Below are 59,701 nucleotides of genomic sequence, written 5' to 3' on the forward strand. Positions count from 1 at the left end.
TTCAAGAGCAACATTATTTAAAAAAAAAAAAAGTTTTAAATCTTTGTTTACTGACACTAGTTTAGTTTCACTACAAGCTGAAGCACTTTGATGTGGAATAAGGTCATGTAAATCACCAGAACATGACATTATTTCCAGGAATCACCCCAAGAGAAATCAATTTTCAAACAAAAGAGGCTGCCAGGTAAATTGTACATTTTGCCAGCTTCTGTAAACATGTCCCCTCTATAGCCCAAACTACTCACTTTTCAGCAGTCTGCCTCCGGCCGTTCTTTTTTTTCAAAATAGTTAGGACCTAATTTTCAGAAGCTTATATAATGTTAAGAATTTTAAGCACTGTGACCGCAAACGTGAGGTAGAGGGCTGTAGTATCAAATGCAGTGTTATACAACAGAAGATGCCAAGACAGAAAGCACCAGACAAAAACAACTCATAGATTCCATTCGGAACTATGAAAATGCATTTAACAGTGCTTCAGTACCAGAATAAACTACAGCTAAAAGAAAGTGGTTCTCCATCTCCTTATAATTGCAAGTTGTGTCTCTTTCTGGAGTATTTGTAGTATTTAAATGGAAGGTTTTCGTGTCAGGACAAAGCTTTTACTACAGTCTGTCGTGAAAATAATAATAAAAAAATTAATGTGAAGGTTTTCTTTTGCCATATAAAGTCAAGGCATATGTGTAACTTAGGATACTGGTGGCACACGTTCCTGTTATTACTGCTTAATTATTACTTCATATTAAAGATTGAACACGTTAGAAATTATACAAAAGCGACAACTTTGCGTTTTGCTAGAATTTATTCACATTGCCCTGCCACAGAATACAATGAAAAAGGCCGTAACACCTCAGCGTTACAACAGGAAGGTTATAACGTGAGGGTTATTTATAACATACAGGTTATAAGGCAGTTGTCTCCCCCCAGAACCCAGCACCGCCATTGCTGCCCCCCCTCCCTTCACCCCCTCGCCGTGACCGGGCTGGAAGAAAGTGCCGGAAGTGCAGGCGGAGCGGCGGGCGGGGCCCGCCGTTGCCAGGCGGAAGTGCGCCGGGAGGCGGCGGTTGGCGGGGGTTGGAGGCGGTTGATGTTTAAAAGGCCGTGAGGCGACGGTCGTTGTCCCGCCGGCCGCGGTCGCGCCCTGCGGCAGCTACCGGGCGGAGCGGGTCGGATCGGATCGGGGTGATGGTGCCCAGGGCTGCCGATCGGCTGCTGATCGTCGTCTCCATCCTGGAAGGTGAGCGGCGTGGCGGGGGCTTCCCGGCGGCAGCCGCGGGTGTAGGTTTTTCTTCGTGATAGGCTGATGTTCTCTATCCGCTGTCAGCGGTCTACTGTAACGCTTCTTAACGCTGACCTGTGTGCCTGACTGTGCAAGTGAGGGTTTTTTTGTTGTTGTTGGGGGTGTGTCTGTGCTTTCTGTTTGTAATGTGCGTTACTATTCCACCCTATTACTCTGTGTTATGACCTATTTTACCCAATTACTCTATCAGGCAGTGTAGGAATAAGATAAGGAGTAACGGATTTAAACTAAAAGAGGGTAGACTTAAATTAGACACTAGTAGGAAACCCTTCACCCAGAGGGTGTTGAGGCACTGGCACAGGTTGTCCAAAGAAGCTGTGGATGCCCCATCCCTGGAATTGTTAAAGGCCAGGCTGGATGGGGCTCTGGGCAACCTGGTCTGGTGGGAGGTGTCCCTGCCCATGGCAGGGGGTTTGGAATCAGAAGGTCTTCAAGGTCCATTCCAACCCAAACCATTCTATGATTCTATTTCTCTGGCTATTTATGTTGTTTGCCAAGGTAACTTAACTTAAAAATTAAGATTCAGTCCTCTGAAAGGCATGTAGCCCCTTCCTGTGTGGTGACATATGCAAATTTTAACAATTCATTTTGCTACTGAAGTTATTAATCAGAATATAGAATGGTGCTGAATCCAGGACAAATCATAAAATCATTCAGGTTGTAAAAGTCCTCTAAGATTATATCTAGTCCAACCATTAACCTAGTACTGACAAGTCTACCACTAAACCATGTTCCTAAGCTCTACATCTACATGTCTTTTGAAGACCTTCAGGAATGGTGACTCAACCACTTCCCAGGACAGCCTGTTTCAGTCCTGCAGAACCCTTTCAGTAAAGAAATTTCTCCTAATATCTAACCTAAACCTCCCCTGGTGCAACTTGAAGCCATTTCCCTTCATCTTGTCAAATGGTATGACCTTAAACATTCTGTTAATCTGCTAGTGAGTTTTTTTGAAATCACGAGTAACTGGAAAAACACCCTTCACTATGTTCATGAGGTCATGTTCCCTGCTTTGATTTAAGATAGTGGTCAAATCTGTAATGAAGGAAGAATGTTTAAACTTTCCTGTTTGTTACCTGTTGGCTTGATCTCGTCCTTGTCATAGATTTCTCAAAATTAAATCATCCTGGTTGCGTGGTTTCTTTCTTAATTATTAGGTGTTACTTAATATCTCACTGTTTCTGGGTGCTTCACAAATGGTTTGTTCTTTCTTAACTTTTAAATAGTAAGAACACGTTCTTAAAATACAGTTTTAGAGTAAGTTCAGGGAAGATATGGGAAATAATTTTATGTAATTGTTTAAGATGAAAATCTGAGCTCGCACTTTTTTTTTAATGATGGTGTCTGGCAATTACACTCTGTTGCAGGGCGGTATTTTCCAAAACGACCGAAGTACATGCTTATAGTTGAAGCAAAGTTTGATGGTGAACAGCTGGCTACTGATCCTGTAGAGCATACTGATCAGCCAGAATTTGCCACCGAATTGGCTTGGGAACTAGATAGGAAAGCACTTCATCAGCACAGGTAACGGTAGAAAGTTAAATCTGAAATAAATTTTCTTTGTAGATAAACTTATTTTTCTTGTCCTTATGGCTACTGAAATACAAGGTTTGTATTATTTTCATCTGAGCTTTTTTGGAATTTTTCTTAGAAGCCTTCTTTTAGCTATATGCTGATCTACCATTTTGTTTCCAAAGCAAAATAAAGTAGTATGTGTAAAGATAAGTGAGTTTAAAAGTTTCTAAAGCTTCCATTTATACTTAAAAAAAAAAAAAAAAAAAAGGCAAATTAGAAAAGCTATAGTTTAAGCATTGGATTCAAGCTTCCCTTATGTATGCCATGACACAGAATTAAGTTAACTTTAAGCTTGAAAAGCCTACGTAAAATCTCTTTGAAAACTTAAAATAAAGCTGAGAAATTGGATTTGGTTTCTATAACTGTCATTGGTTTTGACTGAAAATATTGAGGTAGTATTTTAATGTGTCAAATAAGTTCAAAAGACTATATGAACTTTGAGGAGCAAAAAATGGCTGTATGTACTTTATGCTAGACACTTCATCTATATGTTTAAGTACTTTTAGGTGCTTTGCAAAAATCTTTTTCTCACAAATGTAACTACAGTTTAATGCAAGTTGCATTACTTATTTCATGCACATGGATGAGTTTGGGTTTATTTAACACTACTGTTCTTTTTAATAGCATTTGAGGCTTTGTGAGACTCCAAGCAACTCTTCTTACAAAATTATTCATCTGCTCATTCTATGTTGCTTCATGCTGAGTTTTTGGAAGTTCAATTTAAACTCAGTTGCTGACCTATTAGAACTAGCTGTGTTATGAATTTCAATAAATTGTTGTTGGTATGCTTGAAACTTGTGAAACACTTACTGTGAGCTAATTGCAGAAATAACTTCTACATCTTGGATTTCAACTGAAATGTTCTTACAGGCTGCAGCGTACACCTATCAAACTCCAGTGTTTTGCATTGGATCCTGTATCTTCAGCTAAAGAGAATATAGGCTATATTGTACTTGATTTAAGGGCTGTGCAGGAAAAGAAACAGGTATAAAGACTTTACAAACTGATATTTTCACAACAGTGCTGCTACAGATAAAGTAGAATCTGAATTGAGGCAAAGCGTAACTTCTGAGTCTTGTTTTGAAGGAGTATGAGTCCTGCTTAATAGCACTTCTTTATTTTTAAAGAGATCTTGACTGTAGAAGAACATGAGCAAACAAAAATATTGTACTAATCTCAATAGAATGCTATACAACATGAGAAAGCTAAGTGTGTAGATTTAAAAAAATTTTGCACTTCTGAATTTGAGAATTTAAACACTTCTAAGCAATGTATTTAAGCATTGCTATCACTTAATAACTTGTAAAAACTTACTGAAATCGTTGATATTGAGCAAGTGAATTGAGTCTCCATCAAATCAAGACTTTAGAGCCTGAAGTTGTTTTTGGTGTGTGCTTGTACTTTTTTTTTTTAATGGGTTTCTGTGCAAGATGTCTTAGGGGTTCTGAAGTTCTAGCCCCTTACACAGCAGGGGGGTTGGATGGGGAGGGATGGACACGGGGCATGTAATATTGTCTGTATAAAATGCATTCATGAAAATTCTGTGTTTTGCTTGATCAAAACAATCCTGATGTGGGTCATGACATGACCCTGGTTTCTTATTTTAAATCACAATTCATAAGGATTTGTGATCCATATAATGTATTCTGCGCCCTTACAGCTGAAAACTTAAAAGTTCTCTTTTCTAATTGAAGATTTATGGTGTATTTTGTTTGCCAGCTTGTCTACCGTGCCAATCAGTGGAGAAGAATGTTCAACTCTTTTTCCATTCTATGGCATATTTAGTGTAGTAGAATATTCAAAACAGACCATGTTTTTAGAAATGAATGCTGAGGTATATTTCTGTAAGTGACAAGGTAGTAATACTAGAGCAAGTCTGTTTTCTGTAAGTATATTTTAATTATCCTTCTGTTTTTAAAATGCCTTTGGCCTTTGTCTTTGTTTATGCAGACACCAAAATGGTACTCTCTGCTTAGTAACAAGTACTCTAAATTTAAATCCGAAATACAAGTAGGTGTGGTGTTGGAAACTGATACAAAAGCATTGGTGGATGGCTTTAAAGCAAAGGAGGCACCCCCTAGAGAAGGGAGGGGTAAGTAACATGATGTCACTGGCTTTGAATTAGGGGTGTTCCTGTGACAGATCAACATATCACTTGTTGCAGACATGTTGTTTGAGCCTGAAGAGAATTTTTTTGTATTGTAGCATTAACTAACCCTAAATGATATGTATAGAAATATATAATATATAATAAATATATATATAATATATATAATATATATATATATATAAAATATACCTTGTGATAATAACTTCATTAGTTACTTTGGTAATAGTGTGATTTCAGGTGGACAGAGATGCAAATTAACTGGTCTTTAAAATCAGAATCAGGGACTCAGTACTAATGGCATTTCACTCTGGTTAGATTTCAGGGCTTTAGAAAGTTCTGTAACCATAGAAATAAGAAACCTTCTTTAGAGAAGGCAATTTCACTTGTTTGGACTTGGAATTGCAAGTTGTACAGTGGGGTACTGTTTGTTGAGTAGACTGCTTTTCTTTTCTGATTTTTTTGTCAAGCTAAACCACTCAACTTACATTGTGTTCATTTACAAGAAGTATTTGTAGTAACATCTACACTAAGTTAACTGTTGGGACTAATTATAGTTCTGGATTCCTTTGTACTTTCCTTTCAAAAAGTGATTAGTGAAATGTGTCAAGTCTGTTAGAACTTGAGTATTGCTTGAAAGTAGTACAGTAGCAACGCTCTTCATTTGTGCTGTGCTGGTCAGTCAGTCTTGTGTCTGGGATTTTTTGTGAGTTGTTTATTTTCTTTAAATCCCCTTAGAAGTGTGATGTTTTTGTTTAAAACAAAAAAAGTATGTATTTACCTTCCCCCACCCCAAAGTCAACCTATTTCACTTAAAAAACTGAGCCTTCGTTAGACTAGTGTATTTTCTCCTGCATTCGTTCTGATATGTTGTGTTCCTGCCCTGAGGGTAACTTTTTTGTAATTCTGCATTAGTCATTTGCTTATCATAATCATCTACATCTGTGGTTTTGCAAAAACAAAATATTCAGTTGCAGTGTTTTTCCAAGATTTCTGGCCCTGACTTTGTCTTCTCAGCCACATTGCAGGAGTGGCTAAGGAGTCTAGTTACACTTAGCTTTCATCCTTTCATGTTCACAACAAAGCACCAGGAATTTTACATACTCTTAAGTTTGTAATAGAGGCAAGGAAAGTGACTTGTTAATCTTCTAACTCTACTGTGATTTTTCGATCTACAAGCTGTCTAACGTTCATGACACTGGCAGAGGATATAGGAAATTCCTTCTCCCAGCACTGTCTTCCACTTTTTGTTTTCTGTGGAGAATTAATACAAACAAGTTTGCAAGTCTCCTGTTCTTTTACTATCTCAAAATTAGTCAATGCCGTACTTACACAATGGAGGAAAATAAGCATGTAGGCTTTCACAGTTCTAAAGTTCATGTTCTAAGCATTGCATATGACAACACTAGACTACCCAGTTCCAGTTTTGTTGGATAGCTAATGAGATGTTCTTGTTTTTCAGATTCATGCACTTTGATTTTTACTTCACTGACCTGAGTGGTCTAATGTTTCCAGTGTCTGAAACTGTGCCTTCTGGCTCACAACCAAAAGTGCTGTGTGATTATTAAGTGCTGTAATCTGAGGTGCTTTGAAATGTATTGAATTACTGGCACTATGGAGTGGTAACTGGTAAACCAGAATGTAAAGGGCTTATTCTTGACCAGTCATTCTTTTTTTAATCCCCGTTTTTTTATATCATATCTTATTTTTAAAGATGTAGGATGTGGAAACTAGAGATACGTATTTTAAGTGTGCGTTATGTAAAACTACAAGCTCTGCATGCCCTGTCTTCTAAACATGCATAAAGTACATTGTATAACATGTTTTTGTAAGTATTATTTTATTTAATTCTGTTCTGTTTGCCTCATTTTACTGTTTTGAAGTATGTGTAAACTATTTTGTTAAGTACATTCTCAGTGTAGCTCTACAAATAACTATGGTTTCTCTGCCTCCTTGCCTTCGAGAACTCTCTGAAGATGAGTTTCAAAATTACGTTGGATCATAAGTGAATTCAATGATTTTAGATGTGTCAAGGCTACTGGGCTACCTGCCTGGGGCATAAAGCAGATGTTAGAAATTCTGCCTGCCCCAGGAATTGAGCTGGCTGTTACACTAAGTATGCTGTCTTTTCAGTCTGAGCTGTTTAATAGTCCGTGGTTCTGAAGTCTGACCAAGAGTTCAGATTTCACTTTAGAGTTCATTTTTAGAGGTTGAAAGCATTTGGGCTGTCAGGATCTTGCCATTGCAGGTGGAAAGCAGTGATCCATAGGCAGTAGATGGTGGTTTTCATATTGCATATTTCTTCATTTTTTTTATTTTCCTTCTGATAAAGAAATACAGGTGAGCAAATCAATGCTTTTTTTTGTTGTTCAATGACTTGACCAGTCAGCTTGTAATCCACAGTGTATATTAAGTGGCACAATTTTAACTCGCACTGAAATAAGTTAACTACAGCCCTCTTTAACTGGCTTTACTTTAAATACCTCTATGTTACTAGAGGCTAGCTCATTAGAAACAGTGACCATGGAGCTGGCACCCTGTAATCACACTCACCTGTGTCTGAGTCCTGTTGTGACCATTTTCCTCTATTTTCTAGAGTATTATAAAAACCTGTAACGCAAGTCTCCACTATTTTATACACTGAAGACTTCAGATTAAGTCTTCAAATGAGACATTCTAAAGCTCAGTGGAGTGAAACATCACGCTTCTGTCAACAGTTAGTCTGTCATATGCAATTACTGTCTTGCATTTCTTTTGACAAGTCAGAGTGTGATGGACTCAGCCTATGAAATGAAGTTCTCTTCGTTGTAACAAACTAACATTCTTTCTAGTAGTGTGCAAAACAATGTGTTCACTGAATAGAAATTATCTAAAAAAAAAAACTCTGTAGCTATTGTTAAGTATACTTAAACGTTTGTTTTGATGAAGTGCTTTGGAAACAATCATGAAGATCTCCATTACATGTGTGGTAAGAAAAATTACAGATAAGTAAAGGTAGAATTATGATTATATCAATTGCTGCGGGAATCTTGTATAACATAAGTTACTAATTTTTCTCTTCCCTGTTAGTATCTGTCCTTCTTTCTGGACTAGACCCTAAAAGTATTGTACCAGTCCTGAATGAAGAAGAAGGCTATCATCAAATTGGACCAGTAGAGTGTTGCAGAGACTATTTTGTTTTGTCTGTAACCATTGCATTTGCCACACAGTTGGAACAGGTTTGTTTCATGGCCAGTTTAGTTTTGAAGAAGTACTATGTTACGCCTGTATTTTTGCCTTCCTATGCCTTATTTCTACTCAGGATTTTTTATCTTGTAGCTTGTAATAAATAGCCTTGTCCCCATACTGAATTAATAAAAAATTGAATTTTGAAACGTTATGTAGTGCTTATATGTCAAATTACTGATGAAAGATCAGAATTGGGGGGGGGAGGCACTAAAACTGTAATTTTAAACTATGCATTACATTAAAGATCATAATATATATAGTAACAAGAAATGTGCATGGACCACAGCAGATTTACCTTATGAACTGTTCTACAAAAATGTAAAAATGACAATATAGCAAGTATGTTGGAATATTAAACTTCACCATCAGAGCTGCTTTCCCTAAACGAAAGGGGACAACTTCAAAGCTTTCCAGACTGGCTCTGGAAAAGTTTGCCTAAAATTAGAACCAAAGGTGATCTTGAACTTAGGAATTGACTTCAGTTTTCTGTATGACATACTTTCTTTCATGAGTGCAACAATACAGGGTTTCAGGTTCCTGGTCATCCTACATGTTAAACAATTCAAGCCCCTGCTATTTTGTCAAAAGGATTTGGTTGACTCTGACAGATATAGTGTGACTTTGGGGAAGCTCTCAGGCATATGGTATACTTTGCTATTTTTCAAAGAAAGTCCAGAGGACAGCAGCTAAATATAGTGACTGTTTCTTCCAGGCTAGTTATATGGTAGGCTTAATCTTCTACTTGTACAGCTATTAAAAACTGAACTGAAAGTAAAAGCCTTATCTGAAAGCTGATAAATCTTAGGATTTGACAGAGTGTGGTGGTCATATGCTAAAGTTCTGAAAAGATTAAATACCTTTTAAATTCACAATCTGTATGAAATGGTAGAGTTTATATGTTGCTTAAGGGAAGGACTTAATAGCTTGGATAAAGTGTCATGCTAATGTGATTAATTCAGCTTTAGACAGCTGCTGTGTCCAAGCTGTGCTGTACCACAACACTGATACGCTCTTCAGGTTTCTCTGCATTGTCGGATTTCAAAGTGCAGGCTTGCCCAAGTTATGATGGCTGGAAGTTGTGACTTTCATAATGATTTGGAATTATTGATAGCTCGTAGTATAAGACAAACTTGCTTTGTCTTATCCACTTCAGAGAAAATAATGTAATTTTAAATGCCAGAATTACAGGGCCATGTGAAATAAATTCACTCACTCCAGAGCAGTTTGTGCCATTTGAACTCACAGTTGCAATGCCTAAAGTAAGGAGAAGCTCTGTTTTTGAATGTTCCAATGTTTTATGCAGTCACATAAGTAATGCTATAACAATGTAGATTAGATACTGAATTTATTTACACTATAAATATTTTGTGAAGGTGCTGTTATTCTTGAATATTTGTACAGGGCTTGCTGTTATTGATTATATAGTATCATTTACAGCCCCTGGTGCTGGTATATGTTGCCAGTAGTTTGAAAAGGATCATTGTGAAAGCTTCTGGTATCCTTGTTAAGTAAGTCTGTTTTTGAATTCAATTTGAATATTAACATGAAAATTTTCTTTTTAATTTTGTTGGTACTGTAAACTGGGGTTCAGGATAGCTGCTCAGAAGTTTGAGATAATTTAAACCCTTTAGTTTCAGAAGTTTTGAGATCATTTTAAGCCCTTTAGTTTCCAACATAGTGCCTGAAGTTTGCTGTAGCTGTACAATAATGAAAGAGATTTCTTCTTCTCCATTTCTCTTTTAGTTAGTTCCTAGTACTATGAAGCTTCCTGAACGACAGCCTGAGTTTTTTTTCTACTACTCGTTACTGGGAAATGATGTAACAAACGAAACTTTCACTGATTTAATTAATCCAAACTTTGAGCCAGAAAGAGCTTCAGTTCGAATTCGTAGTACCGCTGATGTTCTTCAAGCTTATCTTTGTGCACAGTCAAAATTGCAGGTAAGTGTTTTCTTTTCAAATGTGAATGGAAAACAAATTAAATGATGAAAATAAAAGAAACAGAATCTATCTCCGGATGAAAGGGAAAATATTTTTTTTTTCCAAAACAAGATCGTATTATAACTTGGTTTTCATAGAGGGTTTTTCATGGAGGGAAATGCTGTAGCAGCGAGTTTTCTGCATAGATGGAGTGCATTTTTTTTAAATGGTGGGTATATAGTGAACTGGGTTCCACATCATGATGTAAGATAGAATGAATGAAACAGGACATTCTCGAGTGCTCTCAGGCCTCCTTGGAAATCAGACCATCTGAAACACACAGCCCTGCTTTGTGCTGCCTGTTAGAACCTCATCCATGCCTGTCGTGGAGTGAACTCTTGAATAAGTTCTATAATCTGTGCCATCAAGATGGTTTGTGAATAATAAGAGGTCTGGCTTTCTCCCCAGTTCTCAGCCAAATGCTATTTTAAATAAACTACAGCAATATTTGGGCTGTTAGGGGATGTTGCTTATCTTTAGCCATGACTTCGAATGTTGTGTAGTTGAAAGTGTTTATGGTGATCTGCTTTGGCTTACACTTAAGTGATCACAAAATTAGACAATTCTACCGGGGGTAGTACAGGGTTTCTAAACCTTGCTGGTAAATAAGACAGTTATAGAATGTAATTCTGAGTATGGGCCCTCTAAAGTAGTCTTTTTCTTCTTCCTCCTCTGTACTGGATTATAGGATTTAAACTTGTATAGACAACTCTAGTTTTGTTATCTAGGTTAGTTTAAAAATGTTACAGGAACTTTTGTTTTCGATTTTTTTTTTTTTTGTCAACCTGAAATAATCTTCTGATGCTTGGAGAAACAGGTACTGATGTGTTTGGGAATTCACCTTAGTCTATTGTACACATACACACATGCACACAGTTATGCATATTTTTCATCAAGTTGAAAAATGATTCTTTTCACAATAGGTCATGAGGTCAGATCCACATACTGCTTTACAGTTTTGTTTCTCTAACTTGGCTTCTTAAAATTTGGGATATAGGATCAAAGCACTGTATTCTGATCCTTAATATTTAATACACTAATATACACATGTATATACACGTAGTTTTATACCTCTTAGCATTAATGTCTTCCTCTTCTAGAAAAAAAAAAGCGTGTTAAATGTTAAGGATCAGAACACAATGCTATGGTTTGCTTTTTTTTAAAAAAAAAGTATTTATTTGGAGAAAGAACAAATTGGTGTGTAAGTTTCAATAATTAACTTTCACCGAGTGACTTCTAAAATTTTAAGATCCCCCCTTTACTTAAATGGGCAAATATTACACTGTGGAAGGAAGAAAGATTTGAGAAAGGAATAATGATCTTGACAAGGAATTAAGAAGGTGGTGACTTAATTCCAAATATCCTTGCTATTTAAGTGGAGTCTAAATATATGTATAAAGACAGAGCTTTCAGAGAACTTGCTTTATTTATTCTGTACCTCATGGTGGTGCATTTCACATTAAAAGCAAGAATTTGTACTGTATTCAAAAAGCACAAGCTACTAAATTTGTCATCCAGAAGGGATGACATGATAGGTCATCAGAGGGCAGCCAGCAATGATCTGTTGCTGTGCTAGTACTGGGCAAATCCTACCTGCTCAGCATTGAAATATGCTGACAACAAGTGTTTTGAGCAGTATATAGGGACTAGACTACGGATGAAAATATTTTTGTTGTATTTGCTGCCTCTAGCAGAGGTTTGACAGACCGTTCAGGTGGAAATGCATATGCCAGTTACATTCTGGTACTTCCGTATGTTATACAGATCCATCTTTGCTGTGGTGACCAGTCTCTTGGAAGCACTGAAATACCCCTGTCTGGACTACTGAAGAAAGGAAGTGTGGAAATCGATCAACACCCTGTGGCAATAGAAGGAGCATTTGTCCTTGTTCCACCAAATAGAGCTAAACAAAAGCTACCACAGTTGCCCTTGGATATGGCTCCTACTGTGGGTGTATCTGTAGTTCTGCAAAAGGAGAGCTTAGATGTACAGGTACAGGCTAATCATTATTTTTGGCTTAGTTATTGTTGCACAGTTTCATGTCTTAAAAAAGAAGTTATTTCTAAGTCAGACAGTTAAGTATTTATTTGAAAAAAAAATTGTTTTTATGAATAATCTTCTAATTGTTTCACTTTTCTGTCAAAAATAATCTCAAAGTTAAATGTTAAAAACAGTGTATTTCCATGAAGCCATGATAAATAAGAACCATATCTCTTCAGCATCTACAGCCTTTGATTCTCCTAAATGCTCCAACTGAACCTAAGCAGCCACAGAAGAAAGTTCTTTCACCTGTTAGTGGAAAAACAGAGGGCCTGCAGCAGACATCCAAGGAAGTCCCGTCTCAGAATGACCACTCTTCCCCAACAGAAGATGAAGCAACAGAAAGTGAAGTGGAAAGTCTTAAGTTTGAAAAAGGCACAAAACTGAAAAAAACAAGTATGTGGTATGATTTTTTCCCTACTTGCTAAGTGCAGTCAGTCTTGGATTATGTACTGCTCATTTGTTGTCACAAGTCTTAAGCAAGTAAGAATTATTTATGTAGAATAAGTGATAGGATGAGAGTAAATTTAGTTTGAACATGGTAGTTGTTGAAAGCACTTGGAAGATCTGAATTGGGGATTTGATGTGTGGATTGCAAGTGATATGGATGATCTTCGGCTTGAAAAGTAATACCAGATACACTTGAAATTACCTGAATTTGAGAATGCAAGTTTCAGTACAAACCGGTAAAGAAACTGATTTCTTCAGGGAAGAGTAGCAGTGGTCTAAGGTTCAAGTGTATTAAATAAAACAGTAGGGGAAATGCAGGATTTTTAAGGGAAGCTCAAACTCTAAAGAAATGTATTATATGAAATAAATGGTGAAAACCATTTATTGTTACATACATGCTTTGCCCTGTTCTACTTAGTTTGTAGACTGGGGGAGAAATTGAGAAGCAGAGACAGGAGGGGAAGAAATGCAGTAATGAAAGCATAATACTCAAAATAATCCTTGTTTGCTAAATTTTACTGGGCATGCATAGTCCTAAGAGATAGTATACAAATAAAGCCTAATAATTATTTTCTAATGGTATTTGTATCACTGTTGTTTTGATGATGATCCTAAAGAGGTCCAGTTCTGCAGAGGAAAATCTGTGCTCTAGAACTTGTTCTCAGGATTTATCAACTATTTCAGACAGTTTCTTTTAGTTCTAATAGATCTTATCTAAGCTTGGATTATCCTTTATATAGAATGTATCAAAACTTTCATTTTCATGGGGGAGAAAATCCCAATTATGCTTTTTACTCATAATAACTTTACTACTGCTTATGCTTTGGCAAGGTGAAGAACCTGTAATTTTACAATTATCTTTCGGGGCTGGTGACTGAGTCTTGCAAAGAGGTTAACAAAGAGTACACTGAAGAGATGCCAGTTTTCAAATTGCAGAGCAGAACAAAATCACCACTATTGTCAGATCTGCAAAATTCCAGTAATGCAAAATAACTTATGAAAATCAGTTAGTACATTGAATGGAATTTAAATATAGCAGCAACTTAAATGAATTTTAACTGAAGACTGTATGTAATTTTATGTTCTCTGTGAGAGCCTTGAAGTTCTACTCATCCATTTAATTGCACAAAGCAAATTAGTGACAAACTCTTACCTAAATGACTGAAAAGATTTAATTTCATTACTACATTATGCTGATTGTCTGATATTGAAGTATCGAAGTTTTCTGTGTTGATAATGTAAACAAAGCACTTCATAAAACATCAGGAAAACAGTCAATGCTAGTAATGATTTTTTTTTTCCACAACTGTGGAAACATCTTAGATCAGAACAGCTAGCAGTAAAAGGCAGAAGCTCTCCTCTGTCCATTCTTGCCTTTTTCTCTTCTTAGTCTTAAATGTTTCTAGGAGTTGCCTTCTGGAGACCATGTCTGTAAAACTTGTAGTTTGACATCTTGCTTTTTGAAAGAGGTAGTGGGGAGGCTAAGGCCCCAGTTTAAGTACTTGAAAAATCTGGATTACTTCTGTGATTGACTTGATACAATTGAACAGGTCACTTACAGTAGGGTTTCTGTTGCCCAAATTATAAAATAGGTATAACAACAGGGGCAATCCTGTCAAAGTGCATGCATGAGCAGATGTGCTTTGCAGACCTAGTTAGAGCAGTTCAGTTTTTATTTCAAATTAACCCTTAGCCTGGGAGCAATAGTTGATGCTTTCTTACACAAGTTCTGTAGTTGACCAGGTGCTCTGTCCCTTTCAGTTCCAAACTAAATTGATTAGTTAATTCAAAGAAAACTAAATTACTATATTTTTTTTATAAGCCTGCCTCTTCTGTGTGCCCCCAGTTTGGCTAGGAACAGTTAGGCAAACTATTGAAACTCAAGTCTTATTCAGTTCTGCAGAGTTATGCAGTATGTTAGATACTAGTCTTTAAATTTCATGGAGTAAAATACACTTACATAGCTTTAAAACTTAAAAGTTCTGTAATATGTTTATTTCTTCAAGAGGATTTAAAGTATATTATTTTTTTAGAATCAGTAATTTAGAGTGGCTACTTTTCAATGTTATTTTAGTATTGGTTTGTACTACAAGGAATTGAAATCTTTCAGGAAGTAACCTATTTGTACTTCCGTACAAAATGAGATGTGTTAAATATATTGTTTTTAATGATTTGTTATGCCCCAAATAATATGCGCATTCTCTTCTGTGTTTTCAGCTGATGCTGCACCAGTAGCTGCATCTCAGCCCAACCCAATGGGTGCTTCCAGTTCTCCTGAGCCTGTGTCAGCACAGAAAATTGTCATTCCAGCAGCCTCTCACCATTTCTGCTTTTCAATAGACTTACGAAGTATACGTGGTCTGGAAGTTGGTTTTCCAATAAATTGCATTTTAAGGTATGATTTATTTTTTATCTTGTTCTTGGTAATAAGTGTTTTTCTTCTCAAAACAATATTTTTATAGTCAGTTTGCAGCCTGATGCCTTATTTGAATCATCAGTAGCTGAATGCTTTAGGATGTTCAACTAGTTCATCACTAAACTTCTGAGAATTGCAGTATTAAAGATGGTATATAAGGGTTTGCCTGGACTGTTTTTTATTATATTTCTCACTTGAACATCAGAGCCCAGGAGGAGTAAATCGATATTCAGTCTTTAGGAGATGAGTAATCCTCTTTAGGATTAAAGGGAGGATTCAAATCTTATTAGGGAGAAGTAACATATTTTGGTTACACTGGATTTTGGAGTTGTTTTTTTTTTTTAAAAAAAAAATAAGGGGATTGGATACATGAATTTTGTGCCTTAGACAAAGTACAAAATTTCAGTGCTAGTTTGTAACAACTCTGTAGAAATTATGTAAAAATTAGCTTGTTACTGCTGTCAATACAAAAGAAAAGTATGCGAGTACTTCTGCAGTACAAGCTCCAGAGAATATAAATTAGCAGGGAGGAAAATATATTGAAGGAGTAAAGACTAAAAGATGTTAAAATTAAGGGCATTGAAGCCCTTATTTCTATATTCATGTTGTGTTTTTTTAGTTTAGTCTATTTTTTCTACTCTGCTAGTGAAGAGAGCGACTTTTCTTTATCAGCTTCTTACTCTTCTTTGAGGTTTTCCGTAGAATTTAGGGTCAAAAGTTCATAGATACTGGAATTAATTTTTTATTTTTTTACGGGCTGGTGGGGTGGGAATAATTCCCGTTTGAATAATATTTAGCTCTTGACAGCATACATGTATTCAGTGGTTCATAGCAGTTAGAGTTTGTATTCTGGTTTTCATTAGGGCCATTTCAGTGTACATCTTTAATGTATAATTCTGTTTGAAGGTGTTACATAATTGTGGTTGTAAAGGTCTGCATTTGCTTTCTACTTGTCTTGACAGTCTGGTTGGATATAGTTCTAGCTGGTCACTGGGAAATCTGTTCTTGATGATTCTTAGGGAGTTTAAGCTTTTTTGAACAGGGCAAAAAGATGGTTTGGGGGAATACTTCGAAACACAACTAATATAAATTTTTATCATTGATTTTTCAGTTTAGGCTACACTATAAAATAGTGTGTGGAAGACAACATAAAATGGCTATAAATTTCACATAAAAGCAGATTCAGATAACACTTCAAAAATTTTTTTTTCAAAATAGGGATAAGAAATAGGTTTTTACTTTTTTGCACTTCAGTTTTTAGTCAGTGATGTATGTGGCAATAAATCGAAGAGAGGAAAAACATAACACTTAAAAGCTACAATCAGTTGCAGGGTGAACAATTGCATTTAACAGCATGTTGGGAGCATTGTTTAATTCAGGTTTAAACAAGCTCTTAGCAAATTTGCCTAAGCAGTTAAACTTTATAAGTGGTAGCTGTTGATACAGCATTTATTTTTATTTTTTAGCAACTCAGCTGACAGCTAGCATTGTCAGTTCAAGCAAATCAATGTTCAACAAGTTCTTGACCTCTCCTTGTAGTTTATTACAAACTCAATTTGCCAGTACAGTAGTTTTGGGTCACATTGTACATCTGTAAAATGATGCATCTTTTGTTTCAGTCAGATGAACTGTGGGCATTTAAAAACTAAATGCTTCAAATGTGACTCAGATTTTCAAGTGATTTTGGTATATATTTATACTTTGGTTCAACAGCAGTAATTGGTAAGTCTTAATTATAAACAGTTAAAAATGTTTTCAAATAACAATCCATATATGAGTACAATACTTCTTCCTTCAATTATTTTATAAAATGTGAAATACAGTTTTAATTTAAAAAGAATAGTTCAAGTTTATAAACATCCATACAGATTACTAAAGCTTTTTTAATCAAAGTAACAGCAAATATAAGTGAAGCTTGATGGGTACTGATGTAAACAAAAACATGTATTTGAGAGATGAGTTCTACTATTAAATACATTTGTGCAGTTTTCACTTTTATGCTAATTGTGTTTCAGTAAAAGGATTCTAAGTCAGTCTTATTTTTGCAGAAGTCTATGCAGAAAATGTCTATTAAACTGTTACTTGACTGCTTTTGTTATTGCTTTTATTAGGTACTCGTATCCCTTCTTTGGCAGTGCAGCACCTATTATGACAAGCCCACCCACAGAAATCAGGAAGAACATGGAAGTTTTTCTTCCACAGTCCTACTGTGCATTTGACTTTGCAACTACACCTCATCAGCTTCAAGATACATTCTTCAGGTGATAACTTGCATTCTTTTATCTTAATTAGCTTGAATGTTTTTTATCTTTCATTGTAAATACAGTCAGTTTCAAATATTTTACTTTAGATCTTCAGTTTGAGAACTTAGTAAGGAATCAATGTGAATATTTAATGCACTTCTCTTCCCATTCCTTCATTATTTTGAAAGATGAGGACTCAAATTCCTGGTTTTATCTCTTGAGTATTTATGCAGGGATCATTGCTTGCTGCTGTTGTAAGCTTGTAAATTAAAGGCTTGATAGTGCTTCTAACAAAGCATATTTATTCCAGTTGAAGACTTTTGGCTTTGTATTTCTTTTTTTAACATGATGGCTGTCTGAAATCTTTGGAAATACGAACACCTGGAAAGCTGAGTACAGTTGAGTTGTGAATTCTGACACAATTTTTCCAGTAGTCCCACATGCTTTTGATAGGGGATTTAGATGTGGATTAAAAGAATCATTGTAATTGTGATGTTTTGAAAGGAAAAGCACAGAAGATGTATTCCGTGAGTGACAGTGACATGTTCACATGTAGGTATTTATAAACAAAGATCTAGGTCTGTTAAGATTATTCAGTCAATCATTTTCATTGCAATGTAATTCTTACTAATAAATGGAGGAAAGAATGATAACTTGAGCAAAGTAAGTGATGAAAGACAAAGTTTGTGAATCTCATTCCTCTGAAAATCAGTAAGCCTCTATCATTTTGACACTTTGACCAGCACTGAGATTGGAATTGACTTTTTGAACATGAGGTTCCATTCCTCTTCTGTTGGTGACTGACATGAAAATAATTTCCATGTTTCAGATTACCTCTGCTGGTCGAGTTGTGGCACAAGGATAAAACAACTAAAGACATGCTTCTAGGGATTGCAAGACTTCAGCTTTCGAATGTTTTGGCGTCAGAAAAAACCCGTTTCTTGGGTGGTAATGGTGAACAATGTTGGCGTCAGACTTTCAATGAAACAGTCAGTGTCACAGCAGCACAAGGGTAATAACTAATTAAAAGTTTTTGCTCTGTAGCAAGCCTTGAAGAACTATTTTAGTATTTCTGTGAACAAGGTTAAACTTTCCGTGTTTATAAATTTGAAAGGTAAAAGGTAAACATAAATTTGAAGAAATTGAGACTACTTGTAACGGCTGTGTTTTGTTTATGTAGCTGTGTTGGTAGCCCTGCAAGAGAAAACATGATAAAGAAATAACTCTTTTCACCTTTTAACAATTACTTGCAACACTTAGATTTTCTTGATAAAAGCAGAAAATAAGTAAGAAATGTTGGTGATTGAATCTTAAAATCAGACACTTAGGATTATTAGTGGTTGTCTTGTGTAAAAACTGGTTTGCACAACCTATGGAAATTTATACATAAATATTTCTGTCAATGCATATATATTAAAACTTACTGTTAATATATCAGCTTGCTCGTTTTCATATTAGGAGCTCTGGAGAATAAGATACCAAATTGAAATAAAGAAGCCTGAAATTAAAACAGAATAGTGGCTATCAACAGAATTGAGAGATCTCAAAAAGTGGGATGGTATTATTTGAAGAAAATACTATTTATTTTTAAGTGTAAAATGTTTTTGGTGATCTGTAAGTATTTTGGAAATCAGTTGTAAGCTCACATGGTTTTAGATGAAGCTAAATCTGTATTTTTGTCTGGCAAGTGAACAGTTTGGTAAACAAATTAAAGGAACAGAGAGAATAACAAAGTTAAATCTTTTATATGTCCTTTAAACTTAGCATTTTTTTTAACCTGAGCTTTTCACTCTGAGGCCAGCAGAATGGTGATTGCTTTCCTCATTTGACATTTCACTCTACAGTTTCACAGAACACAAATTCATCACTTTCACATCGGTCCCTTACCCATTTACCCCCATCCTTGCACTGAAGTTTGTCTCCTAATAGCTCACATTTGTGAGACAGTGCTTTAAATTGGATGACTGAAACCTGTATAGAAAATATTTCTAGTAGAGTGCTAACTGAATTGGTGAATAAGGGTGTTTACAGTGCGGTGGAGTTGGGAGTAGGCATCCAAAACATTAAAAGTTTAATTGCCACAGATGTATTGTGCAATCCCGCATTGATACTAGAGTAAATCTCTGATTTATATCGTATAATAATGATCTTGGGTAAGTTTTACAGACAGATCAAAGAAATAAATAGCCAATTAAATGCAATGAGGGACTTTACTGAGTAAGTTACTTAATTGTGAATAGCTGCTGATGTTCCAGGAAAGAGTTAATGATGATCTCAGTGAATCATGATCTCAGTGGACACTAAGGTTGACACTTTAACAAATAAGTTTGCTAAAATAGCTGAAATAAAGCCTGCTTTTGCACAAAACCACTAGATGGCATTCTCAAATTCATGTAATTGGCTCGGTTTTGCTGTTCTGATACCAGTATAGAAAATGTTATACCAACAAGAGCAAAGCTAGACAGGTATGTTAACTGACTTTATTATTCAGAATTCTGAGGTCTGTTACCCTGAATCTTGTTTTTTATTAGCGACTGATAGAAAGTTGTAATAACTCAATGCAGTAACTTACTTGCACTTTGCATAAATTAATGTAGACCCTTGTTCCCTTGAAAAAGGATGATAGTGTAAATGATTGCACCGTTGTAAAAATGTGTTGTCTTTATATTTACTGGAAGAAGAGATTTCTGTGGAAGAAACTTCACTGGTTAATTCCTGAAGCTTTTTGTCACAAACTGCAGTTTCCAGGTTTTGAGAGATTGTGTCACTGCCTTTACACCATCATGTAGTTATAACTGAAATGATAGACCTGTAAATGGTCAGAAATAATGCTATGTTGTAATAATACTTTTGTGTCAGACTAGTGATAATTTTCAGTTCGGTGATTCATCTGTGTATTTTCTCTAAACTTATTACTATGCAGAAAACTACCTTTTCATCTGAGTTCAGAGGTGACAAATTAGTTAAAATATTTATCTGGACGCTTTCTCACTGTACTAGGACAGATATTTACCATACTTACCATAAGGCCCCCTCTAAGTGGATTTAAAGCTGTCAGTTGCCTGTGCTGAAGCATCTAGAAATGGGATTTTTTTTTTAGGAATCCAAGGATGGATTACCACAAATGATGTTATCCACAATATATTAAGTCACCTGACACCGGAGGGTTATAGTTGACTAACACCACTAATACAGGACTAATGAAATTGAGTATCTTAAATAAATTCAGTTGCAAAATACTTTCAAGAGGTAGACTTGTTAAACAGACTTATGACTACAGGTACAATATCTGTATCATTCTGTTCTTACAAGAATGAGTCAGTTGTGACAAACTGATAGTTAAATAGGTTCCCAATTACAAGTTGTTAAGGTCAGAAAAGCTTATTGTAGTTATACAAATCTGTACTTGTTAACTATATATATGGGAGAGCTGGGTTGTGTTGTCAGAGACTTTCACAACAGTCGCCTGAAATTACACAGAATCTTTTAGCAATTCAGCTTTGTTGCTTTATATGTCTTACAGAACACTTTGAGTGTTTTTGACTGTTTCTCATTCTAATGCAATTTTCAGGTCAGGCAACAGAGTAGCAGAGCTTTTATATGCCATCACTTTGGAAGACTACGGGCTTGTGAAAATGCATGAAGTTCTGGTGTCAGATTCTTCTCAAGTAAATTTTGCATTAATTTTAGTATTTTTCCTTGAACTCTTTGAAATGTTGGTTTTCTAACTAAAAATCCACTGTTATGTCAGTGTGTAGGTGCTGGTCAGCAGTGGCATGCCCCTCATACTCATCCTCATTGTGTCCCAGAAAACCAGCCAGAACCTCGAGAAACTCTTGAATACAAAGCAGCACTGGAGTTAGAAATGTGGAAGGAAATGCAAGAAGACATTTTTGAAAATCAGGTTTTTACTCCTACTTCCTAAACTTCCCAACTATCTGGAGAAGCTGTGGCAAAATTGGTGGGAGGAATATTAGCTGTATTTTTTCTTAAACTTTGTCACTGTTTCAAGTAAGAGCAGCATTTTGCTCACATACATTAAAACGTTGGAGATGTACACAAATATCTTCCGTAACCTTAACGCAGAATAGTAATTCTTTAGTATTAAATGATTGAAGTAGTTACTGGTAGTAAAATACAAAACTTCCCTGTCACAGCTCTCTTTCATGATTTATGAAATGCAGTAGATATTCAATGTGCAAGTTATTGCTGCTAAATATTAACTATACATTTATTTATTCTGTCACTCTACTACTGTTCTTCCACTCTTTAAGTCATTCCACTTATCCTGTAAATGTTTCCTTCAAAAGTGAAGATAGGTATTGTTACAGCCTCATCTTGGTTAAGAGTGAGAATATAGTTTCTATTAGTTGGTATATTTTTCTGAAACTTATGGTGGCTTCACAATTTGTTCTTAAGAGTAAGAAATATCTTTATCAAAATCATCTGAGTTATAATAAGTCAGTGTAAAACTTGTAAAACTTTTTTTTTTACTTCTTCTGGAGGCTTAATTCTGTTAGTACTCTCTGTAAAAGTTGTGCTATCAACAATTTTGGTTTGAGTTTCTGTTTAGGAACTTTTTTCCTTTTATTAAAAGCTTAAAAAGAAGGAGATGGCCCATATGCAAGCACTTGCAGAAGAATGGAAGAAAAGAGACAGAGAGAGGGAGGCATTAGTGAAGAAGAAGGTAAGGAAACTAGTTTATATACTTGCTGAAAAGTCTCATAAATCTCATTACTGCAAAATTTGACAAGGTACTTTGGCTATAACAACAAAGGGTCTGTGATAAGTCCTTACAACTTAGAGGTGTATATGCATTTAGACAACAGTACAAAAATTAAAATCAGAAGTCTTTTACTTCATTTGAACACCAAGGCTAGTGGTACATTTGTTTAATTTTGAACTAGAAATTGCTAGGTTGTTTACCTTTTTATGATGATGTGTAGACAGAATATTTGTTACGAATCCTGTAGGTTAGCTTGCTGACTCTAGTGGATTTTCAGCTTTGCTTGCCTCTTGCTTGCATGGTCAAAATCTTCAGCAGTCCAATTGGAGCATACTAACCTATTTTCGCTAATAAAAGAAAAGCTCTCCACCATGATTTCATGCTTGAAAGCTGGAGATTTGTTTTGTATGTAAACTTGTGAACCAAATGTTGTCCGTGTTTTATATCAAACAAGAAACAATTTTAAATTCTTCAGCTGTCTAAAGCCTAATTTTTATTGCAAGAAAATGTTTTGTTTGTTTTCATAAAGGTAGCAGAATATACTGTTTTGGAAGAACAACTTCAGAAAACCTTGAGAGATCTAGATAAGCGAGAGCGACATCTTTTTAGTGCTGAATCAGAGGTAAAAGTTGTTTGGTCACTTTTTTGATTGAGATCTTTCTATCCATTCTTTCATATGGAGGCAGTTATGACCTGTGTATAAGAACTAAAAGTGCAACATTCATACCAATGCACAGGTGAGCACTAATAATTTCAAGCTAAATGTTTGTTACCTCTATACATATTTAGTGAAATAGAAGTTCAGCAAACTCGTGAGTGATTTGTTACAAGTATAGAACTGTAAACTTTGTTTTCTTAACAGAATTAGTGTCAGTGGAGAGATTTATATAACATCATTATATCTCAATTATGTCTAGTAATCTATCATGGTAAACATTTTCCATGTGTACAAGAGTGCCTTACTTCAAACAGTAATTGCTAGATCTACCACTGAAACAAATAGGAGGTGCCAAGGAATGCTGGGAAGAACTGCAATTGTCCAAATTTTGTCATCCAGAAATTTGATAGAATTCCTATTTTGTATTTTTTGATAGTCACAGGACCAAAGAAGATGAGGGAGAAACCAGTAGCTACCACTGTTTCTGGATCTCATTGAACACCCCACATCTAGGGAGCAAGATGAGTCCTCAGGAAAGCTATATATGGAAAGCATATGGAAAGAGAGAAAAGAAACTTCCTGTTTACCTACTTCAGAAACTTCAGAACAGTCTCACAATTATATAGGTAGACTGTTGTGGTGACTTAGCAGTCCAGTGAACTCTTTTTTTTTTCCTGTAGCTCAGCTCAGCCTCTTTATCATAGGAATCCCTCCTTTGCTTGAGAACGAAGCTACAATTCCCAACAGAGGCACTGGCAGGTTGAACCTGTTTCCAGTTCTTTACTCAGAATCTCTTTATTCTCCTCAGGATGTAGTTTGTGCTGTAAACTATCTGACTTTACCTATAACTTCAACGCACAAAATCTGGTAATTAAATTTGGATGCATTTCAGTCTGAATAAAAGTGTTTATTTTGATTTTCGTACGTGTTTGTCTCAAAACTTGTTCTAAATGTAGTGAGATTCTGACTTGAGGGTTTAGAGATAATGAAAATCTGTGGATTCCACAGGCATCTAGAAAAAATGATAGGAGTTCACAATTACAGTTTGAGGGGACAAAATGGTCAATTTGGAGTTTATATTCAGATAGTAAATAGGCTAGTAACATCCCGAAAAAGTTCAAACATGTCAAGGATGGTTTTCCTGGTAAGCTCACTAAGAAATTTTTTCACTGCACTCATTTTGAAGTGTGAGATCCTACTGAACGAAAGACATTTTCTTGGCTGTAGGAGTAACTTCATGTTTCCTGCAGTGAAGAGATTTTTTAATTTTTTTTAATTTTAGTAGGAAATTAAATTCTGTTTGTAATCTGATTTAGAAAGTAAGTAGAGATACAAATAGCCCTGTTTTTAGTAGTCAAGTAACAATATACTTGTAGGCCAAATACATGAATTTGAAGATGATTAGTTAATCTGAAAGCCAACGAAAGGGGATATATCAAATGTGTAGGTAACAATGCAATTCTAGTGCTTAATTTCTAAAATAGATAACTTTTGTCATGAATGAGTAATAGCAGTTTTAAGAGACTCTTAAAATAAAGGTTCCAAATGTATGAATTGATGTAGCTGTCTCATTTTTAAGCTTCAAAGAGTAAAGAAGGAGTTGCAAGCAGAGCATGAACGAAATAAGCAGGAGTTACAGGATTCTGTACGGCGTGCCAGAGAAGAATGTGCTCACCAAATTGAGCTAGAAAGGTCAAAAATCAAACAGATGGAAGAAAACAAGCTTCGCCTACAGCAGCAGGTATGTGCATTTAAATGTTTAGTCTCTACCATTTAAGTTTTTTATTATTTTAAATAAGGATGTTGAGCAGCTAGCTGTATTGAGGCAATTTGGGAAATACTTTGTCCCCAGCTGTTCAGTGAACTACATGCTGGATCCACCTTTGTCGATCTTGCTTCATAGTAGGGCCAGTTTGCAATGCAGTGATTATAATTTCATTTTGTAAATGCTGAAAATCAAACTGCGATTACAAGCATATGTTGTTTGTAGAACTGCAGTGTACAGTTCAGTAACTTTTTAATAAATTATTAAAAATTAATGTATATGAGAATATCTAGGAAGCTTGACTTTGCAGTTCATTTTATGATTCCATTGCAAAAAAAAAATCACTTTGCCATCTTTGGGGGTGGGGAAATTATCTTGATGTTATGATCTTCTGTTTTGATAATGGAACTTTAATTAGACCAGGAAAATTTATGCTATGTTCTGTTGTCCTGCATGCTATCTTTTACACTAATGGCAAGACTTGCCTAATTATTTTTTTGTTGGCTGTTAAAGAATTCTATGAAAATTCAAGTTACTATCAGCTTTTTCTGAAGCAGTTACAATGTTTAGAAACTTAATATAAGCATATTAGATCTTAGTAATAGTTAAGTATTTTTCAAAGTACTTAGTTTATGTATGGGAGGTACTTGCTTTGGTGTTTACCAAAACAGACATACTGTATCAGACCAAGAGTTCTGTTGCAGCAATGGCTGGATTTTGAGGTGTAAAAAAAATAACAAAGGACAAGTAGAAAATACAGTCTTGCTACAACTAGGATTACCATTGAGTTACATCTAACCTGACTGAGAGGCTGCATTTAGTATTTACTAGCTGTCAGTGAAAGTATTCGTTAACTCATCTGATCCCTTTTTAAAAAATTTTTGCTTTTAGAATTGCAACATCCTGTGTCAGTGAGTTCTGTAGTTTGTGCTATTTAAAAAAAAAAATAAATCTCATGTTCATTTAAGGATTACTCATTCATATTAAGCAAGAAGCTTTAAGTGCCTGTGTTACATGCCGTTCATGATTTCATAGGTCTGTCATACTCAATTTGCAAACACGAGCATCACTGTGTTTTGTCTTACCTTGTATTAAAGTTATGCTTTCTAGCTGATCATCCTAGTTCTTTCCGTGCCATTCCTACTATTTTGAATCGCCCTTTGTGCTTCAGTATGATGCAGTTGTTCCACTTAGTCTTCATGAGACAACAAACCTCCTTGCTTTGTTGGGGGGGGGGGTTAGGATGGTTTGTCCTCTCTGTAGAGCCTCACTGTGGGATAACTCAGTTTTTAATGTGCACAGGCAGAATTTTCTTATTGCTACCAGCTCTGACAGTCTTATTATCCTACCTTTTTGATTATGTTTTTTTGTTTTGCTTTTAACAAAGAACATTCTGGAGTAAAGTGGGAAGAATTCTAAGGCATGTACACTAATTCATCCCTTACCCGTTAGTTTGAAAGAGATGTGTATTTACACAATTTTCACATGAAGATCTGTAGAGGTTTCTAAATATCTAACTTGTTCGGAGATGAGCCCTACCATGTACAAGAGATTAGTTTCTGAACCATCCACTTTGAAGAATATCACTTTTATTCTCTGAATAGAGAAGTTGTGCTTTTGTATGATTTGTGCACTACCCTAACAGTCTGCAGTCTGAGGTCTCGTGAGAAATTCCATTTTTTAAAGCATTTGCAGAAACAAACAATAATTAAACATTAATGTGGAAGTTCTAGGGTTAGTTTGCGTTTTTCACAGCTGATGAAACTGGCTGCTGTTCTTATCATTGACATCATGGCCATATGCCTGTGTTTTTAAAAAGAAATTGGTGAAAATATTGTCAAGAAACAATAGTATCTGTCAAAGTTGGCTGCCATCTCTTTCTGTGGAAAAATAACTGCAGTGAACTGTTTTTGTATGGTTTCTTATACGGCATCTTTGCATTCTTACATCAATTTTATACAAATAAATTCTATAGAAAGTGCAGAAATTTCTTGTGGAAGAATTATTGAGGTGACTCAATTAGAAGATCAGGGAACTGAAACATTGATGTACTAATAAAAGAAGTTGCAGGCTTTTAAACAAATGAATTTTCTGAAGCATTTTCACCCAGTATTCTAAACTTAGATACAATTCAGGAAACATTTGCATTAAGTAGTTAAAACAAGTTGCAGTTGTTATCAATTCTGTAGTGGAACGCATCACTTTTGTCAGGTGTATTAAGGGCTTTCTGGTTGCGTAACCTTTATTCTTCTGTTATATCATTCTATCATTAAAGCTCTCTTATTAGATGTTTTTTCAATGTTATTAATACAGTATAATGAAAAAAGTAGCTATTAAGCATTTAACTTACATAGTTTTTTGTAGCAAAGTAATACAATCATATAGGCTACATTTTTCAAATTACCCATTTTAAGATGAAAATCAAAGCTCTCTTTTTTATGGTATCTTTGTGAAAGTCTGTAAATAGTGAGGATAGAGGTACATGCATTGTCATTAGTCGCTGAAGTCTTTTTTTCAACCTTTTAAATCACTATTTGGCTGTACAAAGTATTAGTTGTTTCCTCTCCCAGACATTCCTAAACAAGTTATGCTTGTGAAAGCGAGTCAGTAATAAAACTTAATACAGCAGATAACACTAGCATTCTTTAAAAGTTGTGTGTAAATCTAAATAGTTTTGTGTTCTGTATTTTTTTGCAAGTCTATTTTAGAAATGTGAACAGAAGTGTTTATAAATCTTTGTTTTGTATGAGGAGAGACTTGTTTTTTCTTTCCAGTACAAAGCAAAAATCATCTTTAATTTTTTTTCTTATTAAAATATTGCTGTATGGCATCATCAAGAAATTATTAATTATGAATATGTAACTCCTAGTATCTGTTTTGTATCTGTTTTAATGTAGCTTTATGAAGCAGAAAATAAGCATAAAATTTTGGAGAAGGAGTTCCAGCAATACAAAGAACAGCAAAGTAGTAAACCAGAAATCCAACTACAGTCGGAAATAAATCTCCTCACTTTAGAAAAGGTATCTTGAATTTTTTTAGTCTTTAAAAACTGTCACAAAGCATGAACCTGGCTATCTTGTCCATTTTGTTTTACTTTTTCCAACAATGTCTTCAACTAAATATTCGCACAGAGTTAAGGCCAACAGTGGTCTTATTTCTGTAGAGGAAGCTGTGGTGAGGCTAAGGCAGGAAAAACTGACCTTAAATAGGTCAAATGCATTATTAGTGCCATGATTTGTACTTGGGACTCTGAGCTTTCTATTCATAAAGTTTAAGAAGAGTTTCTTGTAAGGGTTGATTGAGACTGTGTGTTTCTTTTTAAGTATTTCTGAAAACAGATAGGTTACTTATCCATGGAATGGAATTACCATCAAAAGTTGATTTGTTCGTATGCTGCACATGCCTTCAGTAGAGGATATTCTACTTAAGATGCCCATATCTGTGGTTTTAATTATGCCCAGAATTATTGAAAGGTCTGAGTAAAATAGATTATTCTGAAAAAATTATACCATGCTTTTTTGCACAAAATGCACTCATATAGTGTGTAGCTAGTCTGGATATTACTGTATGGTTGAATAGCTTGTAATAATGCAAGCAGGTGATTCAAAATATTTGCTTGTACAGACTTCTTAAATTCCTAACTAAAATATTGTTAGGCTTACTTTTCATTTAAAAAAAAAAATCTTCACAAATCTAGTGCTAAATAGTCCTTGTCCAATTAAAAAAAAAAATACTGTTTCAGGTTTTTTTAATCGAAATGCTTCATTTTTCAGGTAACCATGTTGTGTAGTTCATACCTATTTTCATATGCGTTTTAGTACTGGAATATTTTTTGCACAATGCGATGAATTATTTTTGGTGAATTGTATAACATGTTTTTAAGATTTATTGTTTAGACTAAAACCAGAGATACCCAAAACGTATACATATATTTTAAAGAATGGTTAGAACAGAGGTGTATTTCAGAGGAAAGAATGTAACACATCTTCCATCAGCTCCAGGAAAGGAAAAAAAGTAAGGTATACACCTTTTAAAGGCAAGATTTGTGCAAGATTTGTCCATCAACGTTCCTGTTAAATTAGAGCTTATAATCTTACTTTAGAAAAGAGAGGGTGTGTGTGTGGGGGGGGGGGGGGGGGGTGGAGAGGGGAGGTTACTAATTTGAGAATCTTAAATTTAAAAGGTTACATCAGTAGATTTAGTGCTAATAACTAATCTTTTTCTTTTGTATAGACAGCTATCCAATAAAAATAAAGCTATATTTTAAACAAGAAAATGTTCATGTGCCATAATATTTATGTTACATTATATAACAGCTTTAGATGATGTTGTATGTTACACTACATAAACACTTTTCTTAAACCAGACCCTTTGTATATATACATCTTTCAGTGATTGTTACTGCTGTTATTGCTTCAGCTGATACGGTTTTAATTGCTTTTAGGTTGAACTTGAAAGAAAGTTGGAGTCAGCTACCAAGTCAAAGCTTCACTACAAACAACAGTGGGCAAGAGCTTTGAAAGAACTTGCAAGGTTAAAACAGGTATGCAGGTTTTTTTCTTTCATCATATGAGACAATCAAGTTCATGCAGTGTTGGAAGCTATTTACAGTTACTGTTAATTACTGGCTGTTTCATTGTTTAGTGTTTTGTTTGTCTCCGTAAAATTCAAGCTCTGAGCTTTTTGCAGAAGTCAGTAGAATAGCAAAACTGTTTTGAGTTTGACATTAAATTCAGGGAAGAACACAGCTCAGGTCAACAAAGAAAGCTGGTTTATCTGAAAGCAGGTGTGGTTCAAAAAAGAAACATTAATTAATCTAATTCCTGGTAAAGCTCAGTCACCACTACGAGAGAACATGCTTTGACCATCCTGACAATCTTGGTCAGTAACATTCCTAACTGTTCTGTATTTTAATTGTAAAATGAACAAAGAGTAGAAATTAAAACCAAAAATCGAAACAATAGTTTAAGACTTGCTGAATGCTGTAACATGAAGTAAATTTGCAGAAGAAAAGTGAAATTGAAGATGAAACATTTTGCTTCTGCTTTTGGAAATCCTAATCCCTGAAACCAATGTGGCAAGTTTTTTTTACTGTTCTGATAGATCTACTGTATACATATATACGGTCATATGTATGTAACTTAAAGTAGCTTAAAAATACTCTGTTCAAAGTTGCAGCAGTAACAGTTTCATCTGTACTGAATGTATATACTTTTACTTCCGTCGTTGCATCTTTCACTAATTACAGTAAACTTTAACTAAGCAGTATATGTAAGAGTGGCAAGCATTTCCATTGTCTGTGACAAACTAATAAATCACTAATCCAGGTTGCTGAACAAACACTGACACAGACCTAAGCCTTCAGAATTTAAGTTTAGTAAAAGGTATTTATTACTTATCTTCACATTTTTTGTGAAGTGGGATGGTACTTCTTAAGGATTATAGTTCCTGCTTCATTCCTGTTGTGTTTTTTTCTTTCTGGAAAGTAAAAACTACCCTCCATTTTCTAACTGATTGTTACTTTTTTAATTCTCTTTACTCAGGGTGTTAGCTGTTTTCAATCACTATTAAAAACTAAACATTATCTGTCTTCAAATTTCCTTTTTGCCTACTGATAAAAGGAGAAATTTTCCTCTCCAATTTCTGACACACTGCACTTGGCAAAGATGATAGAAGGAAGAACATAAATCTCATAAATCTCATCTTTCTGATGAAGATTTCTTCAGCAGCCATGAAATATCCTAGCTATTTTTTCTTAATGCCAAATTTAAAAGTTCCCTGTAGAATAAAGGAAAACATTGTTGGTTGCCAGATTAACACAGAGTATATCATCATGAAGTTCTTATTATGAATTTCATCACAGTAGACCTGATGATCTGAATTTAGTAACATATGTAGATGGTTTCAGCTGACCCCCATTAATGAAAGTCTGAACTATAAAATAAGTTGGCGTATACAGTGAATTATGCTACTTAAGACTTTTATAGAACAGAACAAACCCTTTAAAAGTGGTTTCTTGTGTTTTTATACTCCCATGCTTCATCTTATACTTAGTCTATTGACAAAGGATTTAAGTGACTTTGAAGAGTCAAATAAAAGCCAAAGCAGAGCTGATCAAAAAACATTTACTGTGTTTTAAATATAAATTTGGAAAGTGTTGCTTCAGGAATTCTAGATCTGCTTTAGTTCAGATGATTTGTGCAATTGCACATACTTTGACCAATTTCTTGTTTAAATTGGATTAGTACCATGTTAATTTTGCGTTGCCTCTGGTGAATAGCCACAGGGCTGTAATCTGTGCCAGTAATTTGTCACACCAAAGCTCTCTAGAGAACTATACAAAACATTTGTGTAGTGAGGATTAGACGCTGAAAGCCATATCTTAGATTGTTAATAAATGTTAATGACAAAACCCAGCTGGTAAGTCTTGGAAATGAGATCTAATGCTTTGCACCCATTGCCAAAAAAATGTTTAAACAGAGATTTCCATTACTCAAAGGTGACCTAGTACAGTCAATTTGTGAATTAATTAATATAATAATCTACAGGCTAAGCATTTAGTAAAATGCTCTTCTGATTTGCAACCATAAAAGTCAATGTTTCCGTAATTAAAAAGTTTCCTTTTACTTTGGAACTAGTTGTTAGCACACATCTGTGGCTTTATATTTTGCAGAATGAGATATGCACTACATAACTTAGAAAATGATGGGACTGTTAATAGAACATGCTCTGAACTTCTCCATGTCTGGTAATTTGAATGTTTAAAAACAGTGCCAGTGGTAAGGAAAAAGACCTGAGCAAATGAGGGCACATATATATCACCTGTGCTTAGCAAAACAGAAGTTAATTGAATTTGAGCACAGTTTGTAAAGCTGAGTGAAAATAGTAAGCTGGGTTACATTCTGGTGAAATCTTGTTTAGTCCCTTTTACTTACTCAGTGCAACTATATGTAAGTACTTTACTTATATCCCTATTCACCTTTAGGAAGACAAACTTCAACAAGTTAGCTACATAGCTGTGCTTATCCTAGTAGGTTTTGTTATTTCCAGAGGTTTCAAAACCTGACTTCTAAAGCTTACTGGCAAGGAAAGTCTGAACCTACACAAACAAGACGTGCGTAGTTCTATGTGTGAGCATTATTACTGAAAATAATCAAACCACTCACACAATGCTGTGGAGATCTCAGGTACTAAATGGAGTGCAAGAAACAGTATTTTAAAACAAATACCAAAGCTAGCAGGAATTTCATTTTCAGCAGATGATAGTCTGATAATCTAGAAAACCAAAACAATCTCAAAGTGTACATACATACAGTATTCAGTGTTCTGGGAGAAATATTTTTTAATGAAGTCTTTTATTGTCTTTGTGTCCTACAGATCTGCTCGAACTAACACTGATGCATTTATTTAAAACAACATAGATCTTATTGGTTGGTTGACATTCACTCTATCTTGTCCAGCCTCCTGCTTATCCACTTAGTAATTAATTTGATTAATTTATAAGTAATTTAGCCAAGGATGGGTTATAAATCTTTGCTTAAAAAAAAAAAAAGAAAAAAGGAAAAAAAAAAACAACAGTCGGAGGTCCAAGTCTTGGTTAAAAACTGTGTCTTGAAACCATCCAGGCCCTCCTACTGACTTGTCAGCTCTGGGTTATTTTCAGAAAACTTTACTTGAGTTCCTTAGCTTCAATCGTAAGTTTTCCCACAGACTTGCATGGTATGTGTGAGTGGGAGAGTGAATAGTGGCTGCTATTTAGCCATTGTTTAGTCTAGTGTATGTATGTTTACATCTCCCTTTTGGATTTATAGGCAGCTATGGCAAAATAAAGATTGTGCTTCCTTGATTGAAGAGCCTCTTAACTAGAGCACCTGGCGGCACAGAGGGGTTCTTTTACAATCTGATTGTAATTGAAATTTTTGTTTTCTTAATAGTGGCTAATTTTTATTTAATGCTGATTATTTCTCTAGTACTATAGGCTTCAAAACATGATTGAAGGTCCCACCATGCAAACTCCTAAAACAATATTCTTGTTCTCAAGTACTACGTTAGAGATGCAAACCAATGAAGGAAAGCAGTAGAACACTGAATTAAATGATCTGATAACTAGCATGTGGCCTTAAGGTATTGTTTGGCTTGGCTTTGTTTGGGGTATGTAAGAGAAAGATGGCAAAACATCAAATTAATAAGAAAAAGGAATATTGATAAGTTTCCTTTTTCCCGTCTTTAAAAAAAAAAAAAAAGTAAAAGGGGATAGCATGACTAACAGTGTTGAGAAGGTAATGGAGGAAAAGGTACCTGTGCCAACTAGGTGTATTACAATAATAATTTCCAGATGGTTAAAATTAAAAGTAATTTGCAGATAGTTTTCTTGATCATCTGTTGTTGCCTTGCTTTGGGATGGTGGGTGTTGATAGTCAGGAGGTAATGCAAGGATACGGTATTCAGAGTTTCTAGTGGGTCTTACATTCTATCCACACAGCTGCTTTTAGTCCAGCAGCTAAGGATTCTGGAGTGGTCCCTTACCTGAAATCTTAAAAAGCAAACTTCAAGTTTCTAGATGTTGTTTAAAACTCTAGGGGTTCTTATTCAGGCTTCAAACAGCTTGACGGGGTACGGTAAGAAGTTAGGAATAAATATAAAATGTAACTTATTGTAGGAGCATATTCTCTCTGAAATAAGACCTATCATAAAAAGCCTTCACAGCGTGAATTTTGTGTGTATGTATATACTTACGTGCCCTGAGGAACAATTAAAAATGCTTTGTATTCAATTATATCCTTGTTTTTAAACTTCAGCATACACAGAATAGAATGAAAATGTTACACATGAGGCTAGAAATGCTGGACTTCACGTTACTAGTACTGTATTGTTTTATTAATATTTCTTCTTTTTGAAGATTGCACAGTAAATTCTGGTAAATCGTAAGTACTGCTGTGAAGCAGAGTTCCTTCTCTGGTTTAAAAATAAACAGTGCTTATGCATCATTAAATTGTGTTTGGAAAAAAGGGATTTTAGAGCCTGAGTGTCTGTTATAAAGTAGTACCAGTCACCTCTGTGATGAATAAGAAATACTTCTTTTTCTCCCACTGTAACAAGTCTTATCTGTCTCTGAACATATCAGAATAAAGCAAATTAATTCAAAATAAGCATACTTCACTTCTTATCAAACAAGTGTTCTAAGTTCTTTGCGATCTTCTTGTATTGATGGATTATTAGGAATTGAGTTTCTATTGCTGTTCTGAACATCATACAAAGAACAAGTTTGCTGTTACTCACCCTACAACTTCTGTTAGACTTAAAGGAGTCAGAGACGAATATTGGGAAATACATTTCAAAGTCTCACAATATGAAGTGTGTAACATTCACATTACACACAGGATCCATCCATCATAAATGAAACGGCAAAATCTCTTGTCACTTGCTTTCATGTATTTTCTGAGTTGGACTAGTCTTAAGCTAAGTGCTAGGGAAATCTTGCCTCAGAAAATACTGTTTTTTTAAAAAGTAGTATTTTCTAGATAAAGGTCATATTATTCAGGGTAATCTGTACCTCTTAAAATGCTACAGAAATTCTTGTTTTTCACTGTTACAGGACTAAAATTAACTCAGTTTCCCTCATCACTCCCAAACAAGGCAATGACATGGAATATTTGTCATATCTATATCATAATTGTATTAGTAACCACATTGAACTTCAAAATGCACTTTTCTGAAAGGAAGTCTTATGCAGTGTTGTCTTTGGAGACAAAATACACTGATAAGAGTTTTTCTACTTTATGGAGAAAAGGAGAATGTAGCACTCTTTATTCACCCTTACTTCCCTCCAAATCTAGGGATATCTTAAGCAATGAACATGCTCACTAGGAACATTGATTTTTATTTTCTTGAACACTTTTCCAAGAGAAATATGAAAAGAAACACAAACTGAACAAAAGTTCCTTCAGAAAGGGTTTTTTGTTCTTGCATCTTCTTGGCTTTTACATTCTTTCTTTCCCCTTTTTTGGTGTTACTAAATATAACTAAGTATGTCTTTTCATCAAAAAACTTACTGTTCTGAAACTAGGTACTTAGTGAGGGCAGAAAGGATGAAAATACTAAATGGGATTCCTTCTGATCAGTCAAAGGATTGGGAATTTTCTGTCATGTGCCTGATTGAGTTTAGGATTTTCTGTTAATATTCAGAGAATGTACTTCTTTCAGAGTTTAAAACACTCTTTGCTATCGATCTGCCACCATAAGCATGTTGCTGAACAATATAAACCCCTGGATCATTGACATTTTCTGCCTCAAGATAGTAAAGTATCAACTTGTAATGAAATCTCTATTCTCAGGCCAACACAGTTGTCTTCACTCTGAAATTGCAACTGTAGGAACACTTTCAAAACTTTACATTGAGATCTGAGTAATATTCTACAAACTGAAGGACTGGGTTAAAATACTTCTGTTAAGTATGGTCACAGCTGTTTGATTTGTGTATATTATGTACCTCATTATAATCTGTTTAGAAAGTAGGCAAGGGTGCCATTTTGTCCTGGCCTGTTGAAGTCTTGTTGTGCTAATGAGTGTTACTCTGCATTAGTCTTGAAGTATTTAACTTTCAGGATATGATTGACAATCTCCCATTAACACCTAGCTTCCTATGATGGTAGACCTAGTTTAAAACTAGGAGCAATTAGAGCATGTATTAACTGAGCTGCAGGGCAAGATTTCTTTTTCAAAAAAAAAAAATCATCCTGTTCTCAATCTGCAACAGTTCAGTGGACTGAAGCTAATCATATCTATACATCAGTGTAGATAAGGGCTAGAAAAGGAGACGGTAGCAGTTAAAACTCCTTAAATCTCCTTTTTTTTTTCTGTAGATCTGGATTTCTGACTTCATGTAAGATGAGTGCTCTACAGTGGTGTGGATTTCTTCCTCTGCATGATGTAGTTTGTTGTAAATTGCATTCTCACATAATCTGTTATGTGGCTTCCAAGGCTCTCACTACTCTTAGATGATGCCAACAGGAAAACCCATCAGACATTCATGTATCAGACATTCAAATTCTGCTTTTGAATTTTGTTTATGCGGTCTATGCTATATCTACAGCAGGATTATATAGAACAAGTTTCTTCAGATTTACTGTCAAGAAAAGTAGCTGGTCAGCAGACCAAATTACTAGATTCTTTACCTATAGAGCCAGACAAATAGAAATTTCTAGGCTTAATCTACATGTACAGTGCAACAATTCTTCTGTGATTAAATATAGTTTTGAGTAGAATTTTAAATAGAACAGTGTAGAGTTTTAATATACTCTAATCCCTAAAAAAAAAAAAGCACAAAACTGAAAATTTAATCTGAACACTTTTTTTCTGAAATGTGGCTGGCTATATGTTAATTTTTTCCATTTTGAAAAGGATGACAGTTTAACTTGGATCTAGTGAAAGCACCAAGAACAGTGATGGTCTTCAAGTAAATATTGATCTGTTCTCGTATTTCTACACTTCACACAATCAGGGTAATCAGATATGCTGTCTATATTCTATAAATTGGTTGTACTGCAACTTCCGTTTTTATAACAATCTATTTGAGCATACATAACGATAAGCATTTGATCTTACTACTGGCATTTAGCATTTACATGACTCTTAGCCCACTGTGTACTTGAACCCACTGTATACTTGAAATTTGGCTTTATTTCCTGGAATCTGTTGCCTATCCAGATATTTGGAAACCAGAGAATAACATATAAACAAGGCAGCCATATCACCAAGTATATCGAAGAACAGGTTCTTGTGCACTCCACTGTCACCTTCTACTTGCTGTGGAAATGATCAAGGCCTGTCCTTGCTCTGGTCTTAACCTATGAGTAATCCAAGAGAATGAGAGGACTTCCTTGCTGACAGTTTAGTTTTGTGGTTTGCTTGTTGTTGTTTTGTTTTTGTGTCTTAAGAGAAGTTGGAAGTGTGACTTTTCTATGAAAGCTGGATTCATTTTTTCTACTATATCCATGCATCCTGCTAGTTCTGTTTTAGTTGTGTTTTCAACCAATTTCTTCATCAACCAATTTCTTCACTGTGGAAGTAAGTCTTAGTGGTAGATCCCCATTATTCCTAATGCCTCAGAGCAGGAGGAAGGAGTAGTTTTATTCCATTCTATTAAAAAAAAAGAGGGGGGGGGAGTGTTGGGAGGAATAGGATGGAGGGTGGTTTTTCTTGGGGTGTCAATACCAGTTTTAGTGATGGATTACACCTCCAATTTCACTTATACTTTGTTTGGATTTCCGTAGAACTCTTGAATAAATATCAGTTGGCTATAGTGATTTCTTACAATTTGCTATACACATTTGTTGGTTCGTGTTCTAAAACTTATTTTACTTAAACCTATTTTACTTCAATTTTAGCCTGCTCTTCAAACCTGTCCCACAGAAAAATTGCCTCTCACATGGTAATGTTCTTTTGTAATGAACTCTTGATGAGGGAGGAAGGACAATGGTCTTACCTCTTCCAAGTGCTTTTTTTTATACTTTAGCCATCTGTCAGCTGTAGACTCTTGGCAGGATTCCTGCTTCTGGTTTTATTATTATGTATCCCCGTAGCAAATTGTTCTGCAGTCCTTTTGGTATGTGTCACTGAAGTAATAGCATTTAATTTTTATTAAAATATTTCGTAGTCGGGTGCTATGATTACATGTAATCTTGTACAAGTACTTCTGTATCACATTGACTGCTCACATGAACAATGAACGATTAGAGCTTTTGTTTATACCAACTCCTTGTGAAATTTGGATTTTATTACTTAATGATAATAAGGGAGTGCGTAAGATGCTTGGGACTGAGATTCAGAAAACTGCTTGGTTGAAATCAAGGATTAGATTCCTCCAGAAATTATTAGGTTGGCTGTATAATTAACATATTCACACATAAAACAGTTGTCTTTTTGCTGCTGTAATAAATATAAAACATTGTATTAACAGTCAGATATTTCAGATGAAAGTGATTTCAAAATTACAAAGGTAAGCTCACACTTCACAGTATGTCCACATCCAGGATGTTTGTGTAACCTCCTACTTTGTTTTTTTTTTAACTACAAGAACAAATGCCACTTTCCCTCAGGCTTTCTGTTTCATTGAATGTAAGACTGATAGTGTTGAGTTAGCACAGGAGGTCATACAGAAAATGACTGGGAGGAAAACAAGCAGAGAAGGGAACATGCTTGTCATTCAGACACTTCAATGTCAGAGTGGAAGTGGACTACAACTCTAGTTTTGCGGCTCTATACAAGGCACTAAAACAGAAAGTAAACTTAGAACCAAGTAAACCTTTAGAGGGGTTAGTTGGATTATATCCCCTGAATAAGTAACCTAAGGCTTTGCATAGAGCTGGAAAACTCTAAAAGGAAATCTCACCAGAATTTTAGGAGTTCAAGGCTTAAACATGAATTGCAACTTCAGCAAGTCTTGAAGCTTTGATACTAGGCCTTATGGGGGCCAATATTGGGATTTTATGTAGCTACTTACCATTTTGTCATGCATGGTATAATCTATATAAATCATATTAATAATTTATATAAAAACATAACTTATAATACTGAGACTTTTTTGCCATATATCTTCAGCAATTTCACAAATAAGTTTTATGTAAACAAGCTTAAGCCAGTATTTGTAAAGGTTTATCCCTCTTTGTTACTTCATTAATGGAAAGATATCTGTGACTGGGCTTCAGCTGCTCCAGCATGGACAGGTTTATTGCAGTTTTTAATGTCTATAATGCTGCAAGCCCAGTGACTATCACAGCTAAAGACATCCTGTTTAACATCTTTCTTCTGTTACTAGAGACCTAATTGTTGTGATTTCATTCCTGAAGTTTTGCTTGTATCACTATAATTAGCACTTTGACATGTCAACCAAGTTATGTTTTTATCCTTTCACCCATAAGCGTGAACAAGAAAGTGCAATGGCTCGCCTTAAAAAGCAGCAACAAGAGCTGGAGCACATGAGGTTGCGCTATTTGGCAGCAGAAGAAAAAGAGCTGGGGAAAACAGACCGACAAGAGCTGGAGGATATCAGAAATGAACTTAACAGGTATTAAAACACTTGTAAGACTCCCTTCCTGCCTCAGAATAAGAGAAGGTTCAGTTAAATCAAGACTATAATTGGCTGTCAGTCTAGTAAAAGAACACGTTTTAGTGTCCCTTAGCTAAAGATGGCACATCTATAAAATTCAGCAGTACTGTATTATAGAAAATCTATGTGTAAGGCCACATTGTTTTTTTAAGCTAACATAGGTGTATGACACTAGGCATCTTTTCTTCTTTCTCTTTAGAATCTTCAGTTCTAGGGAGAACTGCATTAAGGGAGGGAAAAAAAACAAACATACTATCCATATTTTGAATACATTAAAATTCTAAATCTGTGTAGTGCTGTCCTCCAATGGCTGTCTGCAGTGATTCTGTACACTGAAGCCTTGTAGCCTGAGTGGTATTTGCATTATCAAAATATGAGCTTTGGTAGCAATTACTATATGTTATGTATGCAGATTTAAAAAAAGTGTTTTCAAATCGTAGCTATTATATTATGTCTTTCATTTACAGTTTTCCCTTAATTTTACTACAGAGAAGTTATTTGTTCCAGATTTCTTTATTTTACTAACTACTTCAGTTAATATATTATTTCATCTGAAAATCAAAGCAGTTTTTAACAGTCATCCTCTTACCTTCCATTTTATTAATGCCAGGCTAAAGCAACAAGAAGAAGAGAGAAAGCAATTGCAAGACATTAGAGATAATTCTGCTGGTAGAGTGGATAGTCCTCATTCTAGAAAATTAAATGAGAACATGGATGATTATCTCTCTCGTCTGATAGAAGAGAGGGATACCTTGTTGAGAACAGGCGTCTATAATCATGAAGACCATATTGTAAGTGAGCTTGATCGTCAAATCAGAGAAGCTATTGCAAAAAGGAATACCACTAGATAAAAGCATACAAAAAGCTGTTTAAAATAGCCTAAACTTGAACAGAGTAACTGATTTTTAAACCACCTTCTGCAAAAACGTATAGTCATGCTTAAATTTTGCACATTTTTAGCCATTTTTGAAGTCAAGGTAAATATTTGCAATTCATGATGTTAAGCACAGTTGAGTTTTACAGGGAGTGGCTGTTTTTAATGTTTTTATACTCATATAAATATGTAAATATATTTATCTTGTGTATTTTCCTCTGAAACGTTTTCTACCTCTTTGTACCACCGTGTCTAGGTTTATTTTTAATATTTTTTTATAATTATTCTAAGCTTTTTGGTCAATACTGTCATAACTTATTTAAATTTTTGTAAAAAGGGGTCTTCAACTATAGTAGGAAAAAATCACATTAGCTGTTTTCCCTGATAGAATTCTTAATTCTGACCCAAAATGAATCACTTGAACTTGACATGTCACTTTCTATTAAATCACAAGGTAATCAACCTTTGCTTTGGTAACTGTAGTTAAGATAGCAAGTTCTGTAGTTAATACTCTTTCAAGAGTCAAGGTTTTAAATGGAGAAGAAAACTCAAACCTTATGAAAATGATTGAAATATTAAGTAACTAGTATGAATTGTACAGGATGAAAGTTCCTTTGTCCTAGCAGTTTTGCACATAAGCCTGTAAGGGTGAATCCAGGAGGGTAAAGCCCTGGTTCAGGAGTAAACATGCATTATATTCATCCCTCAAAACAAAAGATACATAAATTCACTGAATTAGTACCTCAAATGTTGAACACTTGCATAAGAAAGCTTTTCTAAGTAAAGATTTTTTCCTTAATCAAGACGTGGTCATTTTATGATTCCTTAACATATATTTCAATGCATGTTTTCTCATTGCCACTTAAATTTTATGTAGTACTTGACTGAAGTATGAAAAAGATAGCCTCAAGGTGTTGAATGCCACAACAGAACTCAACAAGAAGTGTTAGTATGTGCATAATCAGTTGAAATAGTTGTTTTTTTCCAAACTTCATTCTGTGTCAGTTATTTTAAAATCATTCATGTGGATCTAGTTAATTATATAAACGTACAACACTGTTTTTTCAATGGGGATTTTTGTCTGTCCTGTTGGTACAATGTTTCTGAGTATTGAAAAAGTCTTAGGTATCTTTGTTCATCTAAAGCATAATAATTCCCATGCAAAAAAAATTTACATAAAATCTGTGAACATCTATAGACATGGCTATATATGTATTGCCTTCCTGTTTTGTATGGTATGAATTATATAGAAAATAGACTTAAAATTGCATCTGACTTTGCCCCTAAGTGTATTGTTTCTCTTGCTCCCTACCATGGGCTTATCTCCTGCTAAATAAATTGTTATTTAGGGCCTATAAAGTTTTAAACTAGCCATATAAACTCAGATATCAGATTCTATAAGGAATTACTGATTATCGGTGTCAGACTTCTTAAGAAATGCTTTTGTATTGCCTTGCACACCTATATTTTTTCAAATTAGTGTGCTTAAAAAGATCCTACTCTACTGGTAAAACAAAAAATGTCTTCATAAATCCAGTACAAATCCATAACATGCAATTTTATACATTTTTTTTGTTGTGACTTGTCAATGATGCATGATCATATGCAATTATGGTAAATGAATCAGGAGGGCTTCTATATTGATAGGAAGACTTGCTCAAGACATCCTTCAAATGCTTGCTGATGTGCTAGAAGTGCAGTTTCTTTTTGAAACGCTGGGGGGTGCGTTAGACTTAAAGATCTTAAAGATTGTTTACTAACAACTTTCATAATTGGTGATATTTTTGAACTGATATTGACTTTTCAGGTCTTATTAAATAAAACTCAGATTTTTATTATTAATGATTTCGTGTTTTTTCAACTATGTATTTGAACAAAAACTTTGTTTATTAATATAGGTAATAAGTTAGTCTTTAGTGCTTGAAGCCATAAAGTTGAGAAGTTGATTTTCAAAGTTAACTTTATTTTTGAATTTCTAATCTTTTTCATGGTTTGTAAAGAAAACAGCAGTCATGCTGCTGTAAGGTTTAAAAAAACTTCTAATTGTAGTTTTTGTAGTAAAACAGAATACTGAGTAAAAATCAGAGTATTTAGTAAAATACTTATTACATCACTTTCTTTTAAAATATATTTATAAGCCTGCTATTTAAAGCTGTTTGGGTCACTTTGTCCCCTAAAAGATCAGTATTTACAGGATTAGAAGCATGAGTTTTCTAAGTTTTAAACTTAGATTTTTTTGGTTATACAGCTATTAGTCATAGTTGTTGTGTTCGTTGTTTGTATTGTACACTTTCTCATCCTAATACTTTAGGCTTGATGTTTTGATGTAACTTCTGCAGGAAAAAAAGTTGAAGAGCTTCCATCTAACCATCTAAAGTAGTCTAGAAAACTATATTTGTAGTAGATATATATAGCAGAGGGGAGCTCGGTATGGCTTTTTTATTTTTACATTGAATTCCATTTGGCTTTTTATTGCTACAGAGCCATTTTAAGCATTATAACAATTCAGTGGAACGACTATGTACCACTTTTATCAAAAAAAAAAAAACCAACCCTTAATTTTTACTTTAATCTCCTTCATGACAAGAATAAATACCATTTGAAACAGATGCATGAGATAACAAGCATATTTTAATTTATCCAGCATCCTACTGGAAACTGTCTTCAATTTTCTTCAGTTTCAGTCTTGGTTCCATATTCATTAAAGAAGGGGGATGGGAAGAGGAGCAACAGTTAGGTCCTGCTGGCATTCTGACAGATTCGTACCATTAATTTTGATGCAGCCAGATTTCACTGGGGAAGTGGATGAAATTATTTCATAATAAATAATTTTACTAATATCTTTGTGTAAACTCAAATGCCCATAAAAATAAATAAATGGGGTAGCAGGGGAAAGAAGGGTTGTTCTGTTGATGAATTAATTTAAGCTTTCATCATTCTTATTATTCAGGCACACAATTTTCAATTTTGTCTGAATAAGTAGACTTCAAGACTGAATTATTTCCCGTGTTTGTCCAAATCCAGTCTCTTAAAGACAAATCATTATCCCATCTGAAAATGAGAATATCTAGAAACACTGTTTATGTTAATCTGAAGTCAAAGGATCCCCCACCTGCCTCTTCAGGTACTATAACTAGTTATATGACTAGTTACAGTGATGTGGACTTCCAGGTATTACTGATCTTTACTACCAGAGTTAACTCAAATTACTTGGTGCAGAATTGAAAGCAAAGCAGCAAATCTACACATTTCTACTTCAGAACCTTCATATGGAACATTAACTAAGGCTTTGAGAATCATTTATTTGAAACCAACCTTTTTCACCTTTAAATTATTAGTGTCTATTGAAAAATTTGTCTCTAAATTTTTTGTTACTCAAGCAGTGAAATGCGTTGAGGAAAAATCTGACAAATCACAGAAACAAGAAAAATGTTTTGCTTTGAAGCTAGTTTATTAAAATATGTAGTTACATGATTGATCTTTCCAGTATATTGTATTTTGGGGGGAAGCTGTAACTATTTGTTATAACATTTTAGCAGTTATCCAACACTTTCAACACTAACACACTTTATAAACTGCTGTTGTGGAAAAGAAGCAATGTTATGTCTGGCACTGAGCTTTCAAGTATTCAGTCCGTAGCTCTCCTTCAGTGCAATTTAAATACTTCTCCCTTCCATCCACTGAGATAAACCTTAATGCACAGCTAAAGACGGAAGTCCTTTATCACATCTTCTAAGTGCTACTGAAGTATTTATACCAGTTATTACATATTTACAGAATTATTTATTTTGCTACTACTGTGCCTAAATGATCATGACCTGTGTCAAGGCTTGGATAGGAAGCACTAGCCCCACTATTGTTAAAGACATAACTGTAGAAAGGCGGCTGCATACTTAGATCTCATTTCATTTGTTTCTCCAGGGGGTTGTATTAGTAGTGTTTTCATTAGAAATGTTTTTACAGATGTCGGCTATCCAGATATGAAGTCTCTATGGTGGAGAAGCAGTCAGGAGTTTGGCATTCAGAATAGAAAGAAAAAAGTCAACTTTGAGAGACTAATTTATAGAAAAATAATTTACTGACTTTCTGATGTACAGTAACCCCATGGCGGCTTTAATGTAGAGTAATTGAATTCTTGCAAGTACAGTTATTTTCTGTTTTTAAGAAATGCTACAGCCTGTAGTTCCCCATCACCAAAGACTAAAATAATCCTCATTAATAATGCTTCTGGAAAAATGGCACCCACTACTTTGTAGTCCAGTACTTTTTTTTTCCTTAAGTGAAATACTTGTAGTAGTTTGACGGCATTTTAAACAATTTATGTATTGCTACAAAAAGTTTTGTTCTAACAATATACATAGCAAGTGGATCATTATGGAAGTGTAGTGTTACAAAATGTTTGACTGATAGGGTTTTGATGCAGTTACTGGGACATAACTATTGACAAAGTAATGTGGCATCCATATTTAGAAGTGGGCTTACTCGTGGCAGAGAGAGTAGAACATGGCCCACAGCCTAATGCTGTTTAAACAGCTATTGTACATTGCTCATAGCTTTAGCTGTACTGTGAGAAAACTGTAAAATTGTTTTCAGAGAGGACTGTGACTTACTGTCACTACCAGGGGGTCTCCAGGAAAGCTAGGGAGGGACCATTTATCAGGAGGTGTAGTGATAGGACAAGGGGTAATGGCTTTAAACTGAAAGAGGGTAAACTGAAAGAGGAAAAATTTGCATGTAAGGAAGAAATACCCTACTCTGAAGGTGGTGAGGCACTGGCATAGGCTGCCCAGGGAAGTTGTGGATGCCCTGTCCCTGGAATTGTTCAAGACCAGGCTGGATGGGCCTTTGGGCAACCTGGTCTGGTGGGAGGTGTCCTTGCCTATGGCGGGGGAACTAGGTGATCTTTAAGGTCCCTTCCAACCTAAACCTAAATGATTAGGGCAGCAAAATTAAATTATCAGGTTTTAAGATGAGCAGGCAATCAAGCTAATAAATGTTTTATAGAATTTAGGTTTATGAGGTAATGGTAAGTCTTCAACATTTTTGTGTTCCTTTAATAGCTTAGCATAAGTGAGGGGATTTTTTTTGTTTTGTTTCTGGAGGTACAGAAAATAATTTTTATAGGTCTCACTAAGAGACATTAGTTATACAAGAATGCATACCATCAGTGTTTTCACCTGAGAAGGTTATTTTTGGCAATGAGATTATAATACAATAGATGATGCAGACAAGGGCTGAAAGGCACTGTAAGCCCTTATTTGCTTTATAATCAGAGATATGCCTGAAGGTTGAGTCCTACTCAGGCAAGAAGTTGACATGCACCTTCTCTTCCAAGTAAGTCAGACAATTTAATGGTTTGCTTTTATAGCTAGTATACTAAGCCAATACTGCTGATATGTTTTCATGATTATTAGTGCATATTTGGTGTAAACCACTGAGACCACTTGCTTTTCTAGAATGTGGATGCATATGTTGCTTTATGCATTCTTCCTTACTGATTTATTTATCCTGATTTTTCTGATTATAATCCAATTATTCCACTGAAGAAATGGAGCTAATAACCTCAAAAAAATGAGGAAAAAAAAAAGGCAGGATGTCAAAAAGCAAGACTATGCCACTGCCCTCAAGGAATTAGTAGGTATATCTCCATAGGTGTGTGTACCTCCATGAGCAGGCACTGCTCTTCATGGAAAAACTTGGACTCATCAACAACGTGCTTGTACACATCTGCAGTGACTTTTACTTGCCCCATCCTACCATGTGCTGCAGAACAGCTGCATTTTTTTGAGTCCATGACTGTACTTTCTTATTGTATATGTACAACAAATCATTAAAATGAGCCAAAAGTTTGATCATTCCAGAATGAATACATTTATGCCACTTATTTCTATTTCATTTATGTATATTATCATCAATGCACATGGCATGTAATAACTATAAGCAGAAATAGGTAGCCTTAGCAAGAGGACATCTTAGAATGCATTGTCTTTGCACCACAGCATAAGGACCAAGCAGTGCACTTGTAGCAGTAATTCATGCAATATGGCAAAATCCTTCCTGAACCACTTGTGTGAAGGGGCAGACTGAAGGTTGGGTACACAATGCATGGTTTCTTTGCCCATCTTGGTTGTAGAGAGGGCTCTGTGCTTCAATTGTTCAAACAACAATATGAGAAAAGGGGAGAGTTTTTCTATATAAGTGGTTCACAAACTGCTTTAAACTCAGATTGTATGTTGTGCTGGATACTCACCTAATGCCCTGAAAGGGGTAGTTACTAGCTTCTAGCAGGATATTTCTTCATCAAATAAGTAGAAATTATTTATGTTCTCTAACTCTGCTCTTAGTAGATAAATCAGTATCTTTCATTTTTCTAGCTAATTATGAACTAATTCAAAACATTTCAGAAAAGAAAAAAAGGCAAAAAAATATATATTTCTTATTTATGACTAATTTCTATGTTAAAGAAGCTAAGTTAGTCCAGGGCTGATGCCTCTCAAGGCTGAGTTAACCATTTTAAGAGATGAATAAAATAAAATCAGCTGGGGACGGAGGGGGCAGAAAAAAGTGCAAAAAATGTGGAGTTTTGGGCTCACCATGGACAAGGCTGTATCTGGTGTGGGGCAGTACCATATTGGTAGGATGAAGATTGCTATTTGTTATTCTGATGTTTTGATGAACCGCTAGTTAATGCTTGGTTGTTACAGATGTATGGAAAAGGTCAGGCATTGTTTGCCATGTCCCGTATATTGAGCAAGTAAGTAATTGCAAGGGTTTTAGTGAATACTTTTATAGGAAAATCATTTCCTGACTTATTAGTATTGAAATACTAATAAAAGCAAATCCCTGTTATCCTAACCAACATGACAGATATTGTTGGAGATGAGTCTTGAAGGCGGAGGGAAGCCAACTCTTCACAAGGCAGCTCTCAAGTGCTGTGAAAGCAGTTGGCTGCAGCTGAGCAGGACACCCCCACCCTGGTGCCAAATGTAGCTGTGCCCATGAGGTGGTTGCAAGGTCCCCATCCAGGTCTGGAGCTCAGCATGAGAACTCGGGGGGCACTGGGCCACAGAGAGCAGGAGGAGGAAGCAGCACCTTGCTCCACTGCGCTTGCCATCACGGGGAAAAGCCACTGCCGTTGCTGTTTGTAAAACCTCTACATCTCCCAGCATAGCAACAAGTTCCTGATTATTTTTTTTGGCATTTTTGACTCTTCCCCTTTTTCTTCCATTCTATCACCCGTATGCACAATGAAGAGAGAGGCAGATTTCACCAGCAAACAAATTAATTGGGATGGTTTGCTTATGATGAATGGCAATATATGTATATTAGGTAATATGCAGAGACTTACATGTGTCATTTTATGTATGTTGTACTGAAAGCAATCTTGATCAGATCATTTAAAAAAAATCAGCATCTGCAAAAAAATAAGTCATGTGAGTTTGTTTTAAAAGCAGTTTTCATGCATTAACAGTAGTCTTTCACAAACATCTGAGGTGTTTTGGGAAGGCATTTATTTTTTTTTTTTTGCACTTCCTTTCTTATTTATTGAATAGATTATTCACAACATCTGCACCATCACTCCTGGAAATGTCTCACCACTATAGAAGGAAAGTATCTTAGCTTTAATAAATGCTTGTAGAATAAATAAATAAATGACTGCCCATGTCTTTATTTTGCTTGCTGCTTATTTTACCGCTCCAGTTTCAGATAAAAACGCATTTCATGCTTTATGGAATGCAATCTGTTACAGAGCATGAACAACATACCAACTTGTGTACCACAAAATAACAAGCTTGTATAAGTACAGGCAGGGCTGCTGTTTATACTGCCAGACTCAAACTTCTAGTTAGATAATTTTTGGCAGTGAAAGCACCCAGTCTGTTACTCATATACCAGTTAATCCTGACTTAAAAAAAAAAAAAAAAATCAAGTCCATTTAGGGCCTCTAAAATCTTAGCTTAACTTTTACACTATGGTAAGAGATGATTTAGGATATGTCACGTTAATTGCTATAGTTCTTAAAATCTTTCTTGTGTGTTAAGCATCAGGTCTTTAATCACTGTGTTTTTATACCAGTTTGCAAATGAATACCAAATCAAATGAACTACAAAGCAACTTTCAGTGGGCTTGGTTCAAAATTTGTTTTATTTGAACTCACAAGAGAAGAGAAAACAGGAATTTGGTGTTGTTTTCTTACGGAGGAACAAGGTCTATTGTGAATAATAACAGTATGAAGTAAATAGATTGCCCCATGCAATTTGAACATATATATGTGTATTTAAATACACAGATGAAAGAGGGAACACAGTTAGGAGAATCTGCTCAGTTTTTCTTAAGGTGGAAAGGTTTGCTTTATCTTACAGCGCTTTCTTGATTTTCTTCTGTTGTACAGAGCTGTATTTCAGTGGCTTAGCATCCAGATTACGTAATGTCATTTTAAGAAGAAGAAGCAGCAAAATTGTCTTTGGGAACATGAGAGGCAACACAACCTGGCTCATAGTATCTTTCATTTCTGATTCTCTTATGAAATAAAAACCAAGCAAACAAAATCCCACCGTCATTTGGAGCTTTCCTTACAGACATTTTTGAAATCTTGCATTTATTCATCTAAGCCTCATAAATATATGTTTTTAAAATATTGCAACCTCAACTCCCTTTTCTAGCTCCATTTTTGTTATCGCAGTATCTATTTTAATGGCTATTAAGCTACAATGTCCGTACCTTATCTTTGTCAGTTAATGTATCTAATTCCACCATCCCAGAGGGAATAAACCTGAAGCTAAAGCCTGCAATATATTAAAGAATCAAGAACGCTTATGCAGAACAAACAGAGGATTTAGCTTGGATAAACAGCAGAGAGCTCAGTGTCTTTTATGTCCAGAGCTCAGGACTGGAAGAAGAAAATGACTATAAATCATCCCTGTGAAACAACATAACGTAAATGTTGTATGTTTATTTAAAACTTTATACAATCATTTATCTGGGCTATAGCTCAGTTTCAAAAAGTGCTCTGCTGTAATGAGGTACTGAGACTAGCAGTGATCAAGAGTAAAATGATATATAGTCTTCAACCAGAATTTGCTTATGGGAAGAATGGAAAGCACTTAAGCAGACACCAAGTATCTATAGCTAGTAGATCAAGCAGGAGGATAATGCAACAATAACAAAAACTTTGATAAATTTTTTCCTGTTTCTCTTCAAAATATCACATTTCTTGTAATGTGACATTGTTTTGAGAGCTAAGCAGCCAGCAATTTATGCCTTAATTTTCACACTTGAATAAAGGCTGATTTGTTTTCAATGCTGCTCCACCAGACTTTAATTAAAAAAAAAAAAAAAAAAAAAGGTTAAATCTTTGTCTGGGCTTGCATTCCAGGGAGGAGCAGTCTTTAAACTATGTTGCTGTTTCTTGCTTATAGCATATGTTCCTGCATATTCATAGCTAGTAGTGGCTTTTTTTTTATTTTATTTTTTTAACTTATGGGAAATTAAAGATTACTGATTACGTATTTACTGCATAAGGAGACAGGCAAAAAAATGTAACTCAGCATTTACTGCAAAAGGAGGATTTTACCCAAGTGCTTTGCACCCCTAATCTTCCAGAGGGGAGTTTGAAGTCTCCCAGAAGGTGCCAGTGCTCGGGCCCCAGGATTGCAGCCCCAGGCACCCGTTGGGCACTGGGACAGGGCTTCACCACCACAATGTCCTGGTTGCCCAGTCAGTGGATGTGCCCAGTCAGGACTGAGTTGACTTTCTTTTTTGTGGGCACACTCTTGCACACAGCAATTCCCATTGCCATATTTTTTTCCAACATTTTGATGCAAGTCAGGCTGATCTTCCTCTGGGGAAACACACACAATGACACTGGAGATCCCATCCAACGTTTCTGGCAGTGGCAGCTTCTGCTGAGGCTGCAGGCACTGTCCACCTCCCCAGCTGCTGTATGCAAAGATTTTCAAGGCTGCCTGACATATTTCCCATTGCTTTGACAGTAGACATCAGTCCCAAGGCTTCTGATTTTTTTTTATTTTTTTTTTTATGGCTTCCAGAGCTGACCTGGTAGCATCTTAAAGCCTAAGCTGCTCTGCATTATCAAAAAGCATTATTTCAGTTTGCAAGACCAAAGTTTATAGTGGCCCAAGAATTAACCATTAACAAAAAAATAAACCCAGGCACATGTTTTACACCTTGATATTTTTATTTTATTTTGTTTTATTTTGTGGGCCATGAAGACAAGGGCCCGCAGAGATGAAGTGACTGAAGCACCATTTCTGCTGGCAAGAACATCAGAGGTGAAATCTCCTCTCTCTCCATTTCCCCTCTGCAGCTGACAGTGCCCTGTAAAACAGTGCTGTAAAGAGCACAGGCTCATAAATACTTCTGTGCCCATGCAGCTGTAGATGTTTTCAAGCAAATATATTTGTTATGTCAATAACGATAAAAAAAAAATGACTTATTCAATAATTCATAATGGTTTCAGAGCTGCTGGAGGCTCGTATGGCTCACTTTACTTTAGATAACTTATAAATGTAGATTATTTCCATGACAGACTGAAATTACTTTCTGGTGAATATTTATTTGAGCTTTAATTTTCTTATTAACCCAATATATTCTAGAAAAGAAGATGACAGTGCTACTGTCCTCCTCAACTCTGCTCTCCCAGATGCAAGTAACAAAGTCTCCTAGAAAGAGTTCATGGAATCAAGGTTTTTAAAAGTTTGTCCATGCCATTGAAACCAGAGCAATACAAATAACTCCTGGCATTTTTTGTTGTTGTAGTTTTAAATTAATTATTTTTACATATGTGTTTATTTCTGTAGCACCTGGGTGTACCTAACTAACCCCTCCAACAGGAAGAGCCAGGGCTGGGTTTTTGACCAGGCCCAGCTCGGCCAGGCTGCACTCCCCACAGGAGCCACTGACAAACCCCAGGGCATCCTGAGCACTGCTGCAGACCGAGGGCACTTTCAGCAGTGGCTGAGGGGTCCCTGCCCTTTGGTGGTGGTCGAGGCACCCAAGGGAGGGCTGGCGAGGCGCAGGAGTGGGAAGGGGACCTTTGGGAGCTGGGAGGGTGCGCTGGGCAGCCCCCATCCTCATACACCAGTTGCCATCATGGCGGGACAGAGGCTGTCAGGCCCCTCTGCCTGTCCCCGTGCTGAAACAGAAATGACACTTGCATTCTTGAAAATGGCTCTGATTGCCTCTGAAGTTTCCACCCTGGAATAAAGAAGAAATGAAACATCTCCCTGAGAGCAAAAGCCAGGCACAGAGAGCCGTGGGGAACAGGCAGAAAGCAGCAGGAGGAGGAGGGAGCCCCACACTCCAAAACTGACCCTGTCCATAGAGCAGGCTGGTTTCCTTCTCTGTTTACCTAGGTAAAATACCCAATCCAAAGATACCTAGTTATGGATGTATCTATACCCTGGCAACCCCAATATTTTAGGTGAGTTAGTTCTGGTGGTGTTTGGATGCTAAAGAAACATTTATTGTGCAGGCAGAAAAACATACAGGGAGCAAACTTAGGATAACATTTTTAGCTTGTTGTCGTTTAAAGTTGATCTTTATAAGCTGATGGGCTTTGAGATTATTAACAATGATTTTATAGCAAATGGGAAGCACAGATTCTATAGTTCTTAAATATGAAATTGCTTTATTGGTTTAATTCTGAACATGCGAAAAATATGCAGCTGCGGGAATCCATAAATACAGTCCCGGTTAAAAATAAACCTTGCTCTAACACCAATAAAAGCTAGCAACAAATGTTTGAAAACTTGAACTCTGTACAAATATTCAAGACAGCCACGTGGACCCTGGTCGGAGCCATCTTCAAGGCAGAGGCGGGCGGTGGTGGGCAGCCACCAAGGCCACATGCCCCGTAGTCCCCAGGAGCGTCCTCCTGCCTGGCTGGCCACGCTGTCCCGTCCCCCTGCGCTGGCGTGGATGCAGAGCACCCTCTCGCCTTAATCACTTAAGAAGTTACTTATGATACGTGGCTAAATATTTAGTTGTGCAGAGGACAGCTTGTCACAGACAGCTTTGTTGGTAATGTATACAAATGCTGGTATGGTGCTGGCTTCCTCCCTACGTACACAGAGATACACACACACCGACCACAGCCTAAATAAGCTGATTTATTTGTTTCAGTTATTTGATAAGTGCATTATACCTCAAACCCTAGGAAACCACTTTAGGAGGATTATAAGTTTTATGATGTGAAAAGATTACCCTGAGTGTGCTGAGCAAAGTTTATATTTGGAGCCTGTGCACGAGGTGAGACATTCACAGAGGTTGGGGAAAGAGGGCTTGATAGCTAGAAAAGGGATTTTCTTTGTTGGTACACCTCTTGTTGGATTTTTTTTTCTCCCTTCTTCCATTAATAGAGTAGCCCCAGAAAGACCCTGCATTGTGGCTCTGCCTTCCACTCAACAGCAACAGTTCTGGGATCGGCACACTTTGGCAACACTCTCAAGTGATGGAAGGAAGGAGAGGCTGGGGGCTGCCTGCGAGGGGCAGCCACAGAACCCCACATGCCACCCCCAAGTGCATCGCCCAGGGATGCTCACCCCAGACCTGGGGGCCACCCCTCCACCCTGCCCCACGGAGGCAGCAGAGTGCTTCCAGGGGTGAGGGGGAGCAGCAGAGCCAGGGCTGGGGCTTCGCTCCCGGCAGCCAGTTGATGCTGCTCTACCAAGCACATGGCTTTCCTGGGCTTTACATTCATGCCCTGCCATGGCCAGGAGCAGGCTTTGTGCAGCAGGAGTAAGGTGGTCATTTTAGCCTTGTTACTGAATGTCTGGCACACGCTCAGGGCACAGCTGTAAAGTGGAGGTGTGCTAACTGACCAAATGCCCAATGATCATTTCCACCCATCCTTGCCAAAGCCATAGACTCACAGGGTGAAGGCTGGACATTGTGCTTCTGCGCTAGTGACAGCAAAGTGACAGCAGTGACAGCAGGACTGTGGCACACACCATGTGCTGCTTTTGGAGTGCTCCAGCATGGGTGCACAGCAATACTTGGGGCTTTCGTTCTCCCACCAAGCACACCCCCGATCCTGCCACTAGCCCCACCACGGCTGCAGAGGCAGCAGGGTCCTCCTTCCCACACCCTGCCTTGTCCTGACCCTGCCTCTCCACTGCCCTTTTTTGTGGGCACACTGTGCTGCGCTGGTGGCATTTCTGGTGTATTATATATAATATTATATATAACATTAATATAGCCTTATATATAATATTATATAATATATACATTATGTTATCTTTATATGTTATGTTGTGTTGTTATGTTATGTTATGTTATGTTATGCTATATACTGTCCCCTGCACCTTCCAAGAGGGAGTTTTTTATGTGTCACCAGAAAATACTGGGTAACACACTTTATTAGCCTCATGATACTACAGCTCATCAATACTTGTCGGTGCCTGATGAGATCATGCTATGATTGTTAATCAGAGCAGAGAAAAGAGGTGGGGGAGTGGGGAATACCTTTAGGGAAAGAATCAATTTTAAAAAATAGGACTGCAGGTAAGCATGCAAATTGTTTTAAAGCATGAAACAACAGGCAGCTGGTCAGCCTGTCACTGAAGTTTAAACCTAACTTCCATTTAATGTCAGACATCTCCCTTTTTTCAAAAAGAGAAGAGATACTGCGCTAGCAGAATATTCTTGCGGCCGGCAAGAGGCTCTTCTAACCACTATCAGCCTCCTTAAGACCCATTACTTAGGAAAGCACCTAAGTGCACAGCTGACTCTAAACACAGGGAGTGTTACTGGAGCAGTCTCATTTATTCTTTGCTAGGCTGAAAGGTTTCAGCTTTAAGAGACTGTCGGATGCATCTCTGCGTCGATTACTCATGTGGAAAGGTGCTCCCACCTTGAGTTTTTCCTCCTCATCCAGGCACTGTGTGCCCAGGGCGGGAAGTGATTAGTCGTGGCTTCCTTGCACCTTCTCCCTAAAAACCCCATGCTGGGTTGATGCTGAGGGTGCCACAGAGCAGCCCTGTCTGGGGCTCAGTTTCCAAAGCCCTCTGCTGCTCCTTCACGCTGGCAGTGCACAGTTCACCCTGCTGCCGTTTCCCAGCTTGCCTGGTGTCAGAGGAGGTGTTTTTACAGCAGAAGAGTGGAGGATGTGAGTGAAAAGAAAGAGTGGAGGTTAAATAACTTCTCCTCGGACTACAGCAGACGTCAGGGTCAGGTCTACAGCTCAAGAGCTGACTCCTCACAGACTCCTGTTTTAGTTCCTGGAAAGCCCATTTAGACTGTGGTCAGCAGGAAAAGCCTGAGATACTTCGGTGACACTCTTGGTGAAAACGTTATCATTTATAGAGCTTATTTTGCAGACCTAGCTTAGCATGAAACACGGTACTCAGTGTTTTACATCCCTCCAAGCAATGCCAGCCTTGCTGCTGATAGATGACAGGCTGCCTTACACTGCCAGCCTAGGTAGTGCTTCGTCAGGTGGGAGAAGTACAAATATCTGCACCTTAGACCCTATTATTGGTTTGGTGCCTTGCAGAGAGTTTCAGGAAAATAAGATAGAAAGAATAGGATAAAACCCCAACAAGTCAAACTGGCAGGGTGCCTGCGGCACCACTCCCCATACTGCTCTGTGGATACAAAGAAGACTTCATTTTACACGGCTGGAACCACACATTGCCTTTCATCAGTGCAGTGTTCAGACTTGCAACAGGAAATAATTAGAAATCCTATTGCATTGCTGTCAGTACAGCAAGGTCTCCCTCTACTAACTTGGGTCCAAGGGTCATCACAATGGGAAACAAACGGGTGCTAAACAGGCCTATCAGAGCAAATGCAGAGGAGAGAAATAAGCTGTATGCAATAATTCCTGCTGGCACAATAGCTGTCACAGCCAAAGGGACCCAGCTGAAAGATTTCAGAGATTCCCCAGAGTTATTTTAAGAAATTCTCATGGAAAACCCTTGATCTGAGCCATGTCAGCGCTTCTGAGAGTCTCCCTGGAGACTTCTGGCAGAAGGTACCTCTTCCACAGTTAATAAGGTCTCTATTTTCACAGCATGGTGAATGTGCTCTTGTAAATGTTAGATACAGCACCAAATTCAGGCTTTCATTAGAGGGAAGGAGTAGGTTTTTAAGAGTGCATTTCTCCCTGTCTAAACTAAATACATGAGTTCAATGACTATAACAAGAAGAGGGAAATCTGGAAAAAAATTCCACCAGATGGGGAAAAATAAAAAAAAAGAAGAAAGATGGAAAGACGGAAAGAAAGACGGAAGGAAGGAAGGAAGGAGGGAAGGAAGGGAGGAAGGAAGGGAGGAAGGGAGGAAGGGAGGAAGGGAGGAAGGAAGGAAGGAAGGAAGGAAGGAAGGAAGGAAGGAAAGAAAAGAAAGAAAGAAAGAAAGAAAGAAAGAAAGAAAGAAAGAAAGAAAGAAAGAAAGAAAGAGAAAGAAAGAAAGGAAGGAAGGAAGGAAGGAAGGAAGGAAGGAAGGAAGGAAGGAAGGAAGGAAGGAAGGAAGGAAGGAAGAGAAAGAAAGAGAGAGAGAGAGAGAAAGAAAGAAAGAAAGAAAGAAAGAAAGAAAGAAAGAAAGAAAAAGAAGAAAAGAAAACACAAGCCAGAGTTTCCCTAAAAAGCATTTGTTTCTACTTCTGTGAATAGAAATAAGCACATCTAAATGAGATGCAAATATGTTTCCCCATGACCTCTAGGAGCTGCTTATCCTGCTGGGTATATGCATTTCTGTTCCGCTCTGAAATGAACATACTTTAACAATAGCAACCTATTTCCAGGGCTCTCCTGAAACAGAGGCAGAGCCAAGACCACTCCTGTGCAAGTCCTGATGTAAGTGATGACTGCACTGGGTTCAGGGACAACAAAGCTGTTTAAAACCATAAATTTACTGCCCATTGATTAGCACAATTCCTGCAGGTCCCATGAAATTCTTTTAAATGGATATCAGATACGAGAACAAAGCTGAGAAATCAAATACATATCTGCTTTGCTCAGGGCAAAATTCTGTGTTCTTAGTTTACTCCTATTCCACATAGAACTGTTCCAGTTAACAGTTTCTGATAAACACAAAAAAAAGGGGGAAAAAAAAAAAGGCATTAAATATGCCAGTTTGGGTCAAATATCTGAGTACAGAAGTGGCTATTAGATCACATAGCCTCACTTTTGTGTATCAGAGGGCTCTACATTTCATCCAGCTATGCCTGGATGGAGCCCAGTAGCCTCTTTGGCGGCAGAACACTCACCTTGGCTAAAGCACATCTTCTGGAAAGACTCTCATGCTTAATTTGGGCAGTAGGCATCCTGCCTGCAGTCGTGCAGATCCTCCGTATCTCCACCAGGATGATGGTAGGAGAGCTCTTCAGCTCTTCTGCCAGGGCCAGATCCTGAAGCAGCCAGCAAGAGGCAGAAAACTTTCATAACCCCATTTGCAAACAATTTTCACTAAACACTTCTGTAAACCTTCTGGGTTCTGTAATTCAACACTGGTTTTGAGCTCCAGCCTTTTACTGGTGATGTATCTTGGCTTGGTCTCATGCTTCCAAAACTGGGAGCCAAGTTCTGAAAATTAAACTGTTGGGTTGACTATGGATTAGGTATGCTCTTGATCCAAGTGCAGCAGTCCTTGAATCTGTTTGTACAGATTTACAGTGAAAACAGCCTTTCAATGGCTCTACGTAGTCTTTCCTCTTTTTCCACCAGAAAAATAAATCAGTCACTTTAAACAACTTTGCTTTCTATCATATTCTGGAGTACGTATGGATATAAGTAGTTCTGATTATTGTAAAACTGAAGTTTCCAGTAACTCAGAGCTGTTAGGTAGTTTGCACACAGACATCCAATGAAGGTTTCATATGAATGAAGTAAAAGGTGACAGAAAACATTCACAAAAGTCATAGATATACAACTTAGCATTCTCTTAAATCAAATGATGGAAAGAAGGAGGGGCAAAGATTTCCTCCATGTTTACAGGAAGCTATCCCTCCTAATCAGGGCAACAAAGAGGCATAACAGATTTTGATATAAAACTTGTAATTTACTTGTCATGAGCAAGAGAATTTTGATGAAGTTTTTTTTTGTTTTGTTTTGTTTTGCATACATAGGAGTCTCCTTACAACTTTGTTTTATCATCTGTGGACTATATGCGATATGTCCCTAAGCTGTCTCTGTGTGTGTTCAGTCATGACCATACATGTCATGACACTCAGTTTTCATTTTGTCTTTCTTTCAGACATGAGGAGTCTGTTGGTTTGCTCCCAGCCCTCGAGGCTGCTTAGTGTAGCGACACCAAAGTCAGCAAATGGGGCTTCCTGTGCCCTCAAAACACAATGCAGGCAAGAAGCAAATGATGAAAGATTTGCCACTTGTGTCTAAGGGTACAAGTAGCTTGAGTCAGATAAGTTATATATGTGCACACAAAACACGTATATATGCATTTCTGCTTTTTTTTTTCTTTTTTTTTTTTTTTATTCCTGGTTTGTGTTACTCCATTTTTGCTTTTCTAATACTACAACAGCATATTAATTTAAAGCTAACTTAGGAAACTATGTAGCATCAGGGACTCATAACTTCTTATACTTCTGGGAAATTTCTGGGGCATTCAAAGTGTTTCCACAGTAAGGTGGACAACGTGTTTGCTGGTGAGACATCACATGGCAACTTTGAGATGCCTATCATTCATCATGTGGGTTTTCTATTTTTTTCCAACAATTCATTAGGCCTCTTGGGAAAGTTACTGTACCTTAGCAAAGCTTCGTGGGGGTAGATTGAGATGCTTTGGTCTAGTAAACGGAAACATGATGTTTCAAGCACTTTCCCCACCCAAAGTAGCAAAGAAGGTCACTTGCACAGCTCTCCACAGTCAATCATCCTCATCAATCAGAGAGGCACTGCACTGCTTTGCACTCATTTAAACCAGGATGTGTTTGCATTTCTCATTAATTTGTCAACTTCCATTTGGGAAGCATTCTTGTACAATCAATGGAAGTCAGCAGGTAGGCCTAAATGTTTGCACAGGTTATACCTGACAAGATCATTTAGACAGCTGTTGATGCGGGGTGTCACAGGGACTGGAATCCATCCTTGGAAAAAAAGGGATGAAAGAACATGCACAAACAGATGTGCCCTCTCCACACAAGTGCACACACACTCCTTCTTGTTCCCTCTGCAGAAACCCAGGACCTACATGGACATATGTGGCCATCATGCACGTGCAATGCAAGAATGATGCCGGAGCTAGTTTGACTTCCTCATACAAATGAAAAAAAATAAAGACCAAAAAAAAAAAAAAGTATTATTTAAATACAATAAAAACACGCAGAGTTGCATTGCCAAGTGGTGCAAGGTCACATTGCAATGTGTCGGCTGTAAAGATTTCTAAGGAGCCTGTTTTCTTGAGTAATAGCAGTTGGAGAAATGCACTTATCTGAAGAATGAGACTGTTATAGGTTTCTGTAAATCAAATCTTAGCCAAGAAGCAGTTCCTTAATATCCATTTTCCACTTCACCACTTTGACTATAACACACACACTGGGCTAAATCCCACTCAGCTCACATAAGCAGTCGGCTTAAATCAAAACGGGCATGACTGTGTGAGCATGGGAGAGGGACAGATGGCGGTTCTGCCAAAGAGAAGAGGCGATATGAAGTTGAGGTCCTTCCATTTTGGGGAGCACTGGGGAAGGGAAAGCCCTGGCTGCACCTCTGGGCACTGGCACCAGCACAGCAAGGAGCAGACAGCGGATGGCAGCAGAGCAAAAGCACCTGCACAACAAGCACACCCCCACCCACAAAGATTCATTTTGCAGATGCTACTGAGTGACTTTATTTGCAGGAAGCATTAGAAAATCAAATGTTACGTTCACTTCTGAGTTATAATAGATGTAAAGTCTATTTCTTTTTTTTTTTCTTTTCTTTTCCTTTTTTTTTTTTTTTTTTTTTTTTTAATCATTTTAATGTGATCATTTGTTGGGCCTTAGGGTAAAATTACATTTCACAGCTCCCTTGTTCCCATGCTATGGTAAAAAAAGAGATTGATGTCTGAAATTTCAACTGTATTTGTCTTACAAATTTGTCCGACTCCCTGGAGAATAATTGTCTCATATCATTTGAAGGCTGGTAATTCCTTTGGAATGACCTCTGTGTTATAATTACAGCAAGAGTACTAGCATGTAGCTAGGCAAAGTGAAAGTTAATGTTCTTGGTTTCTAGCTTTGTTATTTTTATTAAACCATTCCCCTTTAAAAGAAATACCTGGAGATATGGAGTCTTACTCTGGAGAGCTTTTTGCAGATAACACAGAATGTCTTTTTTTCCTGCAGAACACTTACACGCATTAACGATTATCTGAAGGTTGCAATGTATTCTTAAAGTCATTGCACATTTCTGGAATATATTAGCAGAATGGTGACTTTAACATGCCATTTACCTCAGGATTATTTTTTTTTCTTCTCCCACTCCAAATGTTTTGAAATTTTCTGAAAATATATTCAGCCATGGTTTATGTCATTTTTCTGTCATGATATGGGATTGAATTGAGAATAACTTAAACACACATTCTCCTTAGGAAAGAAAATCCTGCAGAGCTGGGAAGAAGTCTAGAGAAAATAGTGAGCAGGTCAAAAGACACAGAAAATTAGGTGTGCTCTCACAGCAGTAATGCAAGAGGCAATGCAACTTGGAGTAGTGCATTGTTGTATTTGTGCAAGTCTCTGCGGATCACTAGAAAGTGCTTCAGAGCCCACAATCTGAGAGGTGCTGGGCTGTGGGGGAGATGGACAGCTCTCCCAGGAGCTGAGAGGGTACTCTCACCACCCTGTAGGCACTGAGACAGAGAATTACTATTACCACTACTAGGATTTACATGCTCAAATCTTGTCTGCCTCAGCAAAGCGATAAATATCTCAAAATACTATACATTATAGGGTCTATTCTGTTCTTGATTTACAAGGCCAATTACCTATACTAACCTCTGTTAATGTGGGTGGGAATTTATTTTATAAATCTTCAGCGCACTCAGAAAAGACATGGGAGTTAATCTGGCGTGATTCTTCTCTCCAGACAAATCTAGTGGCATGCACCAGTGTCCTACTTCCTTTAACTCAGTTCTTACACATGTTTTTAGGGTGATATTCGAAGGTAAAAATGCCATTTGGGCAGTCTGATGCGGTCGCATGCTTCATTTAAAAAGTAAGCATAGACCATGCTTAATACATTCACCACAATCATAGTTCTAAAATGGCAACATTTAT

At 36.5% G+C, this 59,701-nt stretch overlaps 1 protein-coding gene across 2 annotated transcripts; it reads left to right on the forward strand.

Moving 5' to 3' along the window:
* Positions 1-1,025: 1,025 nt before the first annotated feature.
* Positions 1,026-41,304, forward strand: CEP120 (centrosomal protein 120). Of its 2 annotated transcripts, none has more exons than XM_040541166.1 (20): positions 1,026-1,234; positions 2,665-2,821; positions 3,743-3,857; positions 4,823-4,964; positions 8,049-8,197; positions 9,951-10,148; positions 11,952-12,179; positions 12,407-12,623; positions 14,895-15,072; positions 17,205-17,354; positions 18,166-18,348; positions 20,908-21,004; positions 21,088-21,240; positions 21,934-22,023; positions 22,592-22,684; positions 24,300-24,461; positions 27,383-27,505; positions 28,930-29,028; positions 38,405-38,550; positions 39,203-41,304. In XM_040541166.1, the coding sequence occupies exons 1-20, from the start codon at positions 1,183-1,185 to the stop codon at positions 39,441-39,443; spliced, it is 2,973 nt and encodes a 990-aa protein (XP_040397100.1). In that variant the 5' UTR covers positions 1,026-1,182; the 3' UTR covers positions 39,444-41,304. The 2 variants fall into 2 exon arrangements, with proteins under 2 accessions (XP_040397100.1, XP_040397101.1); XM_040541167.1 differs by having other exon boundaries at positions 1,112-1,234; positions 2,645-2,821.
* The last annotated feature ends 18,397 nt before the right edge of the window (positions 41,305-59,701 follow it).

Source organism: Cygnus olor, chromosome Z, assembly GCF_009769625.2.
Source record: "Cygnus olor isolate bCygOlo1 chromosome Z, bCygOlo1.pri.v2, whole genome shotgun sequence".
NCBI classification, from domain to species: domain Eukaryota; kingdom Metazoa; phylum Chordata; class Aves; order Anseriformes; family Anatidae; genus Cygnus; species Cygnus olor.

What these genes read in the sequence shown, in the direction of transcription:
- CEP120 (XM_040541166.1), top strand. Translation starts at nt 1,183, where the DNA reads ATGGTGCCCAGGGCTGCCGATCGGCTGCTGATCGTCGTCTCCATCCTG. An exon ending in CTGTGCAGGAAAAGAAACAG is followed by an intron (nt 3,858 to 4,822) that starts GTATAAAGACTT and finishes TTGTTTATGCAG; the next exon opens with ACACCAAAATGGTACTCTCT. An exon ending in AGGAGAGCTTAGATGTACAG is followed by an intron (nt 12,180 to 12,406) that starts GTACAGGCTAAT and finishes ATATCTCTTCAG; the next exon opens with CATCTACAGCCTTTGATTCT.